This window comes from Centrocercus urophasianus, unplaced genomic scaffold (genome assembly GCF_019232065.1).
Source record: "Centrocercus urophasianus isolate 14NV4802_14NV808 unplaced genomic scaffold, USGS_Curo_1.0 seq_19, whole genome shotgun sequence".
Taxonomy (NCBI): domain Eukaryota; kingdom Metazoa; phylum Chordata; class Aves; order Galliformes; family Phasianidae; genus Centrocercus; species Centrocercus urophasianus.
The window spans coordinates 15531026-15601308 of NW_024884744.1; the positions used below are offsets into that span (position 1 = coordinate 15531026).

General features: G+C 42.5%; 3 protein-coding genes across 7 annotated transcripts in view; all 3 read left to right on the forward strand.

Moving 5' to 3' along the window:
* The first annotated feature begins 2115 nt into the window (after positions 1-2115).
* Positions 2116-25515, forward strand: SERPINE2 (serpin family E member 2). 4 transcript variants are annotated; one of them, XM_042820944.1, is made up of 11 exons: positions 2116-2202; positions 15457-15732; positions 16395-16415; positions 16870-16989; positions 18110-18337; positions 19378-19572; positions 21821-22019; positions 22163-22263; positions 23260-23346; positions 23915-23998; positions 24832-25515. In XM_042820944.1, the coding sequence occupies exons 2-11, from the start codon at positions 15477-15479 to the stop codon at positions 24867-24869; spliced, it is 1329 nt and encodes a 442-aa protein (XP_042676878.1). In that variant the 5' UTR covers positions 2116-2202; positions 15457-15476; the 3' UTR covers positions 24870-25515. The 4 variants fall into 4 exon arrangements, with proteins under 4 accessions (XP_042676878.1, XP_042676880.1, XP_042676879.1 ...); XM_042820946.1 differs by lacking the exon at positions 16870-16989; XM_042820945.1 differs by lacking the exon at positions 16395-16415.
* Positions 25516-30329: 4814 nt separating this feature from the next.
* Positions 30330-54302, forward strand: WDFY1 (WD repeat and FYVE domain containing 1). The gene is made up of 12 exons (XM_042820877.1): positions 30330-30481; positions 36226-36293; positions 37218-37291; positions 38435-38489; positions 39772-39922; positions 42213-42325; positions 44909-45035; positions 46482-46587; positions 48766-48867; positions 49592-49722; positions 50566-50674; positions 51392-54302. The coding sequence occupies exons 1-12, from the start codon at positions 30345-30347 to the stop codon at positions 51449-51451; spliced, it is 1233 nt and encodes a 410-aa protein (XP_042676811.1). The 5' UTR covers positions 30330-30344; the 3' UTR covers positions 51452-54302.
* A 7160-nt stretch (positions 54303-61462) lies between these two features.
* Positions 61463-70283, forward strand: part of AP1S3 (adaptor related protein complex 1 subunit sigma 3) — a 15965-nt gene continuing 7144 nt past the window's right edge. Inside the window, exon 1 of one of the 2 annotated variants that reach the window (XM_042820234.1) lies at positions 61463-61517. In XM_042820234.1, coding sequence (XP_042676168.1) covers positions 61515-61517 — 3 coding nt within the window. In that variant the 5' untranslated portion in view covers positions 61463-61514. Of the gene's footprint in view, positions 61518-64233; positions 64297-70283 lie in introns of those variants that run through there. The other variant, XM_042820233.1, reaches the window with a different exon arrangement.

Below are 70283 nucleotides of genomic sequence, written 5' to 3' on the forward strand. Positions count from 1 at the left end.
ACATAAAGGAATCTGAGTCAGATCTTGCAGTGCCTCCTGCACTGAAGTCTCTAGAGCAGTTTAAGCCAGCCTCACTGCTGGTGGACAGTCAGTGGATAGGCCCGGACATTTTGTCACTGCAGTGCCTCCAGCACCCATCAGGCCCTCAGAAAGCTCCTTCAGAGCATGGTTCCAGTAAAAAAGCTCAGTGTTATGTGTGTTTTTTCCCGTCAAGATGAGGTGGGTCACACGAGGGTCTGGCAAGCAGCGGAGAAAGAGCCCCAGTGGTTCTCACAGCCCCCAGGATGGAGAGGTCAGTACTGCTTCCCTTCTGGTGACTGTTACACGCGCTGCACCCACCTCATGCAGCTTCACCTAAAACCTGTTTGGATGCAACTTCTTTTGCCTGATGCTCAAATTTCCACATCCAGCCACCTATGTATGATGTCTCTGTTTCCTGAGCACACTTTGATCACTTAAACCATTTGTTAGTAAGAAGAAAAATGATTTCACGCTCACGTGAGAGGTGATTGCCCAGGGCTACTTCAATATCCAGGTGCGGGCTACTGTGGCAACCAGAAAGCAGAGGGATAGCATTGCCTTGTAGCTATAACTGTTCAGCTCCAGAGCTTTACCAGGTAAGAACCATGCTGTCCAAAGTGAGTGCAAGCAAAACTGAACTTAGTTCATGCTAATCTGTGTGAAATGCAACTTCCCTTACGGATTTCCTGTTTCTGTTGAAGACAGATAGTGAAGATTGCACCTGAAGTTCTGTATTTGGACCCAGAGAGTATCTGTGGGTTGGATGTTGGCTTAGGTCTTCAGCCCTTCCTATTGAAGCCAGGATTCTTGCCCCAGAATGGGGCAGCTGGCTTGTCATGAGTTGGCTCTTCCTCCATTCTATAAGCCAGATTGTACCAAACGGTTCCTCAGACCACTCAGTAACATTTCTCCATATGGTCAACATGATGTTAAGCAGTCAAGTAAGACATCTGACACAGTACATAGCTTTCTCTGTTTGTCCATGGGAGAATATGGATACTCAGAGGTCACTCCTGCTAAAAGTATAATCATCATGCAAATGGGCTTTTTCACTGTTTGTTTTCTTCTTGAAATTCAGCACGACTCAGCTCAGGAGGGAACATCTTGCAGAAATGAAGCACTTTGGAAGAAGAAAAAGGGGACATTTTAAAATGAAAACAGCAAAAAGGAGTTAATTAGTAAATGGCAAGTGACTGCTATATTAAAAGCCTAAGAAACATCCATCTCTGATGGCACTGCCTGTGAAGAAAGCATTCCTGGACAGCCTGCCTGCTCGTGCCAGGGCCTTGTCCCAAGTTCCCCTCCCTGTGGCAAAGTTCCTGGCCACCTCCCCATCCTGCCTGCCTTCCCTGTCCTGCCTGCCAGCATTCTGCACTGTGCGAGGGCTCTCCCTGCCCATCTCGATGGACACCAGGTACTGGGAAACTCAAACACCGCCAAATGCTGCTGCTGCAGCTCATGCCAGGAGATGTTTTTTTCCTTCGTGCTGAGGAGTCCAAACTCCTGAGGGAAAAAATGTGGTTTATTACATACTTGTCCTGTTTCTTCAAAGCTGGACTGTGCTGTGCATGTGAAATTTTTTGGAGAACGAGCTCAGAAAGGATGACTTAACAAGAAAGTGTTGTACTCCGTCAGACCAATGGATCTCCTGTTCCTTTGGGATTGACAACAGCACAGTTTGGTATGAACGGTGGAAATTCCAACTTTCGCTGTCAGCTGAGGAGCCTGCGGCTATCAGACCGATTAAGATTCACATGTGCTTTCCCAAGACAAGGCTTCTGCCTCATCAAGCTGCCTCCTGGCTGAAAAGCCAGGAAGGGACGTCGTGAGGCGATGGTATCGCTACGGGGCCCTTTGGGAGCCCCCTGCTATCCTGCAGCGGGGCAGAGCCCGTGGCGAGGTCACGCAGCCGGCCGTGCCGCCACGGAGCCCTACGCTGCCCCGCTGCCACGGGCGCAGGGGCCGCGCAGGCCACACCGCTCCCCTCGCAGCCCGGCGGAGCGGCGCAGGGCCGGGCGGCACTTCCCCACGCGCTCCGCGGGCGGCTCTGCCCCGAGGCGGAGAGGCGGGCGGGGCGGGGCGGGCCGCGGGCCCTATAAACACCGGGCGCCGCCGCGCTCTGAGCGACCGGCGCTGCGTACGGGCGGCCGCGACGGGAGAGGGCTGGGAGCTTCGAGGGAGGTGAGCGCGGGGCCGAGGCCGGGCCCGAGCGGAGCGCAGCGGGGCCGTTAGCGCTGCCACGGCGGAAGGAGGGCTGGGGGTGCCGCTGGCCGCCGGGTGGCGCGGGGAGAGGGCGGCTGTGTGCGGGGGGGAGCGGAGTTTCTCCACGCGCTGTTCACAGCCGGGGCTCGGCGCCGCTTCTCCGGTGGCTGCGTGCATAAATTTCCCGCTGCAGCTGCGTGGGCGCCGCGCTGCCGTGGGCGCCATCCGGGGCCGTTCGTTCGGTGCGAGCGAGGAGTTTCCGTGCCTGTCCCGCTGTTCGTGCGGGCAAGGAGCGGAGCCCGGCTGAGCTCCGCGCTCAGCAGCGCCGTTGAGCCGAGCCCGGGGTGCGCGGGGCCGCCCCAGTTCCTCGCGGAGCGGGGCAGTGCCCTCCCGGCCCGAACCGCGCGGCGGCTGCCCGGAGCCCCGCTGTGCCCGGAGCTGCCGTCCTGCTGCTGGGAGAGCGGCTCGGAGCTGTGCTGGCAGCTGAAGGCTTCCTGAGATACAGACCGACGGAGAAGTGTGGGAGAAAGATGCGTATCCGCTGCGGTTTGGGTACGAAGGGGTGGGCGAATTCCTGTTAGTGGCACGGGGCTGAGGTGATGCCGGTGGCACCAGCTGTGAGCTGGGCTGGAGCTCCTCGCTCTGCCCTGCCCTGCGTGAGGAGGGGCTGTGCCGGGTGAGCCCGGCTCGGGGGGGTCTTGGAGCAGAAAGCACGGTGCTGGAGAGCCTTTTCTCTCCGTTTAAAATGGTGCTCGTTGCCTCGTTTCTGTGCTGTGATGTGCGATAGGGTTTTCATGTAGAAGCAAAACCTTTAGAGAGACCACCGGTGTGCTAACAGGTTAAACCCAAATGCTGGATTTTTCTTTTAAAACCCATGAATACCTGCCTGTGCATTAGATGCCTTGAACAGGCGCTCCCCCTACCCTCCCCCTCCTTTTCCCATGCCTGCATGTCTTTCTGAAACATGGTTTAGTTCTTGTGGTTTTAATTGCATTCTTGGGCAACTTCCTGAAAGAGAAACCTGGGAGGCTGACTCTTAAACTGCGCTGAAAAATGACTTCCTCCTCTCCCCTGCCTTTCTCATGTGTGAGTGCTTACTGACGTCTTACTCCCTGCTCCTCGCAGGAATTCATTAGGAACCAGCCCTCACCGTGCCTGTTCATAAAGCGCGTGTAGGTGTGGGCAGCAGCACCGCTGCACACCTTGGAAGTGGGAGAAGCCACAGTGTGAGAAGCAGCTGTGCACCCGTGGGGTGATCTGCTGAGTCCTGAAAGTGTGCAAGGTGACAACCGATGCAATAGAAGAGCAGGGTGATCGGGCAGATGAGTTCAAATAGGTGTAAGGTGTGCTAGCGTGGAGTTCTGGTGCTTTGTGGTGTGTGACTAAACCTGTGAGAACAGCAGCTGTTTGGCACAGATGTGAACTTTGTGCAATGACTACCAGGCTGTGGTGCCTTTAGGATTGCGGGCATGTTGTGTGCCGGATGAGCTGTCAGCAAGTTTTGCCTGTGCTCGTAAGATGCTGAGAAGCTGTGTCTGGAAGTTACTCCTGCTGCTGCTACCTGTGTCTGGGTGTTACAGAGACTGCTGCAGGAGGTGGTGATGTGTGCATCACTACAAAACTGCCTGTGATAGCTCACAGGAGAGGGAATAAACGCACATCAGTCCCAAAATAAGCAAGAATCTGCAGTGGGTTTTGTTTAAAGGTGCACGCAAGTGCTGAAGCTCCTGTTTGGTGTTGTCATTGACAACAGGGAAGCAAGCACATCTTGGAGCCATACGGACCTTCAGTGCAGGTCTCTACGCTGTGCCACCAGAAATCGGTTCTAGTCCTAAAGCTCCTTAACAAGCATACTGCCAGGCAGGGAAACAGCCAAGAGCAAAGCCAGGGTGTTGCATTTTTCCCAACTAGATTAGTGTGTGCATGCATATATAGGTGGATCAGAATACCTCCCTCACCTCATTGCTAGGATTTAAAATGGAGATGTATGTAGATTGCATACTTCTGCAGTAAGGGAGCCATTTAGGGGGATCTTGGGCTGGATTTCTGTTGGAAGGTGTGCTCTGTCTGCTGGGCTTGTGCAGCTGGGCACAGCTTTTTGCAGTTGCCTGGCAAAGATCGAGTTTGTGGTTGAAGAAAGTGAGGCTCTGTGAAAGCTTTCTTGATTTTTTTTTTTTTTTTTTAATTTATTTTTTTTTGAAACTGAAATCAGGGTTGTCTGAGCAGCTTGAATTGCTTAATCACGACTGTGCATGAGAAGGATGTTTTTCATAATATTAATCGGGGAAATTGCCCTAATGAACCAGACACTTAGTTAGTCTGTTAGCTGCCTTCTGCCACTCTTCAGAGCTGAGGAACTTTACACGTGGGAAGACAGGGAAAAGATGGATGAATCATTGCTAATCTGTAAAGTGCTGCTGAATACAGTCATCTTTGCATGCCTCTGGGCATCCTACTAATGACCTGTAGCATACTTACAAATCATATTTTATAGCAAAGTACTAATGTTTAAGTACAGTGTAAATCAATGTACCTGTATTAACCGTAAACAACTCATGAGTAAGCAGGGTGATATTAAGAATTGCCACCTCCTTTCCTGCTGTGGAGGGTAGGCAGCATGGAATAGCTTCTCTTCTACCAAAAAGGTTGAAGGTTAACACAGTAATTTGGAGAATCTTGAAAATATAGTAAGTTACCTTAAAGTGAATAGTTTGTAGATATGGAATTGTGACCAGGCTGAAAACATTCAACCAGATCTACGTTCAGATGAATCCCCTCTGTCATGGTTAAAGTGATGGGGTGGAAGGAAGCAAAGATGAAGAATACAGGTGATTCCATTTCACAGCTATAGCTGTACAAATGTTCAGGCTGATGTGTTCTGGAAGGAAGATATCCGGTGCTCTGCTTCTTCCTGTCTTCTTCTGTGAACTATGTTGGTACCACAAGCTCAACTACATGAATACTTGTACCAGCTCCTGGGCTCACTGCTGAAGTAGGAGCCTGCGGACAATGCACTGGAAGAAGATGTGAAAATGCTGATCTGAGACATAGTTTCTGGAGTTGGTTGTTCTGGCCTTCAGGCACATAAACGCCAACTGAAATGCATGATCCTTTAGCACCTCTTCTCAGCAATATCTGTGAAAGCGCATGAATCTTGGAAATACTTGGCAACAGTGGTCCACTGTTCACCTTGAATAGCCAGAGAGATGCTTTGGTTTATATTTCCAGGGTAAAACTAGAAGGTAGCTTATGCTGGTGTCTGATAAATATGCCACAGGTTGGTTTAAGTATGAAAGGATATTCCTCATCTAAATAGGTATCCTGAAGGTAGAAATCTGTCTTACTGACTGTGGTCAGCAATTGGTTTAAACCATGAGCTTCAGGCAGCCTCCTGTTCTCTCTCCTCCTTGGCTTTAAATTGGGTTTTCCCATCTTGTCCTCATCAGAACAGCTATGGATGGGGCGCCACATTGGATTGCCAGTGAGTTGTGAGTTGAAGGTCGTACTAAAGGTGGTGTGCGTGCAGTGGGCTCAGCATGCAGTTATGAGCTGTTGGGTTGTGAGAAGTATTGCTCAGCAGTGGGCTGTGAGCTGCAGTAAGTTGCACAGGGGTCTCCAGAAGCAGTATTGAGAGGTGCTCATCCATCAGAATCTCTTAAGTCAACTGATGTGCAGATGATAGGGGTTCATGTAGCTTTGGCCAAGCTTTGTTGTCTCCTTAAATTCTTTTCTTAGTTAACAACTTGGGACACTATTCCTGCAGAAGAACATTCTTGTTCTGCTTACTGATGGTCCTCACTGCTTGTGAGACAACTGTCACCTGGTATGAACTGCAAGTGCCTGGCCAAAATGGTAGGACTTCAGTTTTGCTTAGTTTTGCTGTTTTAGAATAGGAGAGGGGAAGCTTTTCCTTGGCTCTGACATGTTAAAGGTACAAAACTGAGAGGAAAACGGTGGTTTTTCTTCCATTGCTTATGTGAAGAAGCTATCTAAATATATGTAGAAGTTTCTCTAGTTATGTCTCAGCCTCGCTGTCTACCTTCATATTGGAGGAGTAGCTTGTGTATCTTATGTAGCTTTCTCAGCAATGGAGCAAGCCTGAGGCCTCCAGCTGCTCTGGCAGCTCGGTTTAAGAGGCTGCTTGTCCCAGCTAATTGCCTACTTCCTCTGCTGAGGTTTGTCATCTGCATTGCAGAAATAGCGATGGGCTGTGTGGAGGCTTCTGTGAGCGCAGTTCACAGCCCAGCCTACGAGCTCCTAGTCTGAACTGAATCAGGCGTTTAACATAGCAGGTCGTGGTCTGTTCTGGCAGGGCTCTCGTGCATAGTTCATATCTGATTCTTTTCTGCGGAAGTTTGGGTCTTGCCTTTCCAGAAACTGTAGTGAAGCCAGTGGGATTAATCAGAAGTGAGGTCAGATTAATGAAAAAAACATGTTTTTGCAAGTATATTCTTCTGGGTAGTTTTTGGTTCTCATTAACTGGTTAATGTCGGTCGTCCTGCACATGACTGAGGAGCATGGTTGAGGCTCCTGGCATGGTGCCTCATTCTGTGTCCTTACAAGATGTGAATCCCCACAGCCTTACGGCACCAGTTGATTTCTGATGCCTGTTACTTGGTGGTGCTGCTCCTAAAGCTAAGGAGGGGGAAACGATGAGTATAAGTTAATCTGAGTGCTGCAGAGAAAAATGTAGATATCCCTGTCATTTTTGTGCAGCCTTAAGGCTATGGTAACTTTAAGCTAGTTCTGAAATAGCTGAGAAATGGCTAATGGAAACTATTAATTGATGTTTCTGTGAATCTGAGTCTCTGAAGCTGTCCTAGGTTTAAGTAATCAATCAGCTTTTTAATTTTAAGAACTTTCATCTCTGGTGAAGTTACACTTTAAGAATTATGTTCCAAACTGGCATACCAGGCAATAAATAAGGTTTATAAATTCATTTGATCACAAACACTGTAGAAGATGATTGGTAAATAAAAGGCTTGTCTGCTGTCACTGTCCAGTTGTACAGCAAGCACTGTAAAATAGGACAGTGTTTTCTCTCGAAGCATTTTGTGGTGATTACTGTAGCTTCCCCTAGGTACAAAGGCCTCCATGGTTGAGGTCTTGGTTGTATGCCTGTACGTGATCTTACAAGGGTTCTTAGGACAAACAGAGAAATCTGGAGTTGTTCCAGTTTACTTTTATGGTGAAATAAAATATGAATATGTAATTTTATATAACTACTAACACTATTATTACCATGGTTATACCTCTTGTAGGAGGGCAAAAAAAGACTTAAAACTATCTGCATTATTTCAAGTATTTGCTGTTGGTTTTTTTTTTTGTTGTTTTTTTTTCCTCTTTTAAAGTCCCCTTGGAAGGCTGAAATCCAGTCATGTCACCACTTGGATGTATCTGTTACTGTGTGCATATGCTTCAGCTAGATGGCACATGGCCTCATGTCGTGTCATGTCATCTCTCATACTCCCAGGAGTATGGAAGTATTACTGCTACACAGAAAATGCCATTTCCAGTTGTGCTGTAAAACAAAAGACCTAAACTGTACAATGTGGGATGAGAAGAACTAGGGTTGTTATGATGCTGTTAGATAGGTAAAAAATGATTATTCTGTAAACTAAACCTAAAAGGCATAGAATCTGAAGGCAAGTATTTGCTTAATCTAGTATGTAACAACTTGGTTTGAGGACTCTCCTATGCCTTGAGCTTCCTTTATTCTTTGCCTGCCTTTTTCTAGAGCTGAATGTTACGATTGCTGCTGTTAGTGTTGTAAGCCTGAAGAACTGGGGAGCTCTCAATGGTCAGTCAGCTATAGGTGCTCTCGGTGGCTGTGGCGCTGCTCTCACCCAGGCTTTTTGCTCCTTCTGGTCTGTGCAGGAGGCAGGGCACCTGTCACTGGCCAGCAGATAAAAAATTACCTTGAGTGAAGATGCAGATTTCAGTTTGTTGCGCAGGATTGTAGAGGCTGGAGCGAATCCTGATGTCAGAGGAATCCCTGTAGCAAGTGGAAATGAATAAGAGTACTTGGTTTCCCTTCACTGCTCTTCAAGGAGGAGAAGGTCCCCATGCTATGGTAGCAGTAAGGGTTAACTTGGTGATGGTGGTGGTGAGAAAACCAACTTGGTAAGATACCAGCCATTGTTAGTCCTAAATCTTGTGGAGTTGCTCAATGAATCTGTACTTGCACAGCCCATTATCAAAGAGTAGATAACCTGTACCTTATTAATGGGAACTTACAGACCTGTAGGTTTGCCTTGGGCTCTTAATGAGCCTGTGCTTGCATGGCAAGTGTTATTAATGTACAGTAAATGTAGGAGCTGTGGTTCCATGAGGCCTTTCTTCTACAAAAACTCAAGGGGAAACCTGGGTTATGAACCTGCTGTTAAGTTGTAGGCAAATACTTCAATTGCTGAACCGTCAGTCTCTCTACTGGGATAAATCCAGAGTGGTGGGTTGCAGCCTAGCTGCCATGTTGTGAAACAGTACTGAGCTGTGTGGTTTTTAGAAAACTGGTTCTGCAGCATTAGTCATGATGGGCTGCCTATCCCATGCTGTTTCTTCATTATGGTAAAATAGCAGTGTTGCATAAAGAACTTGAGATCAACAAAACCACTTCTTTAATAAAGGGACACCAGTAAATTAAAAACAATTCTGTTTAGTCTTCTTGATTCTGTAAAACTTGACAGTGGCCCTTAGGGAAGGCTGTGGAGTTCCATCTTTCTATATGAAAGTACCATGTAGAAACTTAGTACAGGCTGCCCAAAGAATGGTGGTGCCATTCCTGGAGGTGCTCAAGAAGTGTGTAGACGTGGCGCTGATGCATTTTAGTGGGCAGTATTGGTGGTAGGTGGATGGCTGGGCTGGGTAATCCTGGCAGTCTTTTCCAGCCTTAATAATGCTATGAATGTGTCGTAATGAGAGAATGCAGGTAGATTTTAAAAGTTGTGGCAGTGTTGCAAATTCCAGAATCATCTCAGTAAGCCCCCTGCCTTGTACTGTCAGGGAATAGTGTTTGCTTCAGAAGTTAGGCTCAAGTGGGCTTTTTCCATCAGTACGTAAATAGAAGTAAAAGCAAATTCTACAGAGATACCTGCCTCTGCTCTGGAAATTGAGCAGTGTGGCTGTGGTATGGTTATAGCTGAATGGTGAGGTCAAAAGCTATCTTACTGAATTTACTGTACCATGTGAAATGTGGTTTTTGCAAAGCACTACGATGTAAATGTTGTAGAAGACCTTTTTTTTTTTTTTTTTTTTTTTTTCCTCACAAGCATCTGTCTGGTTTATGAAATCCTGGAGATGCTAGCTGTGAACCTTTGGAAATCTTAAAGTAAAGCTTGTCTGTTTGTCCTTCCTGCTAAACTGAAACTCCCAGGAAGCATTGGTCAGGACTTTCATGGAGAGTCATTAAATCTTTATGTTCATGTGGGAACTCTGCTTGGACAAAGAGATGGTTCATATCTGGGGCCAGCCAGTTTTACAAGTTGGAGCTCCACTGGGAAATTCCCCCTTGGCAGAGGAGCTTGGTTGGATGAAGCTAGGAGGGAGGCTTTCCAGATGGAGACGATCCATTTTGAAACACAAATGGACAAATGAACTGGGAGAACTAGAAATTGCAGAGAAAGATGAAGTTCAGGAGGTTCGCAGAACCAGCGCTGTCAACTTTGTGCAAATGCAAAGGGGACTGTAGCACCTGAAGTCAATCCAGTATCTTAACATGCAAAATGTGTCTTTAAAAAACAACGAAGCCTTCCAGCTTATTTCAGTGTACAAGGCGTGCTTATCTCGGTGTTGTCAGTAACTTGCTTGTTTTTGGAGCAATGTAAGTATTGAACTGTTTAAAAGTGTTTAAAAACTAGGAATCATCCCTCCTTTGTAAAGCTCTGCATGTATTAAGCCTCCTAGGTGCTGAGTAATAAACATCTGTTTTGTGCTTTTTTTTTTGTTGTTGTTGTTACTTAACATGCTGAGACATTGTGGTTTTTATTTTTATATGTATGTGGGGGCCGTAGTGCTTTTTGCATTTTTCTTTTCCTCCCCCCCAAAGCAGCTAGCACTACAAAGAGTTTAAACAGGAGAGAGCCAAACTTCAGGATGTATCAAAAAACTTGCAGGAAGATGGAACGTTTTTGGTTTGGCTTGTCTGTTGTGTGCTGTGAATGATGCTATTTCTGAACTTGCCTCCATTCAGGATGTGGGTCCTGCTGTTCTGAATCCATATTAAATCCATTAATCCATATAAAAGCATATTTAGGAGTGGCCCGCAGCATATTAGGAGAGGACTCTCAAAGTTAAAGGCTTTGAAATAAAAGGCTTAAGCAGAAGAGGAGTTGCAAACACCTGCAAGGGGGAGAGTGAAAGCTTGAGTTTCTCAATGTGCTGCCAAGTGTGCATCTCCTGAAAAACAAGACCTGGCGTGTGACCTTCCCACTGCAATCAGAGTGGTCTTGTTGCTTTGGAGAAACAATTCCTGTATGCTTAGCTAGCTCTTTAAAAGGCTGTTAATAAATTTGGTTGAGTACTTATTCAGTCCTGCTGGAGAGAGTATGTTAAATGCAGCAAGTGAAGCTACTTTTTCTGCTCACATTGCAGCTGAAATGAGACGTTTTAAAATTAGTAGTACAGATGGCACTGACAAGGAGACATCAATGCCTCAGGTATTGAGAAGCTCCCAGATGTTTGGTCCAGGTGGAGTTTGAGCTATTTGGGGCTCAATACAGTGAAATCTGTAGTGTTGAAAGACTGCTTTTTTGGGGGACTAATCTGTCTTTAGCTGCTGTTCTAATTTCAGCTATTCACAGAAATGAAGTCCAGTGTCTAAACTTCTTTTTGCCTGGTAAGTTTTTAAGAAACTGCAGAATCCAGCTTGCAGCTGAGAGGAGCCTGATGGGTTATTTTATTGCTGCTGAAGTGAAGGCTCAAAATAAATGCTTTGAGATGTCATGTAGGATTCTAACATACTGTTGCACTTAGTGCTGTAGTTGAAGCACTATGTACGCTACACTAGCACCAGCAATCTGTGTACAGATCAGCAACAGCCCATTCTGGCTGTCTGAAGATGGAGTCCTTCATAACCTAATTCCTGTAGGAGGATCTCCACACTCAGTGGCTTTTTGTGCTAAGGGCTGACTATGTAACTCTCAGCTCCACCAAATGCTTTTCTGTACTCACATGAAACAGTCTATTAATGTACTTTTGCACAAAGCATTCTGTGAGTGCAGGCTGGAAGCATCATATTCTTTACTGATGTAAATGCTTCAGCCAAAATCTTCAACTGTGTGTTACGTGGATGATCTAAAAGGTCGAGCCTAGTGAGAGTTGAGTGCATTATGGGCTAGAGGCTGTGTTTCTTCAGGGACTGGTAGCCTGAAGACATCTCATCTGCACTGGTAGCTTTGCATTACTCTATGACAGATATGACACATAGTGGTGTTCCTCTTCCTCCTTACTGATAACTGTCTACCCAACTGAACTTCTTGTCTGAAAATATACAGTGCCTTAAACTAGGCTTGGTGGTCTGATTTGGGCAGTAACTCTGCATTTAGCATGGCATACAGGACTCAGGGTTGTGCTCCTTGGTAAGGGAGGTGAAGCAACAGAGTTGCTGGTATTCACATAGTCACGGAATATCTCAAGTTGGAAGGGACCCATAAGGATCACCGAGTCCAACTGAAGTCCTTGTGTTTTACCACATGCCACAGGCTACATATAGAACTAATCATACCCCCAGCTAGCATGTACCCTCCCTCTCAGCACCACATGCCTTCTGTTAAAGCAGAAAAGCCACAAGGGACTTATGGCTCTGAAGACCTGGCACTCTAGTGTTGTCCATACGGATTGCAATGCAATCTCACTAATGCATCAGCTTTCTCACTGTCTCATAGGATTGAGAATAGTTTCTGAAACCAAGGTCCCAAAAAACTTCTTCATCTTTTTTCCAAAGGCATCATATTGTTGGAGATATCCCATGCCACCAAGAGAACCCATAAAACAAACACCAAAGCAATCTTGTCATGGGCAAGACCTAAATTCTGATTTAGCTGTTGCCAAGTTTTTTAGATTCAGTGATGAAAGCTTGTTGAAAGCTTGGAGATATTCTGTACAGCAGGTCAACTGTTTTCATCCTACACATCCTACATCTTCTCTGGCTTTTTTCTCCTTGCACTGTGGTTAAGCTGGTTCTTTCTTTCAGGATATGTAAATTTCTTGTTACTGCATAAAAGTTAAATATACTAAAATCCATCTGAGGAGCATTAATAACATATGAATGCTGTTTTTGCTCTAAGATGAAACTAGCTCCTCTGTGAGCTGGTTAGGCCACGCAATGGGCATAGCAGAGCCAAGAATCAACTGCTCTATAAGTAATACTGAAAAGTGCTTTTAGTTTTTCCTGTGCTTGGAATACTGCAGGACTTGGTTTCACTTATTTATTAGGTGTCTACTAGAAACTGTGCTCTCAAACAGAGAGTGACCTTCCCTAATGGCATAGCAGGAGAGAGAGATCGGGTGAGCCCAGTAGTGTCTGGGGAAGCCAGGCACAGGAGGCCGTGGCTTTTGTGCTTGGCCGTAGCTGCTGGATTTTATTTTTGCCTTGGAAGCAGTCATGTTATTCAGACAGGGATGTTACTCTTCACATGCTCTCTGAGGAAAAATACATGGCTGCTGGTGTCTGCCATTCCTGAATCTGGCCAGGGCTTTCATCAGTGAAATTAAGAAAAAAAAACATGGGACCCACAATGTACTGTGTTAGCTTAAAGGCAGAGGAAAGATGTGTCTGACCTTAACCAGGCTTGTGCAGATGCAGCACATAAATGACAATAAAACAGCTTAGTTTCGTAGCTGTATCATTGTTCTTTGCCCTTGTAGCATGCTCTGCAATGTAAGGCCTCAAGGGGAGGTATGCTCTAAGGATCTGTAATAGATTTATCTTTTTTTGCCAAGATACTGGGTAAGGATAAAAGTCTGATTAATACTGGGGTAAAGGATATTTGATTAAAATACCATTTGGGTTCCTGGTAGGGGAAAGATGGTCAGCATGGTATTGAAATCCTTAAAGCTCAAACCTGCCTTCTCTGAATTCTGAGATAGTGCTTCATGCAAGGCAGCACTGCTGTTTTAGTGTACTTGCTGCTTGGGGAGAGAGAAAACCAAACAGTGGTGACAGGTGGGTTTTAAGTATTAGTATCAAATAATTGTGAAGAGTATTCCTTAACATGAGAAAAAAGTACAAATTCCTTTTCCATGTCACACTGCTGGTTCTGCCCATGGTGTCTTCCTGCTCCAGCAGTGAAGAAGCCCAGAACAGGCCTAGGAGGTGACTGGGCAGGCTGCTTTGGGGCCGGGTTGTACTTGGATTTTCTTCCTGTGCATCTTATCTGCTGCAGCTGCTCAAATCCAGGTCAGAGTAAGTTGTGTATTGTCAGTCAGTGGCTGGTATGGGGCTCCTTTGGAAGGAACTGTACCTCTGTGACTCCCAAAGCGCTTGGGGGATAGAGGAGGATTAGAAGTTGATGGGACAGACCTAATTAGAGGGCAGGCTGTTAACCTGTCCTCCTTACTTTTTCTTAATTGACTTAAATTGGTCAGACTGGCTCCTCTGGTGGCAGTGATTCCATCACTGTTGGGCTGTGGGAGAGACATGGCTCAGCTCTGCTCCTGTTTGGTCAGCATTTGAGTTACTCTGTGCTGTAGGAGCAAGCTTGAGTAAGTGGAGTGCCTCCCCTGAAGCGGTGCAGAAGAAAGTGGAAATGCTGTATTTGATGCTTTCAACCCTTTTAGCACAGTGAAAGTACATGCTATTAAAAGATGATTAAGTGAATCTATAGAAACACCAGCTGGTTTTCTGGTAACCAGGCACACTGGTGTGGCATGAGCTTGCAGCGTAGGTAGGCTGCCATGGCAGAGCTCCCTGCTGCATTGTGCCCTGCTTGAGAGTGGGAGGCAGGCTGTGGAAACCGTGCAGTGCTCTCAGCTGGGTAATGAGCTGCTGCTGGCCTCCTGCTCTGGGGTGGCTTAAGCCAGAAGAGAAAGTGTGATGATTATCAGAAGGCTCAAGGGGAGGAGAGGCTTATTTTTATCTTTTGCAATTGGTATGCAAATGATATTTGAGTCAGTTGTGTATACTTTCTGCAGCTTTTTTAGCCCTCAGTGAGCTCTGGGTTGCCCCTTGGCTTGTCAGTGCATCTGGAAGAGTAGCATCTCAGCACACTCAATTGCTGCTGGCTCACTTGCTGGCTTGAAAATGGATGCCCATGTGCTTAACTTTATGCTGTGACTGAACTTCTCAAAGATTAGTGAGAGAGCCTGATTTTGTGGAAAAGATTACTGCATGTCTATTGCTTTAAGTAATTTTTTTTTTTTTTTTTGCCCTAACTAAATGGGGTTGAATACATATCCATGAAGAGGAAATCAAACCTAGTAGGTAAACATTACCTAGTGTGTTTAGGATTTGGGCTTGGTTCTCTAATCAGATGCTGAGAGGTCCTGAACAAATTGCTGTTGCTGCCTGTGCCTCAATTTCTATGGCATTGTGAGAGTAACAGTGCTGTTTTGTTAGGTATTGAGCTCTGAAGGTGAAGATTGGCCCCATTTTGAATAGATCTTCTTTCTGCATTAATAGCTGCTAAATTTCCATACATGGATAAATACAAGCAAAAATCCCAACTTAACCCTGCATTTTACAGTCTGAGACTCTTCCTCCTGTGTTACTCATCATGAAAAATGCTGATTACGCAGCTCACTTTTATTATTCTAGGCAGGTGCAAATTCCCACAACAGGTCTGTTTGCATATGTATATATGCTTCTGTTCACTGCAGAAAATGATCTGTGATCTGTATCAGTACACTGGGTGAGAACCATAGCACTGCACTTAGCAATAATTTGTCCAATAAGCCAGTTTGAACAGAATACTGAGCTTCCATTTGTCTGAAATATAAAGCTAACAGAATTTGAAGGAGGGGCAGTGGGTGTTTTCCAGTCTGGTGGCTTTTGTCCTGTTATATAGTCATTAACATCTAGCTGTTTTGTGGTTGTCTCTGCTTCTGGAGGTCCCCACACCTAAAATGCAGGTGTGGGTGTGAGTCCTGCTGTTAGAAGTTTGAATGGTGCATGAAGCATGTGCAAAGCTTGCCAGTTAAGATTTGCCAAACAAATAAGCATGGAGGAAAAAAAAAAAAAAAACCCAAACATCTATTTTTGAAGGCTGACTTAATTTTTCTCGTCTTGTTCTCTTGCAGGTTGTTTCCAACCAGAAATCATGAACTGGCACTTCTCACTTCTCTTTCTTCTTGGGACTTTAACATCTGTGTGTTCCCAGTTCAATTTTTATCCTCTGGAGGAACTTAGCTCTGATGTTGGAATCCAAGTCTTCAATCAGATAGTGAAAGCTAAGCCTCAGGACAATGTAGTAGTTTCTCCTCATGGAATCGCATCAGTGCTGGGAGTGTTGCAGCTGGGTGCTGATGGCAAGACAAAGAAGCAGTTGACAACTATGATGAGATATAGTGTAAATGGTAAGTGATTGCTAAGGTTCTTTGGGTAGGAGGGTTTTTTTGAGGGCTGTAGGTTTTTTAATGTTTGGTCAGAATCATTCTGTTTTGAGACGGTTTTCAAAGTCTGCTAGACTGCATCATAAACCTGTTAATTCAGTTTACTGAGGCAAAAAATGGACATGTTTGTACTTAATTGACAATCTGAGTGTAGACATCTACATACAGTTTAACTAGCTTGTAAGTAGCTTTGCTGATGATTTCAAGGCCCTGGCTAGAATTATTCATTGTTGCAAACAGCTCTCCTAAAACTGCTCAGAGAGGCTGTACTGAACAGCCCTGAATGTGTGACTCTTTAGATAAAAGGGCAGTAGGATATTTCTTTTTATATTAAAATCAGTGCAAAGTCTAATCATATAATTGATACTTTCACTCTGCTCTTCAGATTTGTTCACTTGTTTCTGCTATCAGGATCCTTGAAACCACAGTTGTTTGGAACCTTGAAACAGACATTTCTGCTTGTCTGTTCCTGACACTGCATGCACCTGTGTTTGTATTCTTCTGCCAATGCCTGCCCCTCTAGCGGGTGTAGGCTGAAAGTTCTTGCTGCTTTACTTTGCATGCTGAGTATTTGTGTATTTGCCAAAAGTTAACATCTTAGTACCAGCATTCTGTCTTCCTTCCAGGAGCAGAAAACCCTCCAAGAGGTAAGTGCATTTTAAAATCTTTAGTATCATTGTATAACATGTCTTCATTTGCTTTGCTGTTTTGGTTTAAAGCACAGCAAAACGACTTATCAACTTAAGTTCTTACTGTTGTAGATTTGAAATCTCTTCATGAGATAATCAACTCTGGGAGAATCTTAATGCTCAAATCTTGAGTGCTCACAAAAATTTTGATACATTACATCAGCTGGTTTTATTTGGCTTACATACTTTCTAATGGTCTCTGTGAGACACAGAGGTTCTCAAACTTCTCAGAAGGTAGCCTCTATCTTGCTATAGAGACTTGGTATGGAATGCTACCTGTCTGTTTGCACAGACCTCCTCTGCTTTTGTTCAAGATGCCTTACAGTTCTTTGGCAACTACAGCAACTGCTTTGGAAAGGTAATAGTTGGAAAGTATTTAATCTATCTTTAGCTGTCTTTTAATGCAATTTAGCAGCTGGAAGCAAGGAGGAGAGCCAGCATCATGAGACCAGCCAGCTCTCCCCGGACCACCAGCAAGTGCTCCGTGGACCACCAGTGGTCCACAGAATACAGTTTGAGAACCTCTGTTATGGTATGTTCTCAAAAAGAATTTGCCCATAATATTGGAGAGTGAACATGTAGAACTTCATACAAACGGTAATGCTAAAGCATTCACGATGCTATAAACAGCAAAGCCATCTGAGGTTTTTTCTTATATGCAACTAAGAGAATAACTCAACTAATTTATTCCCTTTATAGCTCTTCTCTTAAGTTTGTCTACATAGGGAAATAGTCTGGAATTGTTCCTGCTAAATTGTATTGGGAAATGGAGGGGACTCATTAATAACTGCTGTGAAAACAGCCACTCAAGTATCCTGTCCCATACAATGGTTGAATATTAAGTTTCTTGTTTGGCAGTATCTTCCCTGTGTAGACAAATGCTTATTCATAAGCTGTAACAACACGGAGAACTGAGTGTGATGAACATAGCAGTTCTTCTGTGCTGCCATATGCATTCTCCTGTATGCAGTGAAGGAGCTAACAAGCACTCAGTATGAGCTGCTTTCATGTCCTAAAGGCTTTGACTGTAGATATTGGAGCTTATACTGCTTTTCTTTTTTCTTCTTTAAAGACCAGCTCATGTTGAGAGACTGACTTATGCTTGTAGCAAATCTAGTTTTCTTAAGGACTATGTCCTAGCCTAAGTATAGACTTGAACCTGATATAGAAATTTTGGTGATTTTCTTTGTTCTGTAGTAAATGGAGAGGGAGAATGGTGAGGCAACTTAAGCTCTGCGCTCTGAGGTTCAGGACAACCTGCAATTGTCAGCTCTGAGCCTTGGACTTTTTTGTCACACGGTGTAAGAACCACATAAGCTACATGGCAATGACATGTTTTGACACAGCATCTTCTGTAGAAATAATCCATAATAAGAATTGAACCCCAGTATTTATCCTTAGTATTGTCTAGCACATTCTGTGCACACTGCTAGATAGGGAATAGGCATCAGTGAAAGTACATTTCCTGGGAAATAGTAGCACTCTTCAGACAAGAACTCAGAAATGTGTATTTTGGAAGCCTTCTCAGAATTGGTATTTTTCTACTCCAGCACCTCTAATGTCTGACCTTTCATGTCATTAACAGTTGTATATAAAGCAATTGTTTGTTTGTCATCTTGTTCTAAATTAAACTTGCTGTTCTTTCCAACTAGGAGTTGGTAAAGCGTTAAAGAAGATAAACAGGCTCATAGTCTCAAAAAAGAATAAAGACATTGTTACAATTGCTAATGCAGTATTTGCAAAGAGTGGCTTTAAAATGGAAGTGCCTTTTGTTACAAGGAACAAAGAAGTGTTTCAGTGCAGTGTCAAGAGTGTGGACTTTGAGGACCCAAATACAGCCTGTGATTCTATCAACCAGTGGGTGAAGAATGAAACAAGGGGTGAGTATTAGCCAGTATTTTCTGTGCATGAGTGGCATCAGACCTCTCAATCTCTCAGATCTGATTGGGAACACTGGAGTAAAATGGAGAGGGAGAAAACTGGCTTGCTGTTGGAAACGATCTATAAGCTGACATGTATGGTGTATTTTAGAGTCTGTTTGCCAGTGATCAGTAGCCCCAGTGCCCTAGCTGGTGTACATGTGTGATTTGTGTGCATGCCTGTTCCCTCTGAGACTTTAAAGCTTCTGCTGTTAATAATCTTTATTTAATCTGCAGGAAACCTAAGCAGTGTTCTCCTGAAGCTAAGTGTCCTCAGATATGAGGGGAAGAAGGAGGAAAAAAAGCTTGAAAGCAACTCAGTACATCAGACTTTTAAATAAAATGAACTCTAGGGCAGTCCAGCTTTTGCTCCTAGTACCCTAAATTTTTGCAAGATGTTTCACTGTTATTAGGAGTAATGTTTAGAAGGTTTTTAATTAACACTGCCTTGATTGAACTCCTCACGATTCAAGTGTGCTGCTGTCCATTTGTCAAGTTTAGATGTACTGAAGGCAGAGATGGTGCTTTGCAACAACATCACAGTCTAGTTGATTACATGCTTGGTATCTCATGGAGTTAGAACTGGGAGTATGTTGCTAATGATGTTGGATGTGCCATTTGTGAAACAAGGCTGTCAGATTCTTTCTCTACCAGGTCACCAGCTTTGCATAGCAGTGTTACAAGCTGTGTGTGAAAGGGGAAGTGCTTCAGTTAAAACTATTATCGCTATGACCTCCTTAGGTTGAGTCTTAGATCTGATCACAAACTGAAAAAGATAAGGCCCATCAGTTCATCGGTTAGCTAGATATGCTGCTTGTTTGCTAGGTATCCCAAAGGATTACTTTTCTTTTTTTACCAAAAAAAAACAAAACTGTTGACTGCATGGATCTCAAATATTAAATGAGTAGCTGTCACACTGACAGACATTCAAATGTGATTCACTGTCCTTATGAAAACTGGCTAATGTTATGAAAACAAATACTTACCTTTTTTCTTTTTAGGTATGATTGATCAAGTTGTAGCTCCAGATGACGTTGACAGTTTAACCAGACTGGTTCTAGTAAATGCTGTATACTTCAAGGGCTTATGGAAATCACGATTTCGACCTGAAAACACAAAGAAACGGCCGTTTCATGGAGCTGATGGGAAGATCTACCAAGTTCCCATGTTGTCCCAGTTATCAATCTTCCGCTGCGGTGAGTTCAGTAACTCTCACTGAATACTCTAGAAGGAGTGGTAAAATTTTTCTCTTTTCTTTCAAATTGAAGAGTGTGCTGATATACTTACTGTGATACTGGAGACTTCGTGTGGTTATGAAAGCATCTTGTACTGGTAAAGTATGGGTGAGGTTGCTATGAAAGGTTGCTCTAGGTCTAGCCAAGTACTTGCCTTATCCTGCTTTTCAAAAAAGTGAAAAACATGAAGTACTGAAATTGAGAACCTTGCATGTTTCCTAAGCCTTGCAGGAAGAATTTTTTTTTTTAAGAGATGAGAATGAAGGAGGACTGCCAACTGAAACTTGCAACTTACCTGCTAAAGAGCTGTAAATAAAAGATTGGAGTAGAATTAGTCTGTGTCACAGTATAATAAAGAAATGGATCTCTGTATAATCAACAGTTCGGAAGGAGCCAGAGGAGCGCGTGTTCCTCAAATTCAAATTGAGTCCCAGGACAATAGTTCAGTAGGTTTGGCCTGAATTCTGCGTGAGAAGCTCAGAGCTGATGTTTGTATCTTTGTACAGCTAACAGTGTACCTCAGAGCTTCAGCATGTAGGTGTATGGGTACTGGTCAAAAATTAAGCCTCTGATGAAAGAACATTTTCCAATGCTTCTGATGTCTGGAACTTAATGTGCTATGTATGCTTTCAGGAACAGGCTTGAGAATGTAACTGGCTATTAAATGCAAAAGAGTAAACAGGAAAGACCCGCTGATGAGCATTTAAATGTCTAATTTTATTCTTGGCAGTGTTCAGGTAATACTAATAGGTTTGTGTTAAAGTAAAAGGCTGTAACTTTGAAAATCACCTATGCATTGGAGTACATGTAATTCTATCTTTTAGCTGCTTAAATGTGATTTTGGGGATGTGCATATACCAGAGTAGGCTCCCCACTTATTTATCTGTAGAGGTTTGAAAGGAGTTAATAACCAGAGACTGATTTTTAGCAAGTCTATCTGAAAGGCTTTTATCATTCTTCTGTTGATGCTGGTTAAAGACTTCATTATGTAAATATAAACCTAGTTTAGAAATGCTATTAATCTAGAAAGGAGCAAGAGAAGATCTGAGTTAAGACTTCTCAAACTTCTTAAACAACTTGTGCATCTTTAAACTGCATCACTTGATTGTGAAGATGAAATCTCCTGTTTCATATGTTTCAGTGGCAATGATGGCAGCGTGCAGCAGACTAGAAAAGTAGTAACTTGATGGCTGGAAAAGTTACCATTTGTCACTTTTTTTGTGGAGACTTCTGCTACAATATTTTGATCCTTAAGTCATATTATGACAATGATTCTCAGACTAAAAGGAGATAAAGTGCAAAGCTTAACACATTTACAGCCTAATAAATGTAATGCTACTAGCTTTCTAGCAATACAGACTTTGTCAAAGCTTTGCATGTTCTTGCAGTAAGATTAAATTTCTAATGCAGATCTCAAATTTCAGTTTGGTCTGAGAAGTGCAGACTTACATGAAGAAAAAGGAAATTTCTTATTGCTATCCTAAAACTTTCCCAGAAGCCCTGTCTGTGATTAGACTGACAGGATGTTCCAGGGAAAACTTGTAAGATGTCGCATGCCAAAAACTCCACAGTAACCAAAGGGAACTTACAGAGGGCTCCTCAAAGCCAGTCTTCCCAACGCTTGCTGTAACTTGGAGGTGTTCTCACTCATCCAATTGGCCTTTTCCATTACATCAAAGTGGCTGCTCTCCTCTACTTTGAAGGACTTAAAACTGCTTCCTAATGAGATTCCTATTAAGCAAGTAAATTCAGCTGACTACTTCAACAGGAGGTGGTTTAATCACTTAAAGGAAAAGGTTTGTCCACAAGACCTCTTCAGTTTGTAAGGAAGATCTGCTCCTTTTCTTATTCTTTGCTTCTCAGTGCTCAATCAGCTCTGCTACAACTGAGATCTGATTAGATCCCAGCTGATACACAGACCTGATGATTTCTTGTGTAGCTGCTTTTAAGTTCAAGATGATAGGACTTGACTGGGAAGCAACATGCAGATCAAATACAAATATTGTATGCTTCATATTATCCAAGTAGCATCTCTACCCTTACCACTACTTGAAGGACTGCCTCACTGGAAAGCAGGCAGTCTGTGATGCTAGAATCAGTTTTTGAGATGTGGGAAAAGATTTCCTGGTGGACTCAATGGCAGCAGGTTTCTGAAAATAAAACAGATTTAAGGCTGTGGGGAATGTGGCTCATCTCTATTCTTTTTTAGGTACTACAAGTACTCCAAATGAGCTGTGGTATAACATAATCGAGTTGCCATACCATGGAGAAATGATAAGCATGCTGATTGCTTTGCCCACGGAAAACACAACGCCACTCTCCGCTATCATTCCACACATCAGCACAAAGACAATAGGAAGCTGGATGACAACCATGGTAGCCAAAAGAGTGCAGGTTATTTTGCCTAAGTAAGTACCAGTGTCATCTGTTTCTCCTTCAGGGAGTGTTTTGGAGTCATTGTGCATATACATCCTCTGACAGGAGAGGAACATGGTGCTTAAGGCAACTTTCTCACATAATACCATGCATTCTTTTTGTTTCTTCTAATTAGATTTACAGCAGTAGCAGAAACAGACTTAAAGGACCCTCTGAAAGCACTTGGTATTACAGATATGTTTGATGAGTCAAAATCAAACTTTGCAAAAATAACAAGTAAGTTATTTTACTGAATTTTTGGTGGTCTTCATTCGTAGTTTCTGGCACTGAATAAAGTGTTGTTTTACCAGTGTAATTGTCCGTTTTGTCTTGGATAAGTGTTACCATGGCACTGGAGCAAAGCTCTGGCTTGTACTCAGCCAAGCATGGCTTCTTGCTTGTATTGAATACTGTAGTGTCTTTTCTTCCTCTTGCCTTGCATTATAGCAATAAATCATGCTGGTCAGCTTAGCAAGTTAAGATTTTGTTACAATCTGGGTGTCTTAAGCATTGTCTAAAATCCATGGCAGGACTTAAAACAGTACTTTAGATCTTTACTGAAGATATAATGGCAATATTTTCTGTAAAGTATGTATTTAATAATTTGAATTTTCTTAAGCAGCAGGAAACAAATAGTCTAAATATCTAGCTTAGTGCACTGGACCAAACCAGAACTAAATACTTCCTATCAGAAAATAGGATGTAGACATAGGAGTCGTGAGCTTGACAAAATGTCATCTTACCTCTGCTCCCCATAGCCATCAAATTTTTCATAAGTTCCTACAGGGATGTTACGAAAAAGCTTGTATTGTGCTTGCTTACCTGATTTGGAGAACAGATTCCTGTTTCAGTGAAAGTGAAGTGTCTTGCTGAGTGCTTTCCCCCACCCTGACCCTCAACATTGAGATAAATGGGAGGGTGACTTAAGTTCGGATAAAAATATGACAGGGGGGGGAAATACCCACCACCAGCAAAACAAATCTGAACTTGCTCATCCTTACTAAAACTAAAAATGCAAGTGTGTACTTCATGCAATAGAAACAAAGCCTAGTAAATGGGGAAAAGTGAGTAAATAGTTTTTATTTTTTTTGTGGTTATAGGTTCAGTGATTGTATCCAAAGTTCTTCACAGCAGAATCAGGATCTGAGCAGAATTATAGCAGCTTCTGATATTTGCCATGCTAGCCACAAGATTTTTTTTTTTAATTATTTTTTTTTTAAACTTTTTTTTCAGGAACAGAAGGTCTACATGTATCTCATGTTTTGCAGAAGACGAAAATTGAAGTTAGTGAAGATGGAACCAAAGCTTCTGCAGCAACAAGTAAGTAACTATTACTGATAAAGTGGCAGTGTCAGGAAAACTGGATTAACAGACTATATCACTAAGTAAAGACAGCCTACTTCAGTATCTTTGTAGGAAAGTATGTACTTCAGGTTGAATTACTTGATGGCTTTATGCAACTTTTTCAGAACATCACTTGCTCATATTGATCAGAGCATCGGTGTCCTAGGAAGTATAAACAGGTTTACTTTTTTCTGGAAAAAAGTATCTTTTCTGGAAAAGTATTTTCTAATAGCTCATGCTTTGACCACCAGTATAAAGTTTGTTGCTATCCAGGTGGTGAAGAAGAGTGAGCTGCTGTATCCTTTATGTGTGATGACAAAAGACGTCCTTCTACCTTCCTGTGGGCATCTTTGTGTTTACTTTTTTTTGGTTCCTATAGGAGTAAAATGTGACTTGTGCTTCTTTAAAGAATCGAGTGGATTTTAGCTGTTTATCTCTGCCTGTGCAAAGTTCTAGTATACACCAGGAAGTTTCACTTCAATAGAGTACCTTCTGTGTTATGATACTTTCTTAGCCTAACTTCAAACCTTGTCTTTTTTGCAAGCTGCAATTTTAATAGCCAGATCATCCCCTCCTTGGTTCATAGTAGACAGACCATTTGTATTCTTCATCCGGCACAATCCTACAGGTAAGCAGTACTTGTATGTACTTTATTTTAAAAACTGCAAGAGACAAAATTCCCAGCTAGGGGAAGTCTAGATTACTTAATAGTTGTTGCCATGTGTATGTGTCAGAGGAAGGGCGAGAGAGAATTCTTTAAAATGTACTCCCAGTATTCTGTTAATACCTTTAACATTGGATTATCTTATTTGGAATACAACTCAGTACAGAGAATAAGTATTGGCTGTAAACTGGTGTGACAAGTTTATGGGTAAGAAAGAACAATTTTTAAGTCATAGCTCCCCTGAAGGGGGAAGGAAATAACTGTCTTTACTGATAATTTAGCAAATAGGGGCCAACTTTCTGATAGACTGTAAAATAGGGATAGGGCCAAGTATAGCAATAGGGATTTCGGGAATCTGGAATGTAGCCTTGGCCTACCGTGAACGAATTTGAGTGTACTTAGTGGTCACAGTCTGCTACAGCATGGGTTGAGTTTTAAAGCAGTGCAGACACATTTATTGAGCAGACATCTACTTCTTGTAGTGACTTGTGCACGATAGATATGCTAGTTATGGGGGAGCAAGATGCAGCTGCCAGCATGCAGGGAAGAATTAGGCTCCTGGCAGCAGTCCCCTGGTTCTACAGACCATCAGAAGAACTGTGTCTCCAGAAATGTGAGCCAGCTACCTATCCAAACATACACTTTTCTGCTGTCTACTCAGAGCTGACAGACATGGGGGAGAGTAGACAAGACTGTGGTGATGCAGCTCGTCTGTGCTGTGTGGATTCCATGCTTTCATGGAAAAATCTCACTGTATTTGCAGACTGGTAACTCTTGTTTCCATTTCATTCCCTCAGGTACAATCTTGTTTATGGGACAAATAAACAAACCTTGAATGTGGAAGACTTTCTTCAAGAAGTAAACAGATTCATGTGACACACCCCTGTTCTGTTAAATATTTTGTATGCTACTCTGACTTCACTCAAGAACTAGTGTTAACCACTGACTAGGTTTTGAAATGAGAGTCAACGTAGTTCTGGCTTTGTGGGGAAAAATACAGATTGAAAACTACAGTATGTCTTTGAAATGTCTAGAAGATTCTCTGAACTACTGAATGGTTACCCATGCTAACAAACTTTTGAGCTTTTTCTGTATCTACTAAGAATTTTATGTATGGCTTTTGTGAGAGGATTTTAACAAAGAATGTTAAACATTTCTGTTAATGTTGGTTTCTTGTGTGTGGAAAAGGTCTAATTTGTAGATACCTCTATCAAGATTACTTCTGATCCTTGAGTATCTTGATACTTGGGTGTTCTTGGTAGAAATAGATTAAAAGTTCTAGCAGTTTTTATTTTATATAGTGCATGTATCACTGAGAGTTTTAAAACTAATGTGATGTTAGATACACATCGCGTTGTCCTGTCTTAATGTAATGTAAACTTGTCATTGCTAGATTGCTAGTATACACTTTCTATTGGATTTAAATTTTATATTTGTTTTTGTACAAAGGAAAAAAATAAAACTGCATTATGAACAGTCAATGCTGTGAGTTGTGGATGTGATGAAAGGAATTTGGGTCCAGACCCCACTGAAGCTGTTGTTTAAAACTTCCTTCTGAAACAAAAGCCAGGTTATCTTGTTCTGGTGTGTTTTTGTTTTTTTTTTTTTTTATGGCATATGCTTTACCCTTTCTACCTCTGTCATCCTGCTGTGAATTACACAGGGGTTCAGTGCCTGAAGAGCAAACTCCCTGTATTTACCACACCCAAGTTACTGCTGAAATTGTCACATGGAGGGAGCACTAAGGAGCCTCGAGTCTTTCCTCCTCGTTATGATGTAGGTTATATGTGCACTTTCATGTCTTCAGTACTTGCATGGGTACAAAACTCATAAAAGCAGCAGTAAGTGACTGGCTTGTCATAGATGGTAGTTTGTATGAGAGCATGCTGTGCTGCTGTTGTGACAAACTAGGGATTTGGATGGAAAAGCTAATCTCTGCTGTAAGCTGGTTCTCCGAAGGTTACTTTCCCCGTAAGAGATGACTGTCTTACAGTTGTCTTGAGGGAGAAAATCCTGCAGTGTTTCACCAGCTCAGTGCTGGTTTAAAGTGATTGCACATCTGCACAAGCTGGAGGATGAAAGGCCTGATCCCTACTTGACAGGTGAGAATACAGAGTCAGGTGAACAAGCTTTTAATGGAATGTACTCAGCTGTGTTATGGGTCACCAGTGATAACCCAACATGAAAACTAGAATGAGATTTCATAATGTACTGCTGCATGTAAAACACAGCTACCAACTTCAGAGCAAGAGAGAGAGGAAAAAGCTCTGTAAGGAGAACGTCTGGTTCTAACTGCTGGTGTATTTTTTGGGTTTGTTTGTTTGTTTGCAGTAATTAAGTAGTTCTAACTTATGCGTTTTGTTACTTTTTTTTAATGGGATGTATTAGCTGACTCAGTTGGTTCCCAAAAGCTGGCAGGTAAATGCTGCTTGCACACTCTTTCAGTGTGGCAGCGCCTGCACAAAACTGTCTCCTGCACTTCACTTGAAAGAGGCAAATGGAAAATATTACATGATCTAGTTCTCTTCCTATCTGTTTAAGTGAAAGTAAGCCATGCAGGCAGCAAGGAAAGGCTCTAGATGTGTGATTGATCTAATTGCAAATTCTAGTACTGAATTAGGAAAACTCTCAGCTTAACTGCTTGCTTTCAATACCTTGTATTCTGTGGAGCTAAGGAAAAAGAGTAATAACAAAAGACTTGAGTGTTGCGTAAGAGCTCCATACTAGTTTGTCTCATCTTGTATCAGGTATGATTTCTCCTGCAAAAATTGACAAATGATGTTTCAAACTACATAACTAGGAATTGGGGTTCACAAAGCTTGATGATGTATGTCTTCCCTGAATGAGAAACATCCTTTTTCTAGCAGAGTGGCATTGTATTTTGGGATAGCAGCACTGTTGTCTTGAAAATTCTGAGAGAATTAATTTCCCAGTTGCTTGTATTTGATATCTCTGGTAAGAATTCAAAGATTAGATAAGTGGTTAGTGCTCAAACTAAACTCCCACAGTGCTTACACACAGAGACCATGCATGTTCTGTGCAGCAAGCGGACTTGGAATATAGGCTTGGGCTAGAAAAATGCAATGAACTAGGTTTTAAGGCTTGTCCCAATACAGGTTCTCTGTAAAGAACTTCTGGTCCTTTCTGTTAGTCTAGAAATAGCTTGTGAAATAAGATGATTGGTTACAACACTGAACAAAGAGTAAGAGGATATTTTCAAATTTCTCCCAGTCGGGTCAAAACTGGTTGCTGAAGAAAATATCTCTAAGAGTGAGTGGGCTTACTCAGTTTGGGGCCTCAACTGCCTAGACAAACAGGTGGGGAATGTCCCATACACCAGTTACTTGGGAGCTTTAAGGCTCTGCAGCGTGTGGGTGAAATGTTTCATAGCTCAGAAAAAGGCTTTTTAGCTCTGCTGTTACTGACACTCAAGTATTACTATTTTTTTTTTAAGTGCTGGGAAAGAAAAGTTTAACAAGCAAAATTGAACTCATGCTCTGATCTTTGTAGCCTGGATGGTGGAGGTCAGGATGAGGGGAACTGGATGAGAAGGCTGGGAGGGAAGGTGTTAGGTTAGCCCCTAAAAGCTTGCTTCTTTTTAGTGCTTTAAAAATACTATCCAAGCTCTTCAGTTCCTTGAGTAATTTCATATCAAATTTCCAGCCCTGCTGGAACTATTTCAGTGTTGTGCATGTGTGCTGGCTGTAGTTTTATTAACTCTTCCTGTAACAATTATCTGCTTCTGAAAGGTTTTTGGGAATCTGCCTTCAGACTAATTTTTTTTTCTTTGTCTCCAGGAATGTAAAGCCTAATATGAATGCTCGTGCTGCTTGGGCCTACTTCTGTTCCTGCTTGTATTATTCCCAGTTACTTCACAGCTGAACTTTATCTTCCCTGAAAGCCTAGTCACATGTTTCCCTGAGCCCCAGCGGCCCTGCACACCGCATGAGAACAGGAGCCATCCGTGAAGCGCAGGCAGAGGGATGTTCTTAGTGCTGACTCTGACTCCATGCGGGACCTGGGGCAAGAAGAGTCCTCAAGGAGGAACAGAAATGGTGAGAGTTTGAATGTGCAAAGCTCATAACTTGATGCTGTGCAGGTAATTCAGGAAGGAATATAGTATGATGAAAGGAGTAACTTCATGGGAAGAGCTTCGCAATCTCACTCTGTATCTGCTGCTGGCTTGCTGTAACTGGCTGCCTTCCCTAGATATGCCTCCACTTCGCTGCTGTTAATGTGAAGTGAAAGTGAAGATAATTCATCTGTCGTAAACTCAACTGAGATAGAAAGCCCAACATGTGTTTCCAAAGCCAGATCTAACATAAAATGGTTATTTATAAAGTAATTAGAGAAAAATAGTTGAATAGGAATCTGCTAAACTATTTCAATTTAGCATTCATTATTTCATAAAGCTTTAAAAAAGCTTTTTTTTTTTTTTTTTTTTTTTTTTCCTTCAACTTTCCCTTTTCATTTATACTTTGTAGTTCTCAAATCCTGTGTCCTGGACAGAGTGGGCAGGGTACTATGAAAGGATAACTGCTGTTACTCCTCTGGCATCACAATGAACACCCTGCTGGAAGCCCTCTTCTGACATGGCTGCCTTGCTTCCCAGCAGCACAGCAGGTTAATAAAGATGAAAAAGAAAAGAAATTCAAATGCCTCTTTGTATGCAATGTTCCAAATACTCTCCCTTGTGCTTCAAAGAAAAGGAAACCCTTTGGTTTTAAGTCTAGCTCCATCATTTCAAACTATATTATTTATTAGTAATGCTACTAAGAAGTACAACCTGTACTAGTTAAAACCTGCCTGGCAATGCTAATTTATATTACTACCGTGGTGCAGGGTGATAGTCTCTGGTATGGGATGTGACACTCAGGAGGAGACGAGCCCTACTAAAAGCAGTAAGGGTGATGCAGTCTTCCCACCTCTCTGGAGGCTGCTGCTGAAGACGATGATGACAGAATGTGGATTTCATTGCTGTTTGCTGGGCCTACTGCTTCAGCCAGGAAGGCACTGGTCACTTAATAGGCAACTTTTGACTAATGATGCTTTTTTTATGTGCTGCAGACATGGAGCCCCGTTGAGTGGATGCAGCCGTGCTACTGTGAGCTAACAATCTTAGTGCTGCGCTGTCCTTAAGGTTTTGTCTGTCAGATTGTACAGAAGCTCCATGAATGCTATTTTTACCTTCAAGGTCACGGTAGGGATAACTGTGCCATTGTAAGATCTGCAAGGCCTTTTCTGGGGCTGTATGTAATGTGCATGTATGAGGGTTGCTCTGAAAGTAATGCCTCCTTTCTATTGTGTCGACCCTCAACATCATGTTACATTTTCTTGCCGTGTGACACATGGCAGCAGATGGGCAGTCTGACAAAACAGTGTCTGACATGGAAGTGGATACTGAAGCAAAGATACGAGATTGAATTCCTCCATGTGGAAAAAAAAATGGTACCCACTGACATTCATCAATGCTTGCTGAGGGTTCCTGGACACCAGTGAGTGTCTGTGAGCACAGCGAGGCAGTGCGTGGTGTGACAGCAGGTCACTCTGCTGGTGCAGGCTCTTCTGCTCTTTGCTGGTGAAAATGCAAGATCATGGTGGCAATTGTTGAGAAAAGCTGCTTTGTAGCTGAGAATTCGCTGTGTCTCACAGTGTTATGGTGCTCCTTACAGCTGCTGTTGTTTTCAGGGTAATAAATAGGAGTTTTTACGTTCAAAGCAACCTGTGTGCATTAGCACACTAATGTGTCGATTCCACCATACCTTTCCAATTCACGATTAGCCCCAAGCCAGGGATTGCCTTGAGCTTTTTCTGGCTGCTACGCTCTGTTAAATATTTCAGCAGGGCTTCTCATGCACCAGAATCGCTCTAATTAAAGAGTACCAGCTCTGGAAAGGTGCTTGTGCAACAGGGGCCTGAATCAGCCGCTTTTCCCTATGGTCACTGAGCATCAGCTAATTACGAAGGGCCGGCCCGAGCATCCTGCCGCACCATCCTCCCAGGACTGCTGAGGGGAGGAGATGGCCGCCCCGCCAGGCTCCCTTGGCCCGGCACAGGCTGAAGCGGAGGCCTGTCTCTCAGCGCCCTCTGGCGGCCGCGCTTGCAGCACGGCACATCTCGACGAAAGGCCTCGTTCCCTCAGCGCGGGCGGCCGACGGGAGAGGCGAGTCGCTCGTCTACTCGAGAGTGTACGGCCGCCGGGCGCGACGTCAGCGCGGGGTGTGCGCCGCTACTCGGCAGAGTTCGGCCGGGCGGGGCGGGGCGGCGCCGGGCGGTCCTCGCGCCGTCAGCTGAGGGGCGCCGCGCCGACATGGCGGCGGAAATTCACTCGCGGCCGCAGAGCAGCCGGCCCGTGCTGCTCAGCAAGGTGGAGGGGCACCAGGACGTGGTGAGCGCCGCGCTCCTCATCCCCAAGGAGGACGGCGTTATTACGGCCAGCGAGGACAGGTAGGAGACGGACCGCGCGCGCTCAGGCCCCGAGCGGGGCAGCGGGAGGCCGGAGCCGCTCCATCGGGCGGGCGGCGGCTGTGGCGGGGGATGGCGGATGGCCGTGAGTCCTCGCCCGCTGCTGTCAGGGAATCACTGCAGCTCGGCCGAGGGCACGACGCCCTGCCAGGGGACCTCGGGGTGCGACGGTGCGGGGGCTGGAGGTTGAGAGGGCGTTGAGGAGTTACGGAGCGGGGAGAGCGGGAAGGAGAGAGCAGGCAGCTCCTCGTGAGTGAAACGGCAGGGTACCTGTGTTAAGGTTAACTAGACTTTATTGTTAGGTTCGGAAGGACAACCGGAACAGCGCAGCAGCAGCACAGCCTGATTTTGTTACCTTACTGTTAGCCGGGGCGTTCAGGCAGGAGTGGGACAGGGTGAGTGCTGACTTGGCCCGGTTGAAATGAAATTTGTCATTCTTCTGGGGTGAAAGTAACAAACTGTGTACAGGACACGTTACGGTACACCTGCATGGATAAGCAAAGCTTTCCTGTGCTCCTGATGGTCCTTGGTCACCTGACAATGTGTATCTGCTATTAAAGAACATGAAGCCATAGTGCTTATTAAAACTGATTATCAGCATTGCTGAGAAATCTGGGTGCTGGTCTGTCTCTACATCTCTGAAGAGGTGGTGAGAATGTATTGTTCAGTGGCATGCTTGGAATTACTTGCTCACAAGTGCCAGTTGAGCTTTCTGGAAAGCACGCACTTAGAAGTAGTTTAATTTGGCAAAAGGCAGACAAAACAAGTAGCTTCTGCTTTTGGTTTCTACTTATCGTGTATGGAAAATAACCAAATCACAGTTCTCAAAGGGATAGTTGGATTTATTTCCCTCTGCCTTTTTAAATTTTCTTTACCCCATGAAGATTAACACATTTCATTCTTAAATGAGCTGTCAATCACTGGGAGTGGAGTAAAAGCACATTGCTGCATGCTGAAAGCCCGTGAGTTTGGGATAACTCAAGTCAAAGGTGTCCTTACATCACCTAAAGGCTATCCACGAATAGTTTTCTGATGTACTTGGAGTCAGGCTTCTGTTCCCGAAGAATATTATTTTGCAGATTGGGTGCCTGTTGTGATAAGCCTTCAAAGATGTGCTCTGAAGTGGTAACTCCTGGTCCTGAGGGCATACCAGCATTAGGGTTATACCACCATCTTCTTGGTCTTCTTTCCCAAGCTTCCAGGGTGCTGGAAGCACTCAGCACAGCATTAGCAAGGTTTGAGGATTAAAGGCATGTGTGCTTCTCAAACTGTACAATTGAGTATTGAAATGTTATGTGTTTTCATAATCTTAAACTGCAGAGCGTCATACTGTCCAAAGATTGGAAACATTGAGATCTGTGATCCCTCAGAATGCAGGGAGCAGCACCTGCCTTCTCAGAATTTGATTCTGCAGCTTAGTAGGGCTTCTGTAGGGTTCCAAATGCAATTTTTGGCTGTGTAAAGAGGTAAACAGCTTTCTGCACTCGATAATCTCTATGTAAATTCATCAGGATTTAAATTCTGACCCTCTGAAGCAACAGTACAAGTTGCTATGGCTCAACAAAAGGCAGTCATTGCACCTCATTTGCATCAAGCAGAGATGTTTGCATGCACTGAGTGGTTCTGGCTTTGGCTGAAAGATAGACTTGGTCTCTGTCCTTCTCATAGAAAAAAAACTAATTGTAATCTGTCCTAGACAGTAGGTTTGGGATGAGACTGAGCAATTTCTTCTTTATTCAACCTGTATGTGCATGGGGTAGTTAGCTTCTAAGTGGCAATATGGGTGGAATCTTAATGTGCTTGCATTAAATTTGCTTTGATGTGTTTCACGAGGAAGCGATAAGGAAGTAGCGATTCTGAAGAGTTCTCTTCTGCATTAACCCTGAAAAGAAGTTGTGTGGTACAGGCTGGCAGAGGCCTGTAGCAGACAATGCTGCTGTTTAACCTTCGAGGTATAGTGCTGAAGGTTAGCAGCCTGCACGCTTAGATTACACTGGTAAGGGCTGAGAATGCAGCTGCATCTTTATCTGTGCACATTTTGATGTCGGTTACAGAGCTGTGTGAAGAGAAGAGAGGCTGCTGTCTGCTTGGGCATGCATTAATTTCTGAGAGAAGTTTTGCACTTCTGAAGTTAAATTCTTGCAGCCTGCCTTAGAGAGGGAGCTCCCTGAGATCTTTAAGCTTTCAGACACTATTGTGCTGTATTGCCTTAATCAGAGGTACACAGTACATCAAAGCCTACTCACTCACCAATCTTTCACCTGCAGTTTAGTATGTTATCAAATTTTTACTCTCCTGTTTGTTCCATAAAAATGGGGCGTAGGTGTTAATGCTGCAGAACAGGCACTGTGAGCAAATAACAGAGTTCAGGAAGCAAAGAGTTGCTGTGTACAACCCCTTTGAGCTGTATACCAGCACAGTAGGGCCCAAGTATTAAACCTTGATAAGCTAAGGCTGGCAAGCATTTCAGAGTAACCAGTCACAGGAATGTGTTTACATGTTAGAAAGTAAGGAAAACATCCTCTGTGCACGTTGTGGATTATCTTCATTAGAAGTGCTGGTGTTCTTTCTATTCCAGGTGTTATTTTCTACATTAAGAAATAATGGTTCTATTTTTATTCGAGGATACAAAAAATACCGTAGCAGGTCTGTGAATATCAATAAAAATCGAGTGTGCTCTGAAGCCCAAAAAGAGGCAGGAATACATGCAGGATTATCTTTGTTTTCAGTTGGGGAACTTACCATCTGTGAAGCTTTCTCAGCAGGTTCCTGGTAAGGATTATTACCTCAATGCTCCTGCAGGTATTTTGCCTGCCCCCAGCTCCCAGGCTACACCTGGAGCTGCTGGCAGCACGTTGCTCAGCCTGCTGTGGGTGAGGTCGTTGCTCGCAGCTGGCTTGTGTGGCTTCTGGGGTCTGAGAAGGAGCGTGGGCTGCATGGCTGTGATGGTCAGATCCCTGCACTTGACCTTCGTGTCCTTGTTCTCAGCAAACAAATGGCAGGATGTGTGTTTCCCAGTGGTAGCTGGGGATGCTGAGGGATAATAAGGTAGTGTAGGGGCCCCTCAGTGAAGGTAAAGGTTCTGTATTGATAGCGATCTAACAGGCTCTGTAGAAATTCTAGCATACCTCAGTACTGGTGCTCTGTGACAGTCAGCAGCTGCCGTTGGATTGGAATTGCTGCTTAAATTGCTGATTTTCTAGTGGGATTTGAATGTTGGTCAAAACTAATGCTTTAATGAGCAGAAATCGACAAAAAGCATCAGCTGCCTGCTGTGTCCTTGAACTGGCATTGCACTGTGGTTATACCAGATTCCTTATGTTGTTTTGGGAACGCAGTCAATAGCAGTCTACATACTTTTACTTTATTTTGTCTGCCAGAAAAATGCAATCTTCTGTTCCTGCCAGAAAACCAACTGTTGGTGATTGATCTCAGGTAGCAAAGCAGTTGTTAGTGATGTGGAGGTCTTTGAAAGATGGCACTAGTGTAGTGGCACAGTACTTGTACAACCGTGGTGCAGCTGTTTGTACTGGGGCAAGTTGGGATTTGCCTGCTGATCTTTTCACCACTTCTTTTTCCCTGACGTTCATTTGGCTTTAGAGGGCTGCATAAGTTGTGTGAGCCGCAAACGCTGTAGGAATGCTGAAGGATTTTCTTCTCCCCGTTCAACCCCCAGACTTTTTCTCCATCACTGTCTGGTGCTTACTTGTTCTGTTAATGAAACATTGGGAAACAGAAAATCACTAGAAGTTGGTAAGGCCATATTTTGGTGTTGTTTCAAGATCGTTTTGTGTTAGTGTTAAGCAAGCAAACAAAACCCCTTTGAATTGCTCTTTCATGAATAATATTCAATGTTAGGGGAGTTTTCAGGCCTTAAAAAAAAAATTCTTCCCACCACTCTCAAATATTCAAGTTTGTTGTAATTTAAAAGGTGTGTGTTTGTCTCTGAGTGATCCTTAATGCATATTGACATTTCTACATCCATACTGAGACTACCTTCAAACAAACCTGTCTTTTTCTAGGCCCTTAATAGGGGGCACATGTAGAAAGTGAGCAGCAGGCAGCTCTTTTCTGGTACTGAGTACAGGGCCCATTCATAAAATAAATATCAAGTTCTGGGCAGAGGGCTTCAGACTCGACACCATGGTTCTCGTGTTACAACAGTTTCGTGGTAGAAGGAGGCTGTGGAAGTGGTATTATTGGAGAACTTGCTTAGTTCTTTAAGCTAAAACTGCTATTTCACAAACAAATTCTCCCAAGGAAAAGGAGACAGGCCCTAGCTATGGATGTGTAGGAGAAAGAACTGCAAAGTGGGATCTTGACACGGGCTGTTAGTGAGCTGCTGTGAGGCAATCTCTTCAGATTTTGCTGAGAGCTTTATGTAATTAGATAGAAAGCTGTCTTACTGCTTATCTTTGCAAGCATGAGTTTAGTGAAGTCTAAAATCTTACTTAAACTGAAGTAAGAAGCTTTCAGAAGTTAATTTTGCTGGCTTTGGCAACTGTTTGCTTAGGCTGTCCACTTTAGGAAGCAACTGTGTCGTTAATTACGACTGTGGAAATTACACTTCTCAGAAATTTGTTTAGAAAAAGCACATCCTTGCTTCCTTCGTGTGAATTCCCAGTCCAGTGCAATTGGCCACAATACTGGGAGGAAGCAAAGTGTACTGTGGAAAAATCAACAATGCATTATGTCAGTTGCTACAGTAACTCTTAGTCTGTTTAGTCTGTTTACAGCAAAAAATAATTACTTGATTTTTGCTAGAAGTGACAGGGTTGAATTAGGATGGGTGTAAGCTACCATCTGAGATGTTCAGAACAGTTCAGTTTGAGTATGGTGAAGCTGTTTAACTGCTTGAAAAAGCTGACCTCTGCTACAGCTGGCATTGGCATCGTAAGGATGGTGTGGATGCACGTTGCTGGGAAGTGGTGGCTGCAGTGTTAGCTTGTGAGGTAAATCCACACCACGAGGGTGTGATTAGAGTAAGGAGGAAGTCGTAGTTTTTAAGAGACAATCTTAGTGCAAAGCATTAAATGAACTGGAGTAATACGCATTTCTCACTGAAGATGGTGGAAGAGTGTATTTTCAAAAGCTGAAAATCTTGATTGTTTTGAGGCAATGTGTACTCAGCTGTAAAGATTTAATCTTTTAGAAGAGGGAAGAAGTACATTAAGAATGTAGGCAATGTCTGCTTTATTTTATCAGTAGTTTTTTAAAGGACGGCTCTTACAGGAATTACAAAATTAGAGTGCTGCCTTTGCATTTTCAACCTGTTCTGCAGAGTTCTAGTCCAGATGCAAGATACTTGTTGCCTTTTACACTCTTGTTAAACTCTTATTAATGATCCAGTGTGGTTTAGCAAATCCATCCCTGATTTGGAGTCTCTTGAAATAGTTTTCAGGTACCTGTGTTTACAGATTACTTAGGCTTCCATTTAGGAATGGGGAAGTTGAATTTAAATAGTTACAAATAAGACACAGCAGTTTGGAGAAGTCTCAAGTAGACCTACAATAACTTTAACATTGTCTACATGCGTGCTCTTAACTTCTAAATGTAAAATCCCTTTGGGTGTGTTTGTTGTAGCTTTGTGTTTAATTGATGATAACTTCCTACTTCATTGCTGATTCTCCTGTATCCCTGGAGCTGATATTTAAGGAACAAACTAGTTCAGATGCCAGAGATGATGCACTTACAACTGTCCTCTCCTCGCCCTTTCCACAACACAGAACAATACGAGTATGGCTGAAGAGAGACAGTGGACAATACTGGCCCAGCATCTATCACACCATGTCATGTAAGTAAAATCTTGGAGATGGTAAGTGATGGCCAAGTGTAGCATACTTCTTTCCTCAAGCACTGGATTCACTTGGTAACCTTTAGTTTGGGAGTTTTGCAACAACTCACTCTCAGGCTTTAATTTGAAACTAGCTGTATTCTGTTGTGAACCAGATCCTTCACCAGGTAAATTGCTATGTGGATCTGCTGCTCAAGATGTCTCAAATGCTGGCAAATAGCTCATCAGCTGAATGGTGAACTTTTCAAACTGTTAACTGAAAGAATATTCTCTGCTCCCCAAGGTATATGTTTTTTATTACTTCTGAACATTTAGATAATTAAGAAAGTAGTACTGAGTAGCTGCTTCAGATCTTCAGTGTCAGTACCAGGCATCACCTCGCATGAATGTTTCACTGCAGGCTCTTTAATGTAGAATTCCTGCCTACATACCTATCGTATATAAAAAGGCAGAATACGATGATGAAGTAAATCATCAGTAAAATCAAAGGTAGTCTTTGGAATGACAATTTCTGAAGTAATTTGTGTTCCAATATTAAATGAAGACCAAAGAATTGGTCTCCCTGATGTTCTGTGTCATTGCAGCTGTAGACAAGTAGCTTAGGATCTGGATTCTAAATGCCAACTGTAATCTTTTTGTTTTCCTGTTGGTCTGAACTACAGCAGTTGTTCCATTTGTCAGTTCTCAAAATAGACTATTCAGATTGAGCTCTAGAAGGGTTTTTACAGAATAAAGCATGTCTGTAGTAATGGATTTGTCCCAGATCACTGCAATGTTCCACTGTCCTGTAGCTTTAAAACTCTAAATAAACTTCAGGCAGTGTTTTCTGAGGATGTGAGAAGAGATGGTATTGGTTTAGAACACTGTACTCTTCTTATAATTTTCAAGTTAAGCAACTTCAAGGGCTTCTCTTTTTTTTGACAGCTCCGTGTTCGGCCATGGCTTATCATCATGACAGCAGGCGAATATTTGTAGGCCAGGATAATGGAGCCATCATGGTAAGTTGCTTGACTTCTTTTCAGTACATGGATCAGAATTGCTTAGATTGTCTGGGAGCATCAAGTGTTGCTGGCAGCTGATAATTTGTTTTCTTTCCCCTCTTTTTGGAATGCAGTTATTAATAAATGGCTGAACTCCTTGACAATTCACCTGAGTAGCACATTGGAGAATTGCAAAGAAGAATTTACCTGTCTAGATGTGAGCTAACTAGCCTCAAGAAATCACTGAGGCATTAGTGTAGCAATGAGCCTGGATTATTATGCTTTGTAGGGAATTATTTCAAGGAATATATTAAGTTGTGTGAAGTGCCCTGGGGGTACACTAACAGGGACTGTGATGCAGCTAGCTTGCTTGTTCAGAAGTATTGATCTCCCAGGATCCAGTCACATGTGTCTGAACTGACTTACTGCAGACCTTTTCACAATGTTGAAATTTCAACGCTAGTCCTGCAGTAGGAAAGGCAGGGTTAGGTTCAGTGCATTGTCTCTTGCATGCATAGAGCACTGTATGTCTTTCTCTTAGAGAAGTAGTCTTTCTGGTTTGCTACTCGTCAGCTGTAATTTCTTTTCTGCTCCTGGAGAGTGGGTACATACAGCAGAATAGAAAGCAGGTTTTTATTCTTCCCAGCTTTCTTGGCAAAGGAGTGGAAGCCCCATGACTTTCAGATGTCTTAGTGGTTTCTCTTTGAAGATAAGGTCAAAAGAATAAGTGTTCTGTGAGGAGACAGGGTATTATATGAATGTCAGAAATAGAAATAGCTAACTATCAATAAGCTAAAACTTTAAAAATTCTGTATATTCTAATGAATCAAATAGAGAATACTCTCACTTAAATTTGTCTCTTCGTTATGAAGTTTCAGATCTTTAAATCAAAAGTACATCAAGACAGAGTTCTTTTTGTTCCTGCTGGGGGCTAATGAGGTCTCATCTCATCCTATAGTATTTCCTCAGAAAATACTCGGTGGTAAAAATACATGTTAGTATAATAACTGTAATTTGCAGCTGGCATATCCATGTGTTGTGCTTTAGACTGAAACTGCTATGATGCAAATTCTGTTCCGTGAGGTTATTGCTCTTTTTCTATGTACCACTCATTCCAATGTTACTGCAACATCTTTGCTAACAGTTCCACTTTGATTTTAGGAGTTTCATATTTCAGAGGACTTCAATAAGATGAACTTTGTGAAGACCTATCCAGGTAAACTGTTAACCAGTGTCTACACTAATGTATGTATGAAGGAGGGGCTTCTAAAATGCTTGAGAAACTGGGCAGAGTCAGAGATTTCTGAAGTTCAAATACTCTTCCAGTTGTCACTTAGTTGGGAGTAGCTACCATAAGATAAACATTGTTATTGAGTAATCTTCAGTCAGCTGAGTCTGAATTGCAGTCATTACCAAAGCTCAATGCATCATTAGCTTGTGCTTGTAATGAACCGGATCTAACGAGTTCAGATTTTATTCTTGAAGTGATGTAGCTGTACTGCATCAGTGTGTAGGGTAAGAGCTTTCTAAAGGTGTGGTTGATATTTGCAAGTTCCATTCTGTAATTACTGGGCTAAATTACTACTAGCTAAAAGTGAGAGTCTCTGTCTTTTGGGAGAGCAATACGGGTGAAAAAGACCTTTTCTGGCATGTGGGAAATAGGGATTATTTTAGGTTTTATGGAGATTAAATTTTCAGCATTTGTGCATCCTTGGAAGAAATATAAAACATGATTGTGGGTTAAAATCGGAATAATAATGTGGAGGGCCTGATGGAAATTCTTTAAGAGCTACAGATTATGTAGTGGTACAAAGTACAGTGTGTCTTATGACTCCCTGACACCAATAGGAGCAATGTTCTTGCATACAAGAACAAGGCCTTGTTCTTAAAGCAACAAGACTCCCTTTATCCTAAAGTAGATGACTTGTCAACTCATTCAATAGAATAGTTACATCTTAGAGGTTAGGAGAGAGTTCTTTCTAAAGCTCATGTAACTTCTTGCTTAGTGGTAGCATTCTAAACAAAGCCAGTGGGATTTGGTTTTGACCGGGTACCAGTTTGAATGCTAGATTAGAGAGACTTTCAGGTGCTTAAATGAATGAATCTGAGTGTAAATCCCCTGGGATCGGGTAGGAGGCACTTAAAACATTTAAGCTTTTTAGATGTACTATATTATTCCCAATGAATCCTTGCTTTCTAACTAGAGGAAGCTGGGGGTTTACCTGCTGCTTAATCAGAGTATCTCGGGTATCTGGATTGAACTCATCTCTTCCCTCTGTGGGAGAAAGGCTTAAGTCAGCTGACAAGCATGTTTGATTCACTTAAGCTATTTATAAGGCATATACTGAGCAGGACAGTTCTAGCCTTTTAAATTAGCCTGTAGGCTATTATAACGTGATGGTATAACCTTGTTCAGATATCACCTTTGGCCTCTGTCTGTCTGCAAAGCACATGTCAATTTCTAGGGAAAACTAGCCAGAATCTTTTTCTTCCCACAGCTCATCAGAATCGAGTGTCTGCTATTACCTTCTGCCTGACATCAGAATGGGTTATCAGCACTGGTCATGACAAGTGCATCAGCTGGATGTGTACCAGGAGTGGGAGTATGCTGGGGAGGCATTACTTCACCTCATGGGCTTCATGTCTACAGTATCCTTTGTAAACGATTGGTGCTCAGGAAACTGGAAAACTACTGTTTGTTTAGCTCAAGTTGTTCCTTCCTTTTTATCTAAAAAGCTGTTGTTGAAATCTCTTGCAAGCCCGCAAACCTTTATTTGATGTGATGTTAAATACTGCTGCTTCTGTGCTTCTGTTAGCTTTTGTTAGATTGTAGAGGGGATAGTGTGACCATGAGTTGTAGAAACCTTAATGTGTAGTAGTTCCTGATGTTGAGATGTTGGTCAGTGGGTTGTGGAAATGCAGTTTGGCCTGTGTTCTTTCTGGTCATGTCACTCAGGACACCAATGCATGCTAGCATCTGTTGAACAATCTGTAACCTACAAGTCAGATTGAGACTTTATTCATTACTAATAGTAATTTGTCTGTGCCATTTGCATTTCTGCAAACTGCTTTTAACTGCAACATTTGTAGCTTAAGAATTCTTACTGTCTTTTCAGCTGTAAGTACTTCAGGGTATTCTTTATGTAAAAGATGTAGAAAACTTGTAGTTTATATGTTAAAACTTCTGAACATGGGTTTAAATCCCATAAATCCTAAAACTGTACAGAGCCTGCCTTACTGATTGAAGAGCTGACAAAGCTGTATTGTAGTTGTTTTGTTCATTGTTGCTGTCTTTATTCCAGAAGTCGGGGTTTTATGTCCTGCAAACACACTGCTCACTTGGCCAAGTGTAGCACAGGGTCGGGTTAATTGGTGTGCGTGCTATGTGACTGCTCACAGAACAGTCTGATGCTGCAGAGCCTCACTGAATGCCATAGGTTTTCTGGTTAACACTACTGTAAATACTGAAACGGTTTATTATGAAGAGAAAAGCACATGACCTTTTCTATCAAGATCAAAGTAAATTTCCAAATTTACTGAAGTTGTGCTTCTTCTGTACTGAAGACTGTGGCATTTGAAAAGGCATTCAAACTGATCATGCCTTTGACTTCAGTTTGGAAGAACTGGCTTTCTGAGGTGTGTGCTAGTTGCTTGATTTCTCTACCAGCAGAATCCCTGGCATTCATTTGTTAACAATCCTGTATGTAAGCTTCTGAAAAACACAGCAGTGTGCCTCTTCTTTACTGGATTAACAGGGATTGTGCCAGCATGAACTTCCAAGATGAGGAAAGGATCACACATTTGGGAACTTAATGGATTTGTTGAAAGTGACTCGTTTGTCTCAAGATTTCTGTGGGCTTAAGAGATTTCAGTGTTGTTAGATTGCAAAACCTGTGCTTTTTTGCTTGTGGTGACCTTCTTGGTACTCTGTTCCTAAAAATTAATATTTGCTGTTGTGGAGAATAGGCGACTTTGCTAGCAGCTGCTTCTGGTTTTTTTGTTTGTGGCTCGGAAAGGACAGGTGAGCTAATACACCACTCCTGGGTTATGTGGAGTCAGATGTATGGGGTTTTTCTTAGTTTTTATTTCCTGAATTGCATACTTCTTCTAGATGTGGAAGTCTCATTCCATCCTGCTTCCTATCCTCTAGTTTTTGGAGACATTAGTTGCATAGTAAGAAGAATGGAATATCTGAAAACTGTTGTGATGCAAAGTGTGTGACCTTCTTAACAGGTTCTACTAGGATGTATTGTGGCTTTTGTGACAGTGTTTCATAGCAGAACCCCTTCTGAAATACTTTCCAGTCTTCTGTAGTGTGTTCAAGGACCTGCAGAAAGCTTGAAAGTGGAGAGCAAGAACATAAATTGGATGATCTCTTATTCTCAGTAGCTAGAACAGTGGGAGTATGCTTCTACTTGTAAGGTAAACTGTGGATGGTCAACATCCTTGAATTTAGTTTTTCTGTTCTGGGGGTGCTAGCCATGAACATGCTAGGAAACTGAGAGTTTATAGGGAAATCTGAGTAGCACCCAGTGACCATTGGAATAATTCTGCTAGTAGCTCTGTAGTACAAGTAGCCTAAGGCATCTCTTGTGGAAGATCACAAGTATGTTTTGTAAACGTGTTAGAAATGGTTTAAATCTACTTAGATTATTTTAAATGATGGGATGGATTACCTCAAGGCTTCTCTAATGACTTATGTCATTTTCCATACTGTCTTACTTGCTTATGTATGGAAGGGTGAGAAGAGAGAAATGAAAAGTATTAAGCTAATGCAGCTTCCAGCCCTCTTAGATGTAGTTACATAAATATTTATCCAGCATACTAAGATGTTCTTCTCCAATTTGTTTTGACTTTGTAACTGATGTGTATGTTCTGTGTTTCAATCTCTTAAAATACTTCTAAGAACAAATGAGGATTCTCCTTGATTGATGTTCAGATATGATTATGAAACTCGGTATGCATTTGTTGGTGATTATTCTGGACAGATCACCCTTCTGAAGCTTGAGCAGAACACATGCTCGATTATCACAACGCTCAAAGGGCACGAAGGTAAAGTAACTCTTTCTCTTGATTCCAACTGACTCAGGTTATAATGCCTTACTGTAAATCAGGATGAGACATTTGGTTGGATATGCAGCTCCTAAGGATACGTATTGCACAGACAATTAGTACGGCGTAGTAATCAGAAAATTTTCAAAGCAGTACAAGTTAACTACTTCTTAAAGAACAGATGCATCCTTGCTGTAGGGAAATCTTAGTCCTGTATACACCTAGAAGTACTTTCATTGTAGATGAGAAAATAAAGGTAAACATGCATTCAGTTAAGTGCAACTTATCCACTAGATGGCCACCTTTAAAAACTTTAGTCTCCTTGATGCTGAAGAGAAAGAACTAGAATGTATTGCTTTTTTTTTTTTTTCTTCTTCCCCCCCCCCCCCGCAGATCTAGTGTTAATATAATACTTACAAGTAGCTTGAGCAAGCCCAAATCTACGTGCCAAAAAGCTGTTTAATTCCAGTGAGGTCCCTCCTGCTCTGGTCATTCAATTATGAGATTTTAGTTTGTGATTTCCTACGTTCAATAGAAGCTAAGCTATATGCAAGAGGTTTGGGGAGCCTTCTAGAATCAGCTGTTTAGTCAGAGACAAATGTCTCATCTCGTGTAGTATAGCTGAAGCCGTTATCAGATGAAGAACGCGAAGAACCAAATAGTCTGTAACATGATAGGGAGCCATCATCTGCAGTAATGAGTAAGGCAAGAATGCAAACTTACAGAAGGAACACATTATTTACTGATGTGCTGAGAGAAATAAGGCAGTGACTACTGTGATACTGACAACTTTCAGTATCAGCTGACTAATTTGTGAAGGGGTGAATTTACATGATCAGGAGTATCTGGCCCATTGGAAAAGGCTGTGTTTTCTAATAGCTTTAAGTATAGAGTAGACTTTGCTAAAGCTGTATAGACTGCTTGCAGGGCTGTGAAATGACAAAGTTGGCTTTGAGTAGGAAAGGTAAACTGGAATTTTTTGAAATGACAAATGTATCTTCTGCTTTCAGTTTCAGACTGCTTCAGTTAAATGCAAAATAATCCTCCTGGCCCTGCTTTACCTCCTCCGAATGTTTTGTAGCAGTCTGTATTCAAATGCATCTCCTTGATAGATGGTATTTTTAGTTTGGAAGCAGCATGTCTGGATGTCACAATGCTAATTCTGTCTGTTGAGCTGCAATGAGCTTCTAAGTACTGTCTGTGGCAGACAACTTTGGCTTACCTATAAATTACTTAAGGGTACTGTGGTCCTCAAAACTAAGAACTGGTCTTTTATAAAAGCTGGTTCAACTAGAGAGACTGAAACAGGTTTTGTTACGTTAGTGTAATTTGAGATCTTCCATTTTTTTCCGCCTTCTTAAAGCAAAACAGGTTGTGTAGCCTATTTCCCAGGTGTCTGTGTAAGATCCCCTAGGCCAGGTAACTCTAAACCTGAGTGGCAGCTGGTTCTCTGAATGAACTGTGCGTGCTAGACTTCAGAGGTCTTACTTTGACTTGTTCCTTTTCCAGTGCTTGCTTTAACTGTGACTTTGTAAGCAAGCACTTACATTGAAAAGTAAACACTTTTCAATTTCAATGGCTTTAGAGTTTGTCCCAAAAGACAACTTCCAGAATTCTCTGTACTTAATAGGCCACTCTGTGTAGTGCTGAAAATAACATTTCAATTGCCTGATATGGAACAGGTGGTCACTGTTCTCTGAGATAACTACTCCCAGATGGGTCAGTCTGAAAGTGATAATAGTCCTGAGAGCAACAAGACAGATCTTTTGCTGCAGAGAGCTGAAAGGAAATGTTTTGGGCTATAATTACTTTTCATCTTGCTATCAGACTAACAAGACTTGATAACAACTGAGCAATGGAAGAATGCTTTAGTTAAAGGGAAGGATGTCAGTCTGTAAGCGGGGAAAAAAAAGTTCCCACAACCACAGAAGTGTAGGTGGCGTGAGTGACAAAATTACTACTTCAGTCTGCTGTATATTGCTGTGCATATCAGATTTAGTTTGACTCGTGTGGCTGGATGACTAAATTCTTCATCTGAATAAGGAGAGGCACAGTCAGGTTGGCCCTTCTGAAAGTGGTTTTATAGTTCAGTACACAGTGTCTGAATTTGCTGACAGACTCCCAGTGAAGTGGTCACTTAGTTTCTTATTCCAACTATTTTCATGTTAAAAATAGTTATGTAAAGAGCTTGGTTTACCTACAAATGTTGTGCACTGAGTCTGTAACCACTGAGTGAGCACCTTGCTGTGTTCTGGATACTATTTTCTGCTTGGAAGGCTTTGACACTTCTCACCTTTTAGAGATCGCATAACAACCTGCTAGCTCTTAAAACCATGCAGACAAATACAAGGGGCAGAAAACTGATAACTCTCAAACTTTCTGAAATATGCTTTGCTTCTGATATTCTTCTTCAGAATGGTTTTGTTCTGTCACCAGTCTTTACCTCTCTAGCAAGACTACATCTTGCATGCTGACCTTTGCCTTAAGGCTTTCAATATTTGCTACTGTACTAAGGGAGTTCGTCAAGTTTCACTTTAATAGCACTTATTCCCTTAGACCTAACTTCAGAATGTTTTTTCATAGGAAGTATTACTTCCCTGTGGTGGGATCCTGTTCAACGACTGCTCTTCTCGGGTGCCTCTGATCACAGCATTATCATGTGGGATATTGGTGGAAGGAAAGGAAGAACATTGCTGCTCCAGGGCCATCAGTATGTAATGGTGTTTTTCTATATTATTCTGAATATTCTGTAACAAACACAGAGTGGGAGGAAGGCTAAATAGCATGGCAAAATGTTTAAATCTTTGTGAATAACAAAGAGAACTTTTTGCATAACTGAAGATATCCGAGGGAAAGAAGGATAACCAGTACTAGGAAAGCACTTACTGATAACGTTTTTTTGTCAGGCTTGGTATTTCTAAACCATAAGAATGTGACAGAAAAGTAGTCTTCAATCACATTGCTTGAACTTTTGCATAAAGTTGTATGTTTCTACGTTGTAAACACTTAATTACTTGTGAGGATCTGTGAGGTGATAAACTCAATTACTGAAGTGGATCTCTAGATTTCATAAGCATGTTTCATCTTCACTGTTCTGTGGATTATGTAGTTGTTTGTATTTAATTTCATATTATTGTCAGTATTTTCAGAGGGACAACACTATCTAGCTGCTTCTCTTAAATCTAGGCCCTTAATTCAGTCTGACTGGCAGTTCACTACTACTTAGAAATGCAGTGGTTATAGAGACCTTGTTTATGTTCAAAGATGTATTCGTCTAGTGCGTATTCTCCTCTTGTGTAATTTGTAGATGCCTCCATCCTACAGCTGTTGTTAAATCTTGAGGATTTAGTTTTAAGACTAAAGAACTAATAGAGTATTGGTTACAGAAGTGTAACTGGTGGCAGTGACCGGAGAACTTTATGCTGCTGTTAGTGCTGCATCATGTATCCTGTTGAAGACTAATAACATTATTAGTTTCTCATTTAACATCTCACTTAGCATCACACTTTGTACTGAATGGGAAAATAAGTTCTGAAAAGCAGAATGTTTTGGTTTTTTTTTAAATTAAACTTACATGTTGCAAAGCATATTTAATACTTTTTGAGATCATTTGTTCAGTTTATTTGGATTGACTTTCACTTTGCCATGACTCTGTTCAGGATTCAGCCATCTGTCTTACTGGTGAATGCATGTTTTTCTTTGCAACTGCAGACTTACTGTGGTTTATTAGCAAAAGTAGAAGCTCCATCTGCTTTCTAGCTATATCCTGAAACAAGCATTTCTCTTGATTTTTCCAGTTGTCTCTGTTTTGGTAAGTGGTTTTCCTTGCTAACACAGTTGGCACCTGCACTATGAGGCAAATTGCTCTCTGCTCACTGTCAGTGCTTTCTGCCAGCAAATGTTAATATAGAGCTGTACGTCTGGTATTCTGGTCAAGCCTGTAACAACACTGTTCTCGTGAACATCCTGATGCTAGAGTAGTGCTTACGTGGCAGCATCAATTCACTCATCATCATAGCTCTGTGTAGACTTAGCAAAAAGTGTCTGGAAATCAGTTTTGGCTTTCTAGGTAAGTCTACAATGAACAATCAGGCTTTTCTGGGAAACTAAGCTTGATTTAAGTGCCTGTGGATAAATAACGTGTGCTCTGTTTCAGTGACAAGGTGCAGGCTATCTGTTACATTCAGCTGACACGGCAGCTGGTGTCTTGCTCAGCTGATGGAGGAATTGCAGTCTGGAACATGGATATCAGCCGAGAAGAGGTAAGATCATGCTCTAGGTAGAAGACATTTTTGTTTTTCCTCTTTGGAGGCTGATACGGTTTTTCTTAATCTGTTACCCTGTCTGTTTTCCTTGTGTTGCCTGAAACTTTCACACTGAACAATGTCTTTAAAACCTGCTCAGTTTTAGTGGTTGTCACTGTAATGGATAAATGCGCAGGACAGGCTTGGGAAGGGTTAGTTTCCCATATCAATGAGACATGTTGAGCCTGGGATAGCTACAGCCCTTGCTACTGGAACGCTCTGCAGTAGGCAGGCCTTTGCAATACAGAAACAAATGGACTGTACTTCAGAAGTCTTGAACTAAGTTCTCAATTCATGTCTAAGCATATAAAGACATGGTGTTGATTTTGAGATACCAGTCAAAATGTGAAGGTTCAGTCCATAGAGTGTGTGTGTTTATGAAAGACCTCAGAGCACGTCACCTGAACCTGCCATCCACATTCTCTCTGCATCGATTCATATTCACCATAAGAACTGAAAAGATACATGTTACTGCTGCCTTTCATTAACCATAGTCGTATGAGTTAGTGTTGGTTGTTCCCATAAGGTGATTTAAGATTCAGCCTTCCCTATCCTGTTGCTTTTTTGACCTACACTGGGCACACTGAATGCTGTGTGTGATGGTGCTAACATTTTTAGCATGAAAATCTCTCTTCAGAACTTCTAGAGTATTAGTGACTTCGTGTATGTTTATGATTACAAGCAATTGGCTTATTATACGATTAGGATTTTTCTTCTGGATTAAGACAGCTCCTAAACAATAGACAATTTTAACACAAAATAATGCAGTTACCTTAGAACAGCTGTGATGTTTCAGAACTTGTTGGAAAAACCACAACCAAGCCTAATCCAAAAGCAAAGAAATGAAATTTTTGTAGGGTGCTGAATGTGCTGCCTTTGAAGGGTCAGCTGGTGGGTGATGTTATGAGGTATCTTCAAATATGCAGTAAGGCACATAAGATTAGAAGAAAAGCTTTTTATTTAGAAGGAATGGTAACTCCACTACCAGCTGTAGCTATTGATCTTGGGCAGTTCCAACTGTATGTTAGTAGTAGTAATTGCAGTCTTGTGGCCTACTTAGTGCCTGAAAATAAAATAAGAAGAGATCCTGCCCTTCTGTTAGGAGGAACTAGGAAGTTAAACTGGTGTCTTTTAAAAAGCATCATTAATTGAAAACAGCTATTGTAAGTAACAGAAACAATATGAAAATTTCCCTTGGTGGAGTGACAGTTTCATCTGTTTTCCTTCCCACTCCCCACTTCCCATGCTGGACATTTTACCACCCTTTACAGTATTTTCCACCAGAATGGTGAAAGGATGGGGATGCAGTCAAGGTTGAAGGTCTACAAACTGGACATTTGGTATTATTAAATGTTTATGGTGAGATGGTGTAACTGACAACGTTATTGTTTTATTACTATCAGTAATGGATGTAAGTGAACTGAAGATAGATGTTCATGGTTGTTCCAGCTTTCTTGCTGTCAGGTTCCAGGGAGAGTTCCCCATTGGGTGCTTAAAGTTGTATGTGGTATACATGTTCTAGTTCAAGTCTATGTGCTAGAAAAATTCTTGACTTACATTCTATCCCTTAAAGTATCCAAGTGTGTTGAAATGTATGGAAGCCCTATTTTCATTTGGCATAGTATGTTTATGTCAATAAAATTATGTGCTGGTAAGAGAAATGCTTAATGAAAATGTGGATGGCAAATGCATATGATTTCTTAATGATTTTAAACTAACCCAAGGAAGCAAAAAAAATCACTGCTTCAAGAATTTATTTCTGGAATTCCCTGTAGAGAGGAGCATGACAGCCTTGTAGCAGTTAGAACTTAGATTACACAAAACATTGGAAATTGTCTAGGCAGCCAAAGCTGCAGCCTTTGAGTGTTTGAATTTATTTTTTTATCACATATAGCTTTGGGCTTAAAAATTGTAGGCGGTGCATAACTCTTGGTAACAAACTGTAGGACTTGAGATTCTGTTTGTGTTTTGTTTGTGTTTTGTACTAACTTCCTTGTACTGTACCCAAGGTAATCTGCTGTGTTAAAATCCAGAGCTAAGATGGCACTTTTCCAAATAAAACTTCACTGTGGGTTCTTAAAACAAACTTCCTTGGCTGAGAGAATTCTAATCGCTTTCATGTCTTTTGTGTTACAGGCTCCTCAGTGGCTAGAAAGTGATTCCTGTCAGAAGTGTGAGCAACCTTTCTTCTGGAATATAAAGCAAATGTGGGACACAAAGACATTAGGGTTGCGACAGGTGAGATCACTCATTTGAGTGTTTAGCTGTACTTCAACACTTAAGCAAAAAGCAAACAGAAAATCACTAACACAGTTAAGTTTGGTATTTTTGGTATTTTGATGCTTTGAAGTGAGTGTTTGTTGAGACACAGCGTCTGGGTAATGCTAAGAAACTTTCTAATTCTATGAGAAGTGTTGCATCAAACTTGTTGCACTGGCCAAAGAAGGCTGTGCTGGGAGTCCTTGATTGGGTTTCTCTGGATTTTTCAGTTCACTGGAGCTGTGGACAGATAGCAGGTGTTGTGTAAAGTAACGCACAGCTCCCCTAACTGAGCAGACTGCAGCCTGTCGTGTTGTGGAGTACCCAGTTCAGTGAAGCAGTGGTGGCCTTCTCTTACTGGACAACAGTGTGAAACATATCCAGATAGCTTGGTTTCTGGAGGGTCTAGACAGACACTGAGGCACTGTGTTTCTGGCTTTCTTGGACCTGTATTTCCTTGGATGGCAGTCCAACCCTTTTTCCTCTGCTCTCATAAGATTGTGAAAGAAGAGAATGAGAAGGAAGGATGCAGAGGTAAACCTACTGGTGGCAAGAAAGCCATTTAGAACTCCAGAGTGTTTGGTTTGAGCTTAAAAGAACTGAAGGCTTCCTTACATGTTGTTACTCAACAAACGTTTGATAAAATGATCAAGGGGTACAATGCAATGATATTTTTGTTTGTCTTTTGTTTTCTTCCATGAAGCATCACTGCAGAAAATGTGGGCAAGCAGTATGTGGCAAGTGCAGCACCAAACGGTCAAGTTACCCAATCATGGGCTTTGAGTTCCAGGTCCGTGTCTGTGATTCCTGTTTTGAGTCAATCAAGGATGAAGAGTGAGTATTAAGGAGTAATAATTCAAGAGATGCTGCTGAGGTGCTGAAACTCTTGTGCTTGCTATCCATCTTCACATAGTGTTATGCAGATATGCTAAGATGACTCTGTGCTAATAGGCAGCCTTTGGTTTGGGCACTCAAAGCAGTATAATGGCAGAGATTTCTCAAGTATCTTAGCGAGTGAAGTTAGACCAGATGTGGTATTACAGCTCTTATATCCAGTTTATTCTTATTCCTGAGCTCAGATCTAGGGTTGAAACAAATTCATCTCTATTTCTTTGTAGATAAGGGCTATTGATTGCACTTAAAATTGCTAAATGGGTGGTTGATAATGCATCACAGATGCCAGACTGTATATGCATCAGTTTATGTATACTTATTGAAAATTGTTTCTTCAACAGTGTTTTCACAGCCCAGCATTATTTTCTTATGCTAGCAAATTGGGTTAGACATCATTTACTGTCTTATTAGGCAGAGTTGTGAAGGAGCACTTTTTTTTTTAATCTTGTTAAGATTTTGAAAAGGAGATGCTGTGCCCTACCTTACTCACAGTAGTCAGGGGGTAAAAATGTAATGAGAAAGAATACTGTGTACTTAAGTTATTTCCCACTTCTGCTCTGGCATTTTTAACAGGCAGGGAAAGTCAGGAATTGTCACACCCATATAACTAATTATACAAGCAGTGCTTTAGCATGTCTCACTGATTTAATTCTGTCCCCTTTAATACGGCACTGCAGTTCTTTGGACTTAAAGATTTTTCTTGGAAGTTCCTTTTCCAGTGCTGCAGTGGTGCCATTAGACTTCATCTCATGGCTCAGTTTTGTTTGAACTGTTCTGTTGCAGCCGTACTTCCCTGGCAACCTTTCATGAAGGAAAGCACAACATTTCACACATGTCCATGGACATCTCCAGAGGACTAATGGTCACTTGTGGGAGTGATCGGATTGTGAAGGTATTCAAGTCCCTCTGTCCTCCATCCATTAGACAAATTCAGTAACTGATGTTTGTATTTACATTTTTCTTTCCAGTGACTGTTGCTATAAAACTTAACTGTTCTGTATAGCAAGAACCAGATTTGTTGCAGGCTGTCCATTGTGTAACCGAATAAGGAAATTACTTGTAAGTTCACTGTGTAGAGTCTAGCTGTCAGAAATGGTTACCATTGGTGTCTTCTGGACAAACAAAGCAGGCGTCAGCAGTAGCAGAATTTGCTAGTGGTTTTAAAGATGGAGACATGATAAAAAGGGCAAGCTCTGAGCTTCCTGGCTTCTTGGAGCGTTGCCACTGAAAGCCCTGTTTATGAAACAGTGACTTGGAAATCAGACTGATGTAGAATCTTGTTCTGTTTAAATTATGCATCCTCCATAGTCAGAACCGAAGACTCTTCCAGGCCATCCCTGTTGTTTTCTAAGTATGTTTATATCAAACTGCATAGTGCAGTTTTTTAAACCAGACCTCCAGAGAACTGCTAGAAGGTAGATTTTTTTGAGACTGAAGTTTGGCAGTTGGTTTGTAAGGCTGGTGTACCTCCCTGTCCTCCTCAAATCCAATTTAAACAGCATTTACTACCTCGTGTCCAGAGAAGTCTTTGTCTGCTTCTGTGCCTGTTAGAGAAATATATTTTAGGTCTTATTGTTGCTATATAATTCTCCACGTTATTTTCTTCTAGATCTGGGACATGACGCCAGTAGTTGGTTGCAGCCTTGCAACTGGCTTCTCTTCACGTTGATCTAATACCTGACAGGTTTATGCACCTTATGTACAGCAATATGCACCCAATGAGTGGAATCCTTCTTAAGAATATTACTGCAAACACTGGTTGCTTGATTCTTCTCCTGCTGCTGTTCCAGGATGGACAGTCACCTCTGTAGAGCACAGCTTTTCTGTTGGGCTCACCAGGAATCTCCTTGGTGCGGAAGTGCAGTTTCACAACCTCTTGGACTAATGTAAAATGGCTTACCTGCAATATGACACCTTGATGAAAGGACCTGTTGTTACTTGATTTATATGTAGTGTTAACAGTGTGCTATCTCTGCTGATATATCTTGTACAGATACTTTGTAGCTTAAACTTATCAGAGTAAAATGAGTGTAGTACGTTCAGTTTGTTCAAGTAGTAAAATAACTTATTCTCTCTTCCAAAAAGCAATTCTGTATAAATACTTTTGAGCAGTCACTGTTTATACTGCCTCCAAAAGGTATGTTGGTTATTCCTATGGAAGGAGGAAATACTTCAAAGTGGCAGGTAGCTTCTTTCAGATGAAATAGTAAGAGAACCTTTCAACATACAAGATTTCCTTTATTGACTTTCTTGTAGTGTTTGTCTTCAAATTCAGTCACCAGTGAAATCACTTCTGTGGGACAACTGTTTAGGTAGTTGGTAATTCTTCAAACACGTCTAGGCTCTTAAGTAGAGTTTTAGCATAGCTAACAAACTTCTGTAGGTCTTACTAAAATGTGCAGCCCAGCTACTCTACTTTAAAGACAGGCCATTGGGATGAGCCATATGCTTTGACAGTTCTGTAATGCTATTAGAATGGGAAGCTAAGTAAATCTGCTTTGTTAAATGTTATGGCTAAGAAAAAATGGCCAGCTAAGTCTTAGAGACTTTTTCCTGTGGAAAGGCTGATGTTTCTTTAATGGTAGGTAGCCTATCTCTGCTAAAATGCAGCATACATTTAAATACTGCCTTGGTGTTGCCTAAAACTGATAAATACTGAGACTTTCCAAAGCGGTAGTTACTGAGATACAGAACAGCTGCTGTTTTTTACCCTGCACCCAAGTCTGTTAATTCTAAGATCTGTATCGACTGTTTCCGATGTTAAAGCTGAGAGCTGTGAAGAGGAACCGGGAGGCTTTAAAAACTGTATTTGGCATATACAGGAAATAACTGAGATTAGCAATAAACTGGTCTGTCAGTCACGAATTTCCTACTTCTGAGTACTGAAAAGAGAACTTCAGAAGCCTGGGTCACATGTCAGAGTTCTAAGCTTAGAGCTGTTTAGATTTCTCTGAAAACAGGTGCGTATTTGTGAAGACAAAATGTGGGTAGGTCTCTGCCCAGAGTCAATAGTGTTGTACAGCTGTCAGAGGTAGCAGGCACTTTCTGGCAGAGGATTAGAAGGTTAGACTGACTTTAATGCAGCAATGATCAAGTGGTGCTAAGCGTGTTAGTGAGCTCAAGTCCTGGTTGCCTAACTTGATGCTAATAATCTGCATCGGACCATGCTATAGGCTACAGGATATGAAGATCATGGTGTAAGTAATACCAAGATTCTCTGCTGTTTTAAGCCGGAAAGCTGGTAGTCTTCAAAAGGGCATTAGAATCCAGAATATGGTATCTTGGATCTGGCTTTGTCTACCTTTCCCTGGCCATTCTCCAGAAGTTTTGCTAGCAGTCATTTAATTTGCCAGGTGTGTTAAGCCAATGAAAAATAAACAGATCTGTCTTGTGTCAATCCCAAAAATTGTCTTGCTTTCAATTTAGGATTTAGCACTTGTCACACTGATCTGATTCATGCCTTGATACATGCTCTATAGCTTACATTTTTTGGTAAAGGTTTTTTTCTTCTTATTGAGAGCAAATTGGCTTGTACTAGAAAAAATTACAGCTTTTGCTGCAAGGCCTTCACCCTTGTAACTCGGGAAGAAAGCTGAATGTTTGAAGGGAGTAAGTAAGCCCCAGTAATGCTCTGCATTCGCTTTCGGACTTCTTCCTATCTGATTTTGGAACAGAATGGCAGTCTTCTTCCTTGCAGGGTGTAAGGCAGAACATTGATGACATGGATAGAGCTGTTTAAGATTCTACCTGCTGTGGTAAGGAGTATCTAGGGTGGTGTGTTAAGCTGGAAGCTCAGTGTGGATGTGGGATGAATAGGTTTTTTTTTGTTTTCTTTTTAAACCAAGCATTCTGAAAGTCCTACACCAGTTATACTGGAGTGTAATAACTCCTTTGCAGCCAATACTCCTGAGCTTCAGCTTTTTTGGTTCTGATTAGTCAACATTTCCCAATTCAGCATGCAGCTCCCTCCCCTTCTTTGTGAATACTTCCACTTCTTGACAACCACTTATCTTACATTAAGGTTTTGACACTAGATAATATATTCTCTACTACATATTCTTAAACCTAAGGAATCTATTTTCTATAATTGATATACTTAAATATAGTGTCAGTTCAGATATAGCAAGACAATTATGGCTGCTAAGTCATTAGTCATTTAAATATACTCTTGGTGTTAAACAAATAATGCTTACAAACCACTAAAGAGATGGTGTTTTGGTTTATGAACAACTCTTTTGAATACACGTACACTCATGAAACTGAACATACTTCCAATTATGTCAGCTCAAGTGTGCAATTACTGAGAAAGCTTGATTTGAAGCTTTACTAATATTGCTTGTATAACCTCTTTCACTGGGGGCAGGGAAGGGGAGCAAAGGATATTAGTATGTGCTCAGTCTTTACTAGTTGTATTTCTGTACTCTGCGTATTAAGCAATGCTAGATAAATCTCCCTTGCTCCTTCTTGTCTGTTTTTTAAAACTTTGATTACATGTACAATAAAATATTTCTTGATATTCACTTAGTCTATTTGGATGATCCATCTTTTCTTACATTGTATGAACGAACAACACCCATTCTACACTGTTTCCTTCATACAGCCCACGTTCAAATTCTAGGTTGGAAGTGTGGCTTCTCAGATGTGCTGCACTGGAGCTGAATGAGCCACAACACTAGGCCATGATGAACCAGTGAGCCTAGAGACAAACAGCTGCTGCATGGTCCCAGTTAAGGATGCACAGCTGTACTCTCTATCTTATGTCCTTGCCAGCTTGTACAGACCTTTCTCTGGTTCATCCAGTTCTTCAGATGTATGCAAAGCTTCTTACAACACAGTACCAGAGAATCAACCCCTTTCCTGGTATCCTTGGAACTACCTGAGGGGTTAAGAGAAACTCCAGTTTTTGTTAGATGGTTTAAGTAGAGTCTACAACGTGATAAATAAAGAGGACACCAACTACAGAGGATCTGGTTATGGTTGTTTCATGATAGTTCTTCACAGAAGAAGGATGTGGACAAGCAAGGAAGCATCCTTATGTCTCACAGTTGTTCAGAGCCTCAAATATGGCACTGGTTGCTTTGTAACACTTAGAGTGCCTTAATGTTGGGTTGGCATGTATGATGTAGCTCAATGGTCCCCAGAATATACAAGAGCAAGAGAAGGAATCTGAAAGTGTAAGACAAGCTCTTTCCACCTTTGAAAAGTGGCTTATGCAGAATAATACTGTAATTTTCTTTTTAATAAGATGTCTCATTTTGACTTACCCTGTTCTCTAGCTGCAACAAAAATTGACCAGAAACAAGCAATGCATTACTGATCTGTAGTCAGGAAAGCTTGTTTGTAGATCTCTGTGGACCATTGCATAATAGGTTGTAAATAGTACATCTGAACTGTAGATTGGTTGAGTATTAAGCTATTTGAGAACTGCAAATGAGGCCTTTGTAGTGAAAATGGTAAAATACGTGTATTGGTTTTGTAAGTGAGAATGCTTAATACTTTCCACAGTCTTTATGTGATTTGCAACAATATAAGCTTTGGATCTGCTGGGTGGCAAGCCTAGCATGAAATTTTTTGGTGTGGTGTTCACTTTACACAATAGACAGATAGCATAATAAGCTGGGTTTGGGAAGGACGCTGATATTTTTTTCTTTTAACATTGATCAGATTAATGTTTGTGTACTGGAATGAAAGCTCTGTAAGGCTTTTTAGTTTGAATAGACTTGAAGTCTCAAGTTCTGAATGGCTTGGCTAACAGTGAAATCCCACAGTCAAACTCATATGAAAATGATGAACTTCTGCCAGCTTAATTTATTTAAATATTATTGATCATCAACTAAACTTCTTTTAGTGGGTTGAAACTTGCTTTTTGAAGCCTTACCTGTTCTGTGTAGGATTACCCAAAGCAGCAGCCTATCTCAGCAATCTCTGAAGTAACTGGAGCCTAACGATCCTGCGTTTTTTGCCCCTTTGGAGAAGTAAGGCTGTAGTCTTTAGGTAGCTGTGTGGGCTACTAAACTATCGATATGCTGATAGTTGAACAAATTCAGAGATGGTGTTAATGGTTTTATAATTTATGCCATTGAGGAAAACATTAATGTAATACCAGTAATAAAGTCAACAAATGTATTTTCATAATTTAAACATATTTTATCAAATAACAAATATATGAGGTCATTAGAACCTTTGCTTGTTGGCACAGAGTTTGGAACTTGATGATCCTTGAGGTCCCTTCCAACCCAAGCCATTCTATGATTTTGCTTACCTAGCTGGAGATTTTTTTTGCCCTCAGTGTCACTAGAGTTGCCAGACTGATTGATGTCCAGCATGCTTGTGTACTCAGGCTGCAGTAAGATCTCTTACTGGTGTTGCTCTATAACTGCACATGCACAGAGAAGGCAGATTAGATTCTTTGATTTACACTTTATGTGATTGTACTAATTTGGGTGGGATTGTCTGGCTTGTCTGCAGAATATTTAATGTGTTCATCTTTGAGTTGCTATTTGTCACACAAATACTATGGGTTACCTTACATCTACTCAAATAACTGAATTATTTAGTCCTGTTAATTTTGTTTAGAGAGATCCTGGTATGCTAAGAATCATATTTTATGTAAGACATCCAGAGGCTTAGGATCTCTTAGCAGTCTCTTACCCAGTCCAAAGCCGGTTGAATTTATGTAGAATACAGGTTAATTCTAGAATTTTTCATCTGTGTTTTTAATGCCATCTTTCCCTTCTTACTCTGAAATGCTTTATGGCAAACGTTATGGAGTTGTACTCTTTCCTTTCCTTTACCCTGTTCATAGGGAATGATACAGAATAGGGTTAAAATTTCTCTTAACTTTGCCCTCATGGCTGCTTTTCAAAGTAAAAATAGCTTCACAATCCCCACATATCTATACTGATCTTTCTTTTCTGAAGCCTGTTTTTCTTATGCTCTTGTCTAGCCTTAAGATCTATGTGTACCTATCTGTCAAAGGGCTTTAAAATATTCATGAACTGAAGTGCATCTTCTGATCAGGAGTGGGCACTGTTTGCCAGAGTTCCTTGACATAGTTGCTGCTAAGCTATACCTATTCTTCTATTCTAGTCACTGTCTTTTGTCTTTTCTCTGTTCTCATTACATTTCTCCTTTCTCTCTTAGTCTGTGGCTCCTTCTCCAGGTTTCTTCTGCAGCAGCATGTCTCTGTTGGATTTTGGCTCCTTGAGATGAATGGCGTGAGCACTTGAAGCACAACCAAACTGCTTGCCTGAGCCTTCTGATTTGTAAGAGTGAGATGGTCTTGCAGTGGCTGAATTAAGGCAGCAGATGTGGAAGGTGAGTGTCTTTAGGAATTGACCTGTTACCTCATCCTCAGTTATAAGATCCCAACTCATTCGGCACTCACAGCAATGCAGCCATTTATCATTGCTCTTCTGTTTGCCACAGCTCTTGCAGGTTGGAAAAAGTGTTGTAACAAGCATTACCTCTCGTACCTCTGACAGTGTGGTGTCTGTCCCAGCTGTCTGGTTAGCACTTTGCTTTTCAGTGCTGGTGATCAGTAGGGAAGAACTGAGATCCATAGGATGATCCATAGTACTTACTGGGTTTGGAGAATGTCAGGATGTTTTCTATAAGGGTACAGAAATGAATGTTGGGGTGTTTTCTGTAAGGGTAGAAGAAATATTGCACATCCAATTGGTATTTGTGAAATGTTCAATTTAAAACTTGATCTCTTAAACATAATCTAAAATAAGGAAACGCAGCTGTTAAGCTGTGTTCATTGTGGCCCTTTTGTGGAGGAGAAATGCTGGGGATGTAAATATGCTTTAGATAGTGAAGGATGTTTTAATCTTACTGCTACTCCAGAACAGTGGTTCTCTTGTTTTGCTGTGCGAGAATATCAGCTGAGCACTGCTGTTGCAGAGCATGGCATGGATGTACCTACGTTTTACAATTGGAGTGGAAAGAGAAAAACGAGAAACTGAAGGGAGCTGGAAAGGGCAAAAAATCAAATGACAACATGGTTAGAGCATGCAAAGGCATTCAAGCCTTCCAGTTAAAGGAATGTAAGGAAGGAGACTGTATCCAGTATCTGATAACTCAACTGAATGCAACAGGGCTACAATAACACTTTCTCTTCATAGCAGTAGAATTCTGGATAGAGCTTTATTAATGCCTGTCTACCTTATGGCCTACTCTCAGTTTTACACATCTGGGAAATGGACTAAAATACTACTTTAAATTCTTGTGTACCCCTATAACTTCACTTGCAGGCTGTAACAATTTGAGACTGCTATTTTTAACACTTTATTAGTACCTTAAATTTCTTAAATGTCAGAACTACGTAGTGATCATGTTATTTCTACTGATAAGATACCAAAATCTGTAGCACAGATTAACAATTCTATATATTCTTTAAGGATATTAATGCTTTTTCTGCTGTTAAATTGTGGAAAATGCAGATCTTGTGAGCAAATGAGGAAAAGGGCACGTATGAAAAGTAGGGGAGAATTTTCTGGAAAAGTACAAACCCCTGCTTAGAAACACAAGGAAGTGCTAAATTGCTTCTTTATTGATCCGAAGTGCAATTAAAAGCTGCCTCCTGCAGCTGAATTTAGATTGGGCTTTTAAATTGTTTCTTTCCTCTATGGATCTAGTATCAAGTGGAAAAAAACCTGCACAGCAGGACTCCTGGAAAGTCACAAGGAGCGTTCATCAGCCTGAACCTCTTGGTTCACAAAGTGTTGCTTTACCCGAAACAGTTTGTGGCTCTGTTTGCCTGCCAGAAGCTCAGTTTAGGTGCTGAAGAATTGAGGCTGTGGAGTGCGGCGGCTAGAATCATGTAAAAGGTTCTGCTTCACTGGTTGTGGGAATCGATGTCAGCAAAAAGGCTTCTCCCTGCCATGAAAGGGTGTTTTGTTTCAGGACTGTTGCAGGATTTTAGGAGGAAATGAGAATGTTGCATATTGTTCTCTTCCTAACACAAAGCGTGCTGTAGGTCCAGGACCTCATCAGTTCAGAACATCCGACTTTTTTAGCCGTTACTTATTTTCAAATAAATAACGTTGAAACTCACCAAAACTTACACCTAGGACCTAGAAAATGCCTCAGCAGCAGCTCTCCACGCACAAGCCTCACCGAAGCCACTGTAACCTGATCTGAAGATTCTGTGTTTCTGAATGTGGCTGCTGGAAGAGCGGAATGCGGGCTAGGAGAATGCAGCGGCAATCAAAAAAACAGCACTGTCTGCCTTCCTTAAAAGCCTCGTCAAAGGGCCTTAAGAAAGGAATATGAGCATTTTTCTCCCGGCAGACAGAAGCTGAAAGAGAAAAGCCTCAGAGTCTTTTGCAGCCTATTTTGAGTTAGAGGAATACATTTGCATTTGTTTGCACGCTTTTGTGTTCAAATGAATTCACTGGGCCTAAGGGAAGAACCCTGAGGAGTCTGCGATATGGCATTTTTTTGGCTTGTGCTCACTCCACCAATGCAGCTGGCACAGCCCTGTGCCTCAGCTGCTTCCCCACTTTCACTGCTGTGCAGCACTGATCATCGTCAGTAGTTGCTACTTGGGAAGTTTGAGCTATCTTTCTTATCAAAACATTACACAAGCACACTGTGCTAGTGGTGAGGAAACGAGAGAATTCCAACTCTCTTCCAGTTAGTCATTAAGTAGACACTAGGCTTTCTGCTCTGGTAAGCATCTAATTTAGGCATGATCCTAATATGCAGCCTTATTTCTGTAGGGTAGCAAAATTCATCTCTTTGCTAACCTGTAAGATTGGCGTTAACATGTTGAAACTGGCCACTACAGTAACGTGTCCTGTATGCATGATGTGTTGTTGCAGCTTTTTTCTGATGTACTTGGAAAAAAGCAGTGGGTTAGACTTCTTGAGGTCATAGGCCTGTTTAGGATAGATCTTTGCATAGGAAAGTAAGATTATTGGCAAAACATTAAGCAAAAAATAAAAAATAAAAATTACTGCCCATCACTGGAGTAAACAACATAACTAGGTGAGAGGAAGGCTGCAGAAGAGAGTTGGCTTTTTAAACTTTTTTTTGGGGGGGGGAGGAGGAGGTGGGTGAGATGGGAAATGAGCAGGGAAGAAATGTTCAATCCTCGATTTCTAATTCATTTTGGAGATGAAAGTATTGATACTTGCAGATCCAGTACAACCGCACTGTGGTATCTACATTCTTGCATGTTAGGTTGATATAGTGCCGTGTTATAGGCCTAGAGTGAATGAAGCAAATGAAGCACTGGTGAGGTCTGCAGGGAGCTGGGACTCGTGCTTCTTGTGTTGTGCACTACAGAAACAAAACCAGAGCACTCATCAGCCAGCAGCAACCAAGGGCAGTGCTCACCACTATGTATAAAGAGAAACAAGAACTGAACGAACAGAAACGGAGCTTTTAATGAATGCTTCCAGGTCAGATCATAGCTTACAGAGGGCAGGGGTCATGCATGCTGAGGGAAGTGTGGAAATTACCTCCACAACTCTACATGAGCATAAGGACCACATCCCTGCATACAAATCCATACCAACGTGTTTTCTTTACAGTTAACAGGATACAGTTGAATGAGAGATTTAGGCATAGGCTGACACATAGGTGCATGCCTAGAAACTTGTCACAGTGATAATGTTTTCTCTCTGTAAAATCTTACTTTGTTTTTTTTTTTGTTGGGTTTTTTTTTTTTTTTTTTTTTTTTTTGGCATCTCCTCCTAGCTCAGCCTGGGTTAGTTATAAGGCTTAGTTCTTTCTGCATTTCCCTTTAAACAGCATAAATTCTTCCATTTTTTGCAGGGAGAAAACTAGGAATGTTTCTGACATGTAGGCAGCCTCCCTTCTCCCTCTGTTCTTGCAAATATTTCTAACCAGGAACAACCTTCACCCCACTGCTGTCTCCACTGCGCAGACACAATTGCTTTTGTCCAAGGGATGTTCCCCCTTTGCTGAAGCCAGAGGCTTGGAAAGGGATTCCCCAGTGGAAGCCTTTGGAATCCTTCAGATTTCCCTATTTTGCTGATGACTCAACGGGTCCAGCACTGTGTGCAGGAGAGGACAGGGCTCTCCCTGTAGCATTCAGAACCATATCCTGAATCCAGAGCACAGTGTGTGGCTAGATGCACACCATGCATGGGGAAACATCTCTCCTGACTGCATATGTGGGAGTTCAACACCCTAACTCTTCCCATTTTATGTTTTTGTGGAATCTTGTCCATGGATCAATCTCTGAATAAGAGCTTCAGCAGCCTCAGGCCTGGATTTAGAGCTTCTGACTCAAACGCTGAGTCTGTGGAAGTTGCATATTCTTTTGGCATCTGCTATTTATCAGCAAATCCCTGCCAGAGGTTGCATGGATTTGCTGCTCAGCTGGCAGAGCTGTTCGCATCCTGCTCTCTCATCCAGCTCAGGCTCGAAGCACAGGTTAGCAAAGCCTAGACACGACAGGTATTCAAACAGGAGCCAGGCACGCTCCTGTCCCTGCATCGCAGCGCTGGAGGCCGGGCCCGACAGCTGCCTTCTGCGGGCCGCACCCCGGCCCGGCCGGGCGGAACCGTCCCGTCCCGGGGCTCCCCGCCGGGCTCGGCGCCCGGGGCGGCGGCAGGTGCGGGAGGAGTTTCCTTTCGGGGCATTGTGGGAAGGCGCGATGCGGCCGGGGCCTCACCTGGCGCGCCGCGGGCGGGCAGGGCGGGAGGCAGCCGGCAGCCAGCCGGGCCGGGCCGGCTTCAGCCCGCCGCCGCGGCACCATGGTAAGTGCGCGGCCTCCGCGGGGCTGCCCGCCTCCGGCCCGCTCTGCGGCGCGGGGAGGTCGGGAAGGTCTGCCGTCCGGCTGCGCCGTCCCGGCGTACTGGGCAGCGAGCAGGAGCGGAGCGCAGACCTCGGTCCCGGAGCAGAGAAAGTTGGGGTTGTGAGTATTGTTGCGAGAATGAATGGCCCCAGGTGCCCTTAAGCGGAGGTAACGTGTGTTCGTTAGCAGGTAGGGGGAGGGCTGTCCCAGCTCTAACGAGAAGCGGGAACGCAGCTTCCAGGAGAGCCCGGGCGAGGTGTGCACCTGTTCTGGGAAACGAACGTTGCGTTTCTCCTTTTGTTTCCTTCCTTCTGGCCCGCGGGGTGAGCCTGGTCACGCTGACGGCCTTTCGTAGCCAAGCAGGAAAATAGGGCTGCTCCGCAGAGACTTGATTAAGTCTACCAGTAACCCGAGGAGCTGAGGTTCGAGTCAGCTCAGTGCCTGCAGGAATATCGGGTTTGGTTTCACGTGGGTTCTTGTGGTGGAGCCCAAGCAGTGGCTTTCCGGGGCGGCACGTGTGGAAGGGCCCTTTCCCTGCTGCCCTGGTTGTGCTGCGGGCCGCTTGGCTTCGTCCCCTGTAGGAGCTGACCGAGCCGCGGCGCTGCCGTGTGCCACGCGTGGATGAAGTTGTTTCGTCGGGCTCAGAAATAATCACGGTGCCGGTATGTGCAGTTAGATGAGCCCTGATTTTGGTGGGCTCTGAGATGAGCTACAGCCGCTCAGATTCACAGCAAAGCATAGAGGTGTAACGAGTCTGTTTAACAGAGAGCACGTGAGCCTGGTTCTGCTCCTTGCTGCGTGCTGGCAGCCACTACATTGCAGCTCGGTGAGGAGTGGTGGCTGCTTGCGGTGGGCAGCCTTTGGATTATGGGCAGCCCCTTCGGCGTTCAGGCTGTTCGCAGAGGCTCTGGTGGTTGTTTGCTGGGATCGGGAGAGGTTGCTGGTCATTATTCTCTTTTGTTAAACGCGGTGGCCCGAATCCCTGGAATACATTCCCGGAATAATGGCTGGACTTTCCCCAAGGAGACTGTGGGCTTTCGAGCAGCAAGATGCTCAGCAATGCCCTGTAATTGAGAAACCATCTCTCGGTGATTATCAGACCTGGGGCAGCTCATGCCCAGAGCTCCTGTCGTGCACAGTTTGCCTGTTGTGAGTATCTTTGCTCTCAGTGATGGCAGTGTAGCTGCACCGAGTCATAGCGCTTTCGTCGCGGGCTGAATTTTGACGTGTGGCTCTATCCTCAGAAGTGGAGCTGAGTTCCTTTCTTTCCAGCGGTTTGGTCAGAATGCACCTCCTCGTGTGTTAGTCTAATTTCGTGTCTAAGGAAAGATGTGCCTGCGTTCAAATTTGCGTGTAAAATCTGTGCAGTAATGAGTTTACAGATGGCAATGCAGTCTCTATACCTCAAGTCCCAGTATATATACACACATGTATGCAAGCTTTCCGGTTACCTCTTAACACAGCTCTCCATATCCATTTCCTGATGTAACGCTTATGTAAATAACCGGAGTTCGTACTGTGCCCTTGAAGGTCAGTAAATATGGGAGGTGATTTCGGGGAAGCTGATCGCAGACCTCTCCGTGGTGCGTGCACTAAACAAATGCCAGTTCTCAAAGCACTCACGATGATCCCAAGGGAGTGGTGCTCACAATGGTGCTACTTATTAGCAGGACTGTCTGCTGTTTGATGACTGTAATTTCGTAAAGTGAGCATGTATTCTTATTCCTTAGCTGAGCTCACAGTGCAAACACTTGCTGGCATTGTTACACCAAGCAGTGCTGTCAGCCTTATCCTGTTCTCCTGTTGTAGACCCAGTGTCCGTGAAAGGGTGCTTTTGTCAAAGTACTAGTGCTTAAAATTCCTCTGCCTGTTCTCCGGGAAGGGTTGATGTGCTGGGTTGCTGTCAAGAATTAAGGATTATTGGGTTACAGACTAAGAATAAACCTTATTCGGGCTGACAACTGAAGAACTTTCAACAGGTCATTTAAAGGTCTCTTTAGATCGGTTTCTCCTGTTTAGAATTAGGTGGTTGTGCTTGCCACCAGTGTTAAATGCTTAGAGATTGGAATGGAAGGTACTCCTGCAAATGGTACTGTGTCCCAGCAAGAGGGTTGTTGCCATTGTTTGCTGTGCTGCAAATTTCCAGGCTGGTTTCAGGGGAGCCCTTTAGACAAGCTTCATGTCCTGCTGAGAATGGCTGTATTACTGCCCAGCTGCTACCTTGTGACTGCAGAACAAAGGATTTTCAGAAAAAAGACTGCATTCTGTTCTCTGACAGGGTATGGCTGCAGCAGAGAAGGGTTGCGGTCTCAACAGATCAGAAAGTGAAAGCCAGGACTGGACAGAGAAAATAATTTCTTTCCCCAGGGACATGTGTTGCTGCAGTCTTTCATGCCTGTGAGTGTTGCAACACCACGATCCCACAGCCACCTCGCCATTATCAGTATTATCAAGTTTTCTATTTGCACGGTTCTGAGTGCAGAACTTGTGCCTGCAGAGTGAAAAGTCCTGCTTCCCTCCTGCCTCTGCTGCTCATCAGTACAGTGTGAAGCTTCAGTACATGTTGGCATGACCTGTGACCTGAAGCCCTGGAGAAAGATCAAAAGAAGCCCCTGGTGAGCAGAAGGCTCTGAAGACATACTTTGTGTGCTTGGAAGGGAGTTGGCAGGTGGTGTTTCTGTGTAGCAAGGCATATGATACTCATCACAGATCTAGAGGCTTGGCTGGAAATATTGGTTGAGTTGAGTGCAAGTGGTGACTCCTGCCTGGTGTTTGTAAATGAACTCTCTGCTCTACTGAATAGAGACTTTCCCAACGTTCTCAGTGCCCTTAAGTGCTAAAGTAAAAACAGGTCTGTAAAAGATATTTTTAGTGTTGTGCAGAACTTACTGTCAATGATTTGGAGAAGAATGTGCTCTAAACCTTGCATGTTTTTCCCCCCTCAGTGGCATAGCTGTGTATCAGCCTAGCAGAGGCAGTGAACCTCACCTCTAGGAATTTAACTTGGAAGGATGCGAAGGGCAGCAGATAAAAATAGATGGGAGAGCAAGAGAAAACTACAAATAAATGAATGTGGTTGTTGGAGGCAGTGTTATACATCATGGTGTGTGTGGGGGTACTGCGATGTTTGTCATGTAGTGAACAGTATGGAAGTGGGTAATAGTACTGGAGTAGCATTCACTAGAGAAGATCCTGATAGATCTTCTCAACTTGGAAATACATACTGTAGGGGAAAGAACAGAAATGTATGAAATCATGAATGCTGTAAAGAATGCCTCCTAACAGATGGGTAAGGATACAATTTGTGAAATTTCTAGACATTAAATGTAAAGAAAAGGGAATATTTTTTTCATGCAGATGAGACTTTAATCCACTGCCAGGAGTACAATGGGTGTCCTGGTAGTCAAGCCATGCAGTTTGTAGAAGATGGGTCCACAGGTGGGTTGTCTGGATCCAGTTTCTGGCCCTAAACATGAAACCCTGTATTTTCTGGAGAATGAAGGGCACCAGAAGAATGATTTTATGCATGCTCTGCTTCTTACAGCCTGCTGTCCTGGGAAATGCACAGATCAGAGCAGGGCTTGAGGGGAATCCACGATTCAGTATTCAGTTACCACTTTATTATTTAGCTGGACTTGTGAATACAATTTTGTGAGATTTACTTGGAAAAAAGTTTGTTAGGATTAGATTCTTCTCAGGAAATCTGTAATCTCTGGCTGTTGATGTGATTCTCTTTAGTTTTGGATGTTCTCTCTCATGTACTCACTCATTACGGAGCATCACTGTTTTACTGGCTACACTGGCAGTAATTGTGATTCATCCTTTACAGTCTCTGGGTAGTATGCTTAGTGCATGGACCATGTGAAAATGTTTGTGCCTTTGCAGCTTTTCTGTATTTTTCCTCTAATTACTAAAGAATCTTGTGCTTTACAAACCATGCTGAAGGCCTCAGTTGTATGCAAAAGAGCAAAATGATGGAGGCACAGAGGAAACCACTGGGCCAAAGAAGGCAGATAGAGCAGCTCTTGCTGCAGTGCTTAGAGGATTTATGTTTCAGCATTTGGCACGTACATCAGGCATTTGTGCAAGCCAGTTGTATTCTTTCCAGTGATGCCTAAATTAAAATGATACTGCTGCTGTAAAAATAATTCTTTCTATATCACCCATGCATATCTACTAATTAAACTTTCTTCCCATTTGTTTCCCTACTGCCCTATTCCAACAGGCTGTCATCTGCCTTTGCTTGGCTGCTTTGAGCCAAGCTCTTTTGAGCGGCCAGCCTTGGGCCTTTTTATATTTGCAGACATTGCAGTATAAAGCAGTGTAAGATCCAGTCGTGCACAAATGGTGTTTCATTTGCAAGTAGGAATATAAGCATGTGGAGTCAGTGGGCTAGAACTGGGAACTAAAATTTGTTTGTGTGTTTGAAGGCAAGAATGATGTGTCTTTCTGGCCGGGCACGTATTCCTGGTCTAATGTGCCCTGGATTTATGCTTCTCAATATGAGAGATGTAACAGTGGGTACTCTGTGCAGCAGTCTTTTTTCTTCCCTGACTTACTGGGTTTGTGTAAGATGTTCATCTACTATTTTCTGTCCAGGCCTGAGAAGAAAAAAGAGGGCATTAAAAGCCTTCTGCAGCATCCAGTAAATGTGGTTGCCTTGCTGTTTGCAGGTAGATTTGCTCAGCAGCCTGCAGTTTCTGTCCACCAGCGCAGGGATTCCTGCACGGCCATCACCTCCCCTGAGGCAGGCAGTAGACATGAGGCACAAGGAAATAAGAAATGGATTATTTTTGTTTGTTGAAAATGCAGAAGCTTACCATATTGTGCCTTATGTCTTGCGTCATGTGTTCAGAGAGTGTCTGGTTGTCTGCTCGGAGTTTTAGAAATGCCATGGGAATGGTTGCATGACCTACAGTGAAATGCTCAGACCTGACAACTCCCATGCTGAGGAGCTGGAAAGTCTCCTTGGAAAATTAAAGCGGAAGATGGAGCATGTCTCTACTGAAAATGCCTCAGTGGAGTGTTTCAGTGTTTCCAGAAAATTACTTCCATTCTCTTTCAAAGTGATCCACAAACACCATCCAAACTCACATCTGTCTTCATTGCCTCCAGTGCTCAGGTTCCCAGTGAGTCTCTGTTGAGACAGATGGAAGCCAGAGGGGTAGGTGTGGGGCTGCTGCAAAGCCCTGGCTGCTGCCTCCCAGCAGGCGCTGCTGTCCCTCGCAGGCAGGCATGCTGGGGAACACCCTTCACCTGCTATGTGCCCTGCTCCAGGGCTGAGCCTTCCTCCTTTGCCCCTGAGAGGTCAGAAGCAAGGGAAGAGCACTACAGTATGCACAGCAGGGCTCTGCAAATAGCTGATAAGACAGAGTGGAAATGGGAGTAACAGAGGCCGCACCTTTTGCCAGAGTCCAGTGGGTTAGATTGTAGCTCTGTTTCTTTGCCAGGGGTTTGAGAACCAGACTGGGATTTTTTTTTTTTTTTCCATTTATTTTTTGTGACTGTAAAACACAATGGGGCTGAGATAAATCACCATCTTTAACTTCTTGGAATGAAAGGAATTTGAACACCCCCACAAACCACAGACAGCCTTGGCACTGCGCTGCTTTCTGCTGAGTCAGGTCACTGGGGCAGTGCTGCAGGTGAGGCCTCCTGCCTCATTTCCTCCTCAGAGCAGCTCACCCTCACGCACGTTTTCTTGACCAGCATTGTGACTGCAGTTTGCAATTGCTCTAACCATCGTGTCAGCAAGTTCTGTTGCTTTGGGGGGCAAGTGCAAGCACTCCAGTGCACTAGGATGAGATACTGCTTTGAACATTATTTTCCCATCCTTGGTTAGGGTCAGAAGTTGGTTTGGCTCAGAGCTTGAGCTCAGCAACACTGTTTCAATAATAGTTTATTTAATGGTAGTGAGGCTATTAGGGAGGTGGTTGGCTGGATCAGTACTGCATGAGTGCCTATCGTTTCAGTGCTAGCATGCTGGTCAGTTGAAACTCTTCAGTAATAAAATAGGGTTGACTTCTTCATCTTGAAAAGAATAAAATTGGTGTGTAAATATGGTCACGTGTGCCTGTAATGATCTGGCACAGGTTTTATTGCATGGACTTTGGATGCATTGTCCAGAGGAAATTGTGCAGAGATGCTCCTAATGAAGATTAAGCTGGAAGGAGTTCTTTTCCAGTTGGGCAACAGTACACTGCTTGGGTATTCTTACATTGCTGCTTTCTCGCTTATTTTCCTTTTCCTACTTGCTTACATCAGAGAGACACTGTATTTTAAATGTTAGTGCTAAGATTGTACAGTATTTAATATAAAGGGGCTTTTGTGTTACTGTGAATAAAAGTTGCAGTAGCAGTAACAAGGATTCCATTATGCTGCATTTCATTTCCTTGCATTCCACTGCATGGCTTTGTCTTAGGCTTAGGGTTGCATTGCATTGCTCTGCATTGCATTGAATTGCATTTAGCTTCATTTCACTGGATTGCATTTCTTTTTATTGCATTTCATTCTGATGTATTACTGATTACAACACACAAAGGAAATTGATATCTTTAGTGAGGTCGCTTTTTTCCTTTTTTTTTTTTTTTATTTTGCACCTTAGCTCTAAAAGTCCTTTTGACCTCAGTATATATGTAATAAAGATCAGTGGCCAGTTGAGGAGTTTGTGCAGCAAGTGTTTGTTAGTGTGATAGGTGATTAGGTGTCAGTTCAGTCCATCTTTCTTGTCATACCCTAACAGCCCGACTTTCTAAACATTGTGTGTGCTCACAGTAACTGTACATTTTTCATGGACATTTTAAGCCATATTAAAATAAAGGATAATGTCAGTAGTTTGTTTTGTTTTTTAATTTCCAGATGCTTTGTAAAAACCTTTACTAATAAATGAAAGTTCTGGATGCCTATCTATGTTGAGAAGGAAATGTTCGTATCAGAGGTAGGAATGAAAAATCACAGAAGGCGTGCAGAGTATGAACTCAGCTAGACAAAAGCAATAAAGAAGGATAAAGCAGATAAAGCAGACTTCAAAGAAATAAGTTAAAAGGGAGCTTTATGACAGAAAGTTGCTTTCTTTCAACTGTGTACAGCCGGTCAGTCTGGCCCAAACTGCTGTTAGTGGTGGTTGTCATATCAGCAGCCAAAGGTGTGGCTTTTTTTCATTCCATTACCCTTTCTTTTCATGTGGTCTGTGAGCTTGTCTTCGTTAAAGTGTCGTACATTGCCTCTGCTGCCAACAGCAGCCTTAAACTTACAGGTTTTAAGTGGAACTGAAGAGTTTCTGAGTTCTGCCAAGCCATCCATTTTAGGATGGTAATTCCTAATTCACCGTTTTTAGTTACTTGTTCAGGAGTCTGTTTGATAAAGGTGACTTTGATTAGGGAGAGCTCTTTGCTGAATTTGGGAGGGTGGCAGCTGAAGCAGAATCTAAATACTGTGCTGCTTGAGTAGCAGAGCTGCCTCACAGAGCAACTCCTTGCCAAAGCCAAGCATCCAGCAGAGAGGGACCTGCCTCGCTTTGCAGCCTTCCAGCTCCTTCCCTCCCTGGCTGCTTGGAGTCTTTCTACCATGGGACCTGGAGCAGCCAGGTGTAACAGGACAGGTTTTAAACAGATTGACAAATGCTGTCTGTATGCTGACTCATGGGATGAAGAGAGAGCACTGTTAGCATGGGTTCTTCTTGAGTGGGATGCGTGAGATCCCTGCAGCACAGATCCCTTGAGCTCACTTTGTTGGAAGAAACGTGGCATCTCTTAAGCATTTATATCTTTGGGCAGCAAACTGGGAAAGCAACCCTGGGAATCAGGAAAACTGCTTTGTCTTCTTGTGTAGTGTTTTTCACTGACGTCCTTGTGGATGATTTGCTCTGTATATAACAGTGTCGTCTGCAGTCCTTTAGACAGTCTTACTGAACGCTGCAGTGCATATTTGTGTGTTTTGAAACCTCTGTAAATGCCACAAGTGACCCAAGTTTGCAACCAGCAAGCCAAGTGTGAAGTGTTTGGCTGTGCTAGGGTGTAAAACTTCTGTATTTGATGTTGTTGATGCCTGTTCTATTTACTCTGTAATTATTTTGTCAATAAGCCTACTGTCTGATTTTCCAGTAGCCTTGGAACTGTGTGTTATCTTGACTGGTCTCGTAGATCTCAATAAAACAGAAGGCCTGTAACTTTTTGACCTGTTGTATAACATAGCTACAGCTGGCTCAGGGAAGGGAACAGTTCAGCTTTAGAAACCTGGTTTGAATCCTCAATTAAAAAATATATATATCTGTTTTCTCTAATCAGCAAACAGTGGTCTGCTAATACAGCTTGCATCCTTTTGGCTACTTACAGACATTTAGGGAGCTCATTTGCACTGTGCAGTAAATGGTTGGGTCTGATTTGGTAAAACTAGCTAATAAAATTACACTCAACCCCCAGACTGAAGGCTGTCTCATCTGGACTCCACATTTGAAGACAGCAGGAACTGCACATATCATCCTGACCTACTCCAGCGCAGGCCTCAAAATGCTCTCTGGCATTTGCCTGTGTGTCTGGTGGTTGTTAGTCAGAGCCAGCACACCCTGGTATTGTCCAAAAGGAAACCAAGCACTCTGCTTTGGAGGTGCTTGCTTTGAAACAAGTCTTCTGTCTTTGCTGTCCTCCGGATTTAGAACTAAAATCAGTAAAATGTTGCAGGATAATATATACCTCTATTTGTAGCTTGGCTGCTGAAAACCAACCCAAAG

Excerpts from the sequence above, each read along its gene's own strand:
- SERPINE2 (XM_042820944.1), top strand. The coding sequence starts at position 15,477 with ATGAACTGGCACTTCTCACTTCTCTTTCTTCTTGGGACTTTAACATCT. Across the intron at positions 16,416-16,869 it reads AGCAGAAAACCCTCCAAGAG|CAGCTGGAAGCAAGGAGGAG; the intron begins GTAAGTGCATTT and ends AATGCAATTTAG. Across the intron at positions 23,999-24,831 it reads CATCCGGCACAATCCTACAG|GTACAATCTTGTTTATGGGA; the intron begins GTAAGCAGTACT and ends TCATTCCCTCAG.
- WDFY1 (XM_042820877.1), top strand. The coding sequence starts at position 30,345 with ATGGCGGCGGAAATTCACTCGCGGCCGCAGAGCAGCCGGCCCGTGCTG. Across the intron at positions 42,326-44,908 it reads AACGCTCAAAGGGCACGAAG|GAAGTATTACTTCCCTGTGG; the intron begins GTAAAGTAACTC and ends GTTTTTTCATAG. Across the intron at positions 49,723-50,565 it reads GAGTCAATCAAGGATGAAGA|CCGTACTTCCCTGGCAACCT; the intron begins GTGAGTATTAAG and ends GTTCTGTTGCAG.